This window comes from Oryza brachyantha, chromosome 12 (assembly GCF_000231095.2).
Source record: "Oryza brachyantha chromosome 12, ObraRS2, whole genome shotgun sequence".
Taxonomy (NCBI): Eukaryota; Viridiplantae; Streptophyta; class Magnoliopsida; order Poales; family Poaceae; genus Oryza; species Oryza brachyantha.
The window spans coordinates 14,827,565-14,897,223 of record NC_023174.2 but is presented as its reverse complement, the minus strand read 5'-3'; the positions used below and the strand labels follow the sequence as shown (position 1 = coordinate 14,897,223).

The window sequence follows — 69,659 nt, the reverse complement described above, 5'->3', positions numbered from 1 at the left end:
AAACTAATTATTACTTTTTTTGTGGACAAGAAAGTAGTCGTGCTACCACAGATGATTTACAGGAACATAACATGGATAATGAAAGTTGCAGTGATTTTCTTTGTTTAAAATGTGGTAAAGCATGTACTGATAAGTAACTGCTAAATGGACAGTAAATTTGACTCTTGAATTTCCGACTCCTGTATTAAAATCAGCGTAAATTGCTAGCTCAAGTTGCTACCATAGAAGACACATGTTTGACTCTACATACACAACAATAGTGTAATCAGCAAAGTCTTACCAGTCCATTTTTGAAATCACCAATCATAACCTTGATGAAACTCTTTCCATGATCGTCCATGTGGTGCCAATAATGATCTATAACACAATTCTTGCACGCACTGTGAGATTTTTCCATCATGTGACCACTCCAACCATGTAAACTGAGATGAACTTGTTAGATTTCAAAAATCTATGCACTTGCTCACACAGACACTAACAGGCCATGCTTCACATATAACAGGAAAATATGTGGGAAGCAACCCTAAAACTAGTAATTTGCCAATTTATAACAGTTGGTAGGTAACCAATTATAGAGCAAATATGACAGTATGAGACAAACGCTATTGATTGAACCAGAAAAGGTATCTGTTTGACATAACTAGCAAAACCTGATTCATTTAAAAATTAAAAGTGCATCAGCACATAGTTTGGCTGTTAATTTATCAAACATATCATTTATGAATACATAGCTTGGATAATTGTTCATTTATTTTAAGCGAATAGATGTTTGTTTATCAGTACGTAGCTTGGCTGCATCAAATACAAAACTTGGCTGTTTTTCAGAAAGTGGAAGCTTTTATTGAAATCAAAATAAGTACATCAAGGTGATAAAAGCCATCTTGAAAGCATAACTTGGCTGTACTTCTAGATTAAAAGAAGCCCACCTAGACAACATGCACTTAAGAACGCATGGATCATTGGGTAGTCCTCATTTGCATGATTCAAAGATCAAAAAGGAGAGAAAAATCATAGGAGGAGACGTACCTTTGCAAATCAGCTCTAAGGCCAGCCAACAGAGCAGAGATGCAGCCAGTAGCCACAAACTATGTCCAAGTACCGTCCAAATATAGAGGCCAATCAGGATACCAAATCATGATGTGTTTTACCATGAAACACTGACAGCTTATCCTTTCTTTTAAAAAGCCTTATCTGGAAATCTATTCTGGTGGTAGTAGGATGCTAAGAGAAGCATAACATAATTACTACTGGGAATCTTTTGTCTTCTGAGCAGCAACTGCAAAGGAATCATTTCCTTTTTCAGCAAGTCTAAGAAGATAAGAAAGAGCACCAATGTTCAAAGAATGCTGTAAGATTTTGTCAGTATATTGTGGTAGAGCTAACACCTGAGTACTACATGTTAAGATCTATTTCAGTTAATAGAAATCTAGTGTGAAGAGAAGTGTAGAACTGATTAGTAAGGGACAGGAAAGCAACAGGCTTGAACAGAATTCAGTGAGCAATGTTTCAACATTGGTGGCGGTTTCAGATATTAGTGAGGAATCAAAAAATTACAAGTCCAGGTACCCACATCTAATTTCGAGATATATCTCTATGTGCATTATAACCCATTGTTCCACTGTCAAGAAAAGAATAGGACTAATTATGTCCAGTGAAAACACTCTGCTCTGGTTTGGTATTCTTTGGAAGATTCGCCTGCATCCTGGATTCCTGCCTGTCAAATTGAGTGAAGAGAATTGAGCATGACCAGTCACTGATCAGGTCCAGCCAGGCCAAATCAAGTGAGAATCAGCCAAGGCTTTCTGCCATAGACATCTAGGAGTAGTACGGTGGCCTTGTATCTGACTCCAACAAAATTATACAATTCTAGTTGAGATGTTGAATAAAAAATATATATTGACCAGATAATGTTTGCTACAATAAATGCAATTTAAATATGCGAAAATTTTCCTCCTAATAATATTATTATGTCTTACAATGTAGTATGCTCAACATAAGATGTGGATACACATGACAGATCTGATGTTTGCCATATCAAATACAATGATGAATGCTTTCTATATCACTTTAAAAAATGGTGTATCAGAATTTCATAGCTATATACTATAAAGATATGAAATGGCGTCATTTACAATTTGTAATTAAAAAGATAAACTCATGAAATCAACATTAAGCACTAAATTTTAACAAGATACAAGTGCACGACATTGCTGTATAAATCTGTACTGAAAATTGACAAGACACAGCACAGCCATAACAATTTTAAAATGAAAATTTACAATCAAAGAGGAAAGGAACAATAACAATTTTAACCTGGAACTTAAAAGATATCTCGCGATATCACGGAATTTCCAGTTTTAGTTTACTAGTGACTGGGGGCCATCAAAATGACATGCGAAGTAAATTGGGATACCTGGACTGCAAAAGCCCATGCTTCAAAAAATTCAGTAGTGGTTTCCATATGTTGGTTCACTGGCATGAAGGAGCATCTATACAGGATATTATCAATGTGAAAACTCTCATCTCAGACAAAATAACAAAAATTTGCGTTATGGACCAATGCCAGGACAGGCAAATCATTAGGATTACATCAAATGAAGAAGAACAAAATATGCTCACAGCGGCATAAAAACAGGATTCGTAATGTTTCATCATATCAAAGATAATGAATACACTCAAATATCATTGTGTGATCCTGGAGAAAGAAACTTAACAAACACTAACATAGAAAAAAAAGGTGCCAAAAGGGTAACCTACACAATACCACACTGAGACAATACGCAACTGATGTTAAACCAAAAGCACAATAATAGTACTTAAAAGTTCTCAAGTTCAACTGGATGACTCTACCTCTAAAAGATAGACAGGTTGGACTGAATAAAACAAAATGCCAGAAAATTGGAGCCTAAAATGCTCTACATCATTTTCAGCTCTTACTTCATGAACAGAAGAGAAGTATACAGCAACACCAATTGATTTTTGAGTGATCAAACTTAAAGTTGAAGAAAAAATTGTAAATGTGACAGTAAAAACTGCATGATGAACACACGCCTAACCAAGTGTATCACAAAGCACTCAAACTATTTCATTTCGAGTGGGGCAGTGAGTTGCTTTACAAACATTGTTCAGTGGAAAGGAGCTCTACTGGTGAGCTGCTGGTACATATTTGAGCAAACTCTACATGAAACAAAAAAAGTCACATCTCGAGGAACTAAGCAAAGAATAAACAAATCTGCTAAATCCACTACCAAATACTCCTCGAAGACATAAAGGAGAAAAATCACCTTCCTCTCCTTTGCAGAATGCAAATTACAGATAAAGTTCAAGTTTGTCCTTCTGAGTGGTCAGCAGCAATGGTGAAGCGCTCACTTTCTAGAAATGAAGGATCCAAGAACTTGGCAACAAATGCCCACATATTGTACACGTCTTCAAAATTAGTAAGGAAGCCAAGGGAAGCAGTCACAACTTCAACTCTCACGGTTACGTTTTTACTGTCTCTGCGGCCATTCTTATAAAAGGAAGCTTCAGGTATATCAAATGCTCCATTTAACTGTTTATGATTCAGGTCTAACTTTATATGACTAAGAAAACCAATACCAAGGGATATGCCATTCTTCTCAGCAATCTTCTGGACAACTTCAGCATTAACAAAAGTGCCATTACTTTGCTTCACATTGAAAGCAACAGCAGCTCCCCTTTCATACTTAATCTTTGGGCCATAAATATGGACAAGATGGTCTGCATCACCATCTTTTGAGTCTGGCAACCTCAGCTGCAACAGTGAAGTTACTAGCCAATTGATCAGGTATCTTAATCTAAGAGTTGTTCTGTTAAGCCCCATCATATCAACATGATCAATGTGCCTGCATATTATCTCTGGCTCTCTCCTGCCCCAGTCCTGAGCATCATCATACCCATCACTCACACAACCATCATCGTCACGAAATGCATATCCAGAAGCTTCTGCAGCATCTGAGGCCCGATGTAGTCTATCCACAATAATATTTGCTTCAGTGCTGAATGAAACCCTACGGCCCATGCTTAAAGCTCCGTCAATCTCATCAACACCAAAGAGCCGACCCCCAGCAAACCTGCTGTTTCCATCCCTCCCTCCCAAAAGCCGAAATTCCCCTTCAGTTTCCCTTCTTATAGCACTTTCTTTGTGATCCACATCGCCGTTCAGAGCATGTTGACATGCAACTTCTTCAACCTCTGGCTCCTCTTGGATTTCACTAACTTGCCTGAAATGATTCCGCTGACCATTCTCAAATATTTCTTCTTCAGGGTCCTCTTTGAGGCAGTCCGCGTCATGTGAAACTGATAATACAGCTGCATCAAAAGAAACCACCTGACCATCATAAAGAGGGCTTCTTGATATCCTAGATGTTAAGTTCGGTGACATCCTCTTGTTACTTTTTCTGCCAGCAAACCAAGAAGATGGTAATGGGGATCCAAGTTTCCCTTTCTTGAACTGACCGCCCTTTTCCGACCCCAATGGGCTTTGGCCAACATCAACCCAGAAAGAATTCTCTGAAGAACAGTCCTCACTGAATGCCGGGCTCCTCATGACCTCACCAACAGAGATGCTCTCAGTTTCTTCAAATATGGTGCTCGCCCCATCCCTATCCGAGCTGCTGTCCCGGCCAGGATCACTCTCAAATGCCTCTCTGACCTGAGCAGATGTGTACACACCTGAAAATGCTGGCAGCTGCGACCCATTGCGGGCATCAGACGCTGACTTCTCATCTTTGTGGACACCAGAATCATCTTCAAGATCATCCATTGCATCAAATCCATCAACGGAGTCACTCAAATATTGCGGAAACACTGGAACAATCTTCACCATCCCAGAAGCATTGCACCCATTCCTCCCCTGCAAGCTCCCAATAACAGATTTCTTGATCAGAAGGCAACCAAACCCAGTTGGGTCAGCACCGAAAACCCGGTAGAACGAGGTTATGATGAAATCTGGCCTGAACAGCGAGAGCCCGAGAGAATCCATGTCCTTGGGGCCAAGTGCACCTGCATCAAGCATCACATGCCAGCCATTCTGCTGTGCCAACGCCATCCACTGGTACGAGTACTTGGCGCCGGTCACCCGAGATTGTGCAGGGAACACAAACAACCCGACTGCGGCATCCCGTCGCCGTCCTCTCTTCTTGCCCACGATCTCCTTCCTCAGCTCCGTTGTGCAGAGCTTCAGCGTCGGCCACCGGAACCACGCGCTGCGTGTCTTGGCACCCTTGGCCCGCGCACTCTGCGCCATCCAGCTCACAGACTGGCTCTCATGGTCGAACATTGTGAGCAGCCTCCGGTTGGTCTCGAACGGGTAGCACTCGGCAAGCAGCCGGAACGCCGAGCCACGGCTCACCGTGAACACCAGGGCGTACTCGCTCGCCGGCACATTCAGGTACTCGAGGATCCGCTCCTTGATGTCGTTCTCGGCCGTGCCGGCCTCGGCGCCGCCGTAGAGCGCGTGGTTGCTCAGGTTGGCATTGAGCTCGGACAATGTGAAGGACGAGGAGGAGGAGTCCCAGCCGGAGTCGAAGAGGCCGAAGCCGCAGTAGTCGAGGCAGACCCTGCCGGCGCCGGGGGCGTCGAGGTGGGAGTAATGCTCCAGCCGGAGGCGGTCGACGTCGGAGGTGGTGGCGTAGTCGGGGTACATGGAGAGGAAGCTGGCGATGGCGTGGGGGAGGAGCGGGATGTCGGAGAGGGAGCGGAAGGGCCCGGCCGCGGCGGCGAGCGCGGTGGCGCGGAGGAAATCCCGCTGCGCCCGCAGCCGCGCGAGGGAGCGGGAGCGCGACACGGCGGCGTCGGCGTCGGCGCCCGCGCCGGCAATGTCCGGCGGCGGGCAGAGCGAGCCGTCCTCCGACGCGGCGTCGAGCGCGTCCCGCAGCTGGCGGAGGAACGACGCCGGGTCGTCACGGTGGCCATTGCTGCCGTGCCCGCCACCGTGACCGCCGCCGCCGCGGCGCCGGTGATTCTTGGCCAGGAAGACGGCGGCGCAGTGGGAGAGGGGCTTCCATAGGGAGAGATGCATAGGGATCGAGCAGCCGGAGAAATCGCAGCTTCTTCTTCGTGGCAGTTTTGGATCAACGAGTGGAGTGAGGAGGCATCGAGTGGAGCAAAAAAAATCCGAGATTTCGGATCAGCAGCTGCGGAAAAACTGCAGCTTTGGGCGGACTAAAAATTGGATCTTTGGAGAACTATGGATCAAGAGCTCACAAGTGAAAGAAACTGGGCATTTCTTGCATCAACAACGCCGGCAGAATGGCAATGGAGGTCTGAGATGAAGGAATTTGAGGGTTTCCGGGTGGGAAAATGGATTTGGTAGTGTGGAAACAGTGGGAGATGCAGATTTTGTGGTAAAAATTGGAGCTTTTGCTTTGAAGGAGTTTGGAGGGTGGAGGGTTTGAGATGCAAGGAGGACACTCTTCACCTTTTCCTTTTGGACTCTCCTCTCATCCTCCTCAGCTAAAAGTGAGGGCTTTTGCTTTTGGCAGGATCAAGAACTCAAATTAAAGAAAAGGGCACCCAGCATCAAAGAAGAGAGCAGCAAAAATATATGTAAAGAAAAACTAAAGATTTGACTCTCCTCTTTTTCTGCTTTTCAGCAAGAATAATTGCAGTGGACTGGCTAAATCTCCAAATCTAGGAAGAGGAGAACTGAAGAACACAGCTAGGAAGCACAGGGATGAAGCTTTAGCTTAGCTTGAGCTTGAGCTTAAGCTTAGCTCAGATGCAGAACAAATCTCACAGCCTCCCTCCTCTCACCAAACTCTTGCAAGTGGTTTGAATGCTCTCACTAAATGCCTTGCATCATGAGGAGGGCTGCATTCATTTCCAAGAACTACTACTAGCAGCAAACACCAACTTTTTTATTCGTTTTGGTTTTGTTCCTACACTTCACTTTGGAGCAAAGTACTGCCACTATTTTAGTGTAGCTCAGTGTGGCTTTAGTACTATCCACCAAGTAAAAACAAAGTGTTTGGTACTCTTATTATTGGCTTTACCTTAATATTTTTTTGTTTCTCTTCCTGGGGCTCACATTGGGCTGTAAAGTTAGTGGTAAGCAAGTATTTGGGCATTGACTTTTTTTCACCATTTAAATGCAGTGTTATTGGGTGCTTTTGGTCATGATTTTTCTATGGGGTTTAAAGCAAAAGTTCTGTCGTCTGAATGATTATTTTCTTGACTGGTTTTGTGGCATTGGCTCTCTGTCTTTTTGCCTCGTGCTCATAATAATGAACATGTTTATCTCCCATTATATGATAATCTTATAAGAACTAACTCAAAAAAAAAGTCTATCTGTTTGTTCTTTAATCTTCATCGGTCCCCCAATTGAAATAAGTTGTTTCAGTTACAGTTGCAAAATAATTAATGCTGATCAATACTGACATTTAATACTGGTACTGCCCTCCTTAATGATAACTGTATGCAATTAACAGTTCAATAACAGTTTTGGTATTCCTCTTCAATTTCCATATATCTGCAAAGCAACACAATATTTTTATATTCCAGTTCAGTGATCCACGCAGCACCCATGCACTGCATGATTTGCTACGGGCCTATCTATGATTGCTACTCTAATCTTGATCTATTAATTAATTTTTTAGATACGGGCTGAATACATGTGATTTACTATAGATAACATATGTCTATTATAAATAAGTAATATATACTTTTATTGAAATTATTGCACATAGTTTTTCTTTGGGATATTCATCTCAATTTGATTTTATATATTGATATATATTTCGATTTAATTGTTTTAGATAGTTTGTAAAATTAACAAGGCAAGGGGTGGCAGATGCAATAGGTCGCCACTAACTTTTTTAGAAGTTTCAAAATAGAAAAATCTGGCGATTTGAGATTCATAGTATTATCACATGTCTACTTTAGTCGTAGATTTTCTTTATTTCTTGACTGGGTTACGGTTCTTTTGCATGATCTTTTTGTCGGCATTTACACTCACAACCCATGAACTATCAAACAGTATATTTTTATAAAAAAAAGTCTATAAAAGTTTATTAGTTTATCTTTCTAGGTAGATTTTTAATTTTATAGTGGCTAATACTGTTAAATAGCTACCATAAAAATAAAATAAAATAATATTTTATCTTTCATCTTAACACAACCTAGTATAGGCATTTGATCCCTCAATTGTGTTCTTTGTGTACATAAACATCAAGATGAAAATTTCTCTTATTTTTATAACTATTTCAGTGGTACAAATGATGAAATTTACTTAAAAATAAAATATATTTTAAAATGATAAAATAATAAAGTTTTATATATAAATTAGTTAAAAAAAACTATATTGTTTATTGTCTAGGTATTCGAAAAGTGCGCTACAAAAGCAGCTTAATCATCGCACGTATTGTGATGCACAGAGAATCCAGGTGTGTAATGTAGATGGACAAGACAGGGTCAAATGGCCACATAGGCCCTGTGAAACTGTGAGCGGTCGCTAAAAAGTCTGAAACTTTTTTCTTATGAGTATTTCACGCTGCAGCTGCAGCAGCAGCGCTGACTAGTGACCACCGTGAATGATAGCAACAGTTGTGATCGGCCTCATCTGTGTGATCTGGTCTCGCCATGCCATGGAGTACTGGTACAAGTTTTGCGATTGTAAATTTGGTTTCGAGAATTTCACCTTATTTAGGTAGGAACAGGTATTTTTCTGGCAGAATAATGTAAAAATTTGGTGTATATTTACGGGTTGTAATAAGCTATGGTATCTTCATAATTGTGTGGTTTCAAAAAAGTTTAGATTCATGGCATTATAAATTTATTTGTTTTTAAAAATAGTAATAAATACCATTACTATTTAACTAATTAGAACGATGTCATTACAATTTCATGATTATTTGAGATATGCCACCATGTATCCCTACAGTGTACTTAAAAATTTTTGGGACCAAACTGCCATATGCACTTAGGGCAGTTGTTTAGGAGGGAATGGTGGGCAATTTGTTAAAAAAAAAAGGTTAAAGTGTGTTGAAGGGATACACAGTGGAATATCTTGAATAGTTGTACAATTATACTGGCATCATTTTAATTAGTCGAATAGTAACGACATATTTTTCAAAACATGTAAATTTATAATGATAAGGATCCAATTAACTTTAAAAAAACGGGGGAGCATACACATGGTTATGAGTAGGTTGATAAATTAAGAACAGTATCTGTTCTGAATTTATATAGAACTACTCAGCATTCTGGGTAGATCTTGGCTGTCTAACCATTTCCAAGTATTTTGGTGGGGCAACACCCTGAATAATGTTCTTGCATAAGGCTTTGAAGTAAAATTCCTGTTTTTTTTTATGAGCTGCCCACGTTTTTGTACAATTATTGTGGTGACAAAAGTAGGACCACCCACAGCCAGGATGGGGCAAGGACAAGGGACTAAGATAAATTCAGCCAAGGACAATGTTGCTGTACCTCCAATTATATATAATTTTACTAGGCCACCTAGATTAAATTGGTATGCTTTGCATTTTTGCCATTATGGTTATAAGTATTTTTAATTCGACATCACTTTTTAACTAAAATATCATGGTGTTATTAGTTTCGGTTGCAATTTAAAAATATGATGCGCTACACTCTATTTATATCATTGAGTCAACCAAGCGTGATTGTCTTTTATAGAGTATCTGCCCTCGAATCAGTTTTGTGCATAGAAAATTCATAAGAAAAAAAAGTTAGATAAAAGACTTTTTAGGGTTTGACCTCATCGGCTATATATATTATCTTGCTCTGCTCCCACATATTTAAGCAAATTGTCTCACCTCCATGACTACATCTCATAATATGTCATTATCTCCTCTATTGGTTTGCCGATGAAGGAAATTTGACCATCCGTCAATATAGTTGGCCTTGTTGCTGCATCTTCATTTACTCCAATATAAACATATTATCATTACTAGATCCATGAGCGTCTATGTTTTCTCTCTCATCCTTCTCTTTTCAAGCCATCATTACGGTGTTGCTAACCCTTATATCCTGACCCTATTTATTGAAGACCCCATGGCAATCTCAAAAAGTCGGTTGATCATAAGGGACATGTTGAAAATGGTCGACGGCATAGGTGATAGGTGCGGTGGTCATTAGAACACATACAGAGGTGACGATGTTGATGACCCTATCAAAGGAGAGACACGTTAGGTTGATATAAATTACATAGATAAGGGATGCAATGTTAATATGCTCTATGTTAAATGAGCATTAACCAAATGGAGTTATAACCGGTGATGCTCTAGGAATTTTCTTTTTTGTTAGGTGGTCCTGTTCCACGCTTCAATATTTTATAACATCGTGAACCCAATATTTATATACAAATGTGCTCAAAATATAACACTAATGTAGCAATAATATATTGTAACATTATAAATACACTAAAAGGCAAAAGCATCATAATAAATCCATAATTTATAAATATTATATAAATAGTTTAATGGATCATGCCTATAAAGTGGATTTAGAACGGATATAGGAGTAAGTTTTTCTAGACCAAAATTGAGGATGTACCACCCTATAACTGCCACTAGTTACGGCGTGTAATAATTGGATTAAAAAACAAAAATACGCCAAATGCACGGGCAAGAGAGGAATCACTTTTTTAATGGAAAATTTGTCAATAAGTGAATTTACAGTGTCAATAAGTACCCGATGGAGTTAAAGCTATAGATCAGGAATCAGGATAGACATATTATCTGATCACTGGATGAGCAGACAAGACTTCCTAAGTCAGCTCACACAGTGCCATGGGCACAGATCTCATTTCCAGATACCCATGTAAAAAACTGTCCCTAGCAATTCAGATTAAGATTCCATTCCGTCTCTAGTACAGATTAGCTGCAAATTGTATTCCCAATTGCCTCTACTCATTAACCTAATCATTGACAAATTGGTCTGTAAACACATATCAATTGTATCACCATGATCCAAACTCTGAACCAACCATGCTGAAGAACATCTGTACAACCATTTTTTGTAGTAAGCTGGAAAGCTCTAAACAAAACCTACCCATCTTTAATTTTTTTTAATGGTACTACCTTTTTTTTAATTGATAGCTGCTAGCATTAGTTGCTCCCTAACTTTGTACTAGTTTCTGAATTTTCTATTGCACCCCACTTGCAAAGAAGACATGGGCAAGGCCACATAACACGTCAAAACAAAAACAAAGTAAGCTGAAGTAGGGAGGAACCCTAGCTTGGGGCAATCACCCTCTTGTCCTTTCCCGTGTCACACAGCTCATCTCACAAGGTCTCTCCAAACACCAAGAGCTCTTTTTTTTTTTGTTTGTAGTTTGGGTTGGAGAGAGCATGTCCGGAGAAGAGGCTGGATTTGGGGTGTTTTCTTCCCCTCTGTGCTGCTGGCTCTTTAATTGCAGAGTTCTTGGATTTCTACATGTGCAAAAACCTCTATGGGTGTTTAGTTGGTGAAATGAAAATTTTTGCGTGTCACATCAGACGTTTGATCGGATGTCGGAAAGGTTTTTTTGGACAAAAATGAAAAAAACGAATTTCACGGCTGGCATGGAAACCGCGAGACGAATCTTTTGAGTCTAATTAATCCGTCATTAGTGCATGTGGATTACTATAGCACTTATGGCTAATCATGTACTAATTAGGCTTAAAAGATTCGTCTCACAATTTCTCACATAATTGTGCAATTAGTTTTTCGATTTATCTATGTTTAATACTCTATTTAGGTGTCCAAAGATTTGATATGATGTTTTTTTTAAACATTTTTCGGAACTAAACGGGGCCTATATATGTGTAAAAAAGAAGGGTTCTTTTGCTTCAGATAACAACTTGCTCAATAGGCATTTTTCTCATTCATATTCTGCTTGCTTGCTACTTATGCAAGTCACCGCTCTCGTGTTTGCTCGTTGGCTTATCACTGCAGTCATGTTTTAAAATTTAAAATTTTGAAGTTAATTGTAAAGTTTTCTATCGTAGTTCTTTTAATCCACTAACAAAATAGATATAAAAGTCTTACACATAAATAAATTAGTTCGTTGGTTCATTCGTTTTTACAAGGTTGTGTTTTGATTGGTGACTTCTGAATGTTCTGAATACTTGTGATCCAGTCAGTAGACTGCTGAATTCTTTTCTTCAGAGATGAACAGTAAACCGTACTGGCCTACACTTACAATACCATTTCACTCTTTGACCATGCCTAGTTGCAGCAGTAAACCACTCTGCTACATCTGCTCCCTTAAAAATTTAATCTTTGTTGCCTTGTGTTTGCTCATAGTCCGTGTCCACTCCATCCACCATTGCCAGCCTCTCTCTCTCTTTTGTTTACTGCAGAGCTCGTTGCTTGTCGTCTTGGAGAGGCAAAAAACTTTTTTTCAGCAGCAGATTCTTCAGCTTGCAAACCATTGCATCTGCATCGAGGTCTGGAGAAGATGGCGTGAGCGTTTGGTTGCAAGCGTTGAAGAAATGTGAGATTAGAGGGGGTAGCTTAGGTTTGAAACCTGTTTGTTTACTGCTGTTGCCATGTGGTGTAATGTGCAGCAGTAATTTTAGTCTCCCGATGCCTTGGCAAATTGACGATGCTGGCCACTGGTCAGTCCGGTGATTTGTTGGGTTAAGCATGGGCATGCACTTGACTGGAAAGCATCTTTTACACTGGGATTTAGAGTGTGTAGTACTTGCTTAGTTCTTGTAAATTTCATACTTATGTCAGAGAAGAAAAGTGGGGTGACTTTTTGAGTTTTTTTTTTTTTTGCTGATTCTTATTCTTGTTGTACGGTGCTGTTAACTTAAAAAAAGGTGTTTTACAATAACACCTTTGCAGGTTAGTTTTTATGATGCCCCCACACTTTTAGCACTGTAGATAAAAGTGTAAGACTGGATTATTGTTTGACAAAAATGATTTAGTTAAATAATAACCTACGGTGTCTTACACATTTTTCCACGGTGTTAAAAAGTGTGGAACATTAATTAGTTTTAATCATGGTCATATCTACAGTAGAACAGAAACCGGACTACAAACTAGAATTTTGCATTCAAATTTTTGGTATATCAAAGATGCTTCTCAAGAATAGTAAAAAACATTTCTTTTAACAGAAATTTAGTTGCCCTGCATAAGCAATTTCTTCTTGCAGTATGAATTGCTTCAGTCACTGTTATGTTTATTTTGAGAGGGCGCATATAATAAGTTGCCAAATATGAAACTATTGAATTAAGGTAACTTTATCATTCTTGAGAAGATATCAGGAGGTACCACTGTTTTCTATATAAAATTTAATACCTTTTGGTACTTTAGATACCAAGAAAATAGTGATACCTTATACTATCTACTCAAGGATAAGAAAAATACTCTTAAATTAATCAGTGCAAGTGTACCGTCATCTGGTAGGAAGGAAGCACTCGAAGTAAGCCTTCTCTCCACTCTATCGACCAGTGGAGCAAAATCAATTACTCTTGGTCTCATGGTACCCAAAGGCAAGCCCAACTAATTAAGTGAAAGGTAAGGATACAATCTTACATCTCGTTAGCCCAGCCAACAATTCCATTTTTCTCATCTAATGTGTTCAAATAATACATACTTGACTTGTGGAAGTTTACCTTTGAAATTTGGCGGGAAGAGGACAGAGTTAGCCTTTCTATTCTGCGAAGAAATGTTTAAGAAAGGTTGTCTCCTCGAGTAGAATTCTTCCGGCAAGACTTTAGCTGATTTAGGGATAAAAAGGAAAGGTTACACAACTTTCTCTTCTTCCAGCATTAACACAACCTGCATCTCATTACCCTGATTCTGGTTGACTTGGTTTTGGTTGCGATAACACCAGACTGTGGAATAGCTTAGTTTTCTTCTTGCTAATCTCAGGGCCTGTTTGGGAGAGTTACTCCTAGCTACAGTTTTTCCCGAACGGTCCACGACTTCTAAGAATCTATAGTTACAAATTCTGAGAGAAGCTAGATTTCAGAACTTTTCTAGATTCTCAGAAGCTGTTTACCAAACAGCTGCCTCTCAAAATCTAAAAGTCCCCCCAAACTAACCCTCGGTATCCCTAGTTGTCCCCCTGAACGGCTCAACATGTTCTTCCATCGGTCGAACTGGTTAAACCCCATATCCATGATCTGGGTGGGGGTTGACTCCAAGAGGCAAAAGATCTTCATCTGGAGCATTAGGGCCAACAAAAAAGAAATCACTATTAAGGCAGAAGACTTGAACAATCCAATACTCCCTGAAGTGAAATTTCCTTGATGACAATTCTTCTAGGCACAACATCCATTCACTAAAAAAAATGTCCTTGCCATCACTCTGCGAGGGACATTGTCATTCTCTTGCCAGTAATCAAGCTTGCCAAATAAATCGTCTTATCGGGAGATATAACTAGTGGTCTGATAACCTAGGGGAAACCCAAAAGCATGAACCAACCCCTCCTATCAGCAGGTGCCGCTCTCTAGTTATATATACTCCTGTAAAAATAAGTAGTAGTGTAGGGTGGCAGTAAATCTGCTGCAATCACTTATCCTCACTAAAGTTTTATGATTTAGCCTTCAAATTTATTGATATTAAAAATCAGATAAATATAGATTGATATCTACGTATAAATTCAAATTAAGGTGATTATTTAATATAAGAAAATTTGATAACACATCATAAATCCGTAGCATAGCATGGATATTTAACTATGAGAAAGATTATGATGAATCTAACACCATTTGTATCATTGTAATGGAAACCAAAAGCATCAACTAGGGCGTCTTTGATCAATGGGGAGCAAACAGCGAAGAGGCCAACTCCAAAAGGATGAGGGGAGCAGACATGACACCTGGGTTCATCTTGGAGATGAGCTCCAATTTGCAGACGATGAACATCAAGCTGATCTCCTGTAAAAAAAAGATTAAGGACTCGTGCTTATTCTAAGCATGGAGCAACTGTGATGTCAGTTCGAGCCAAGCAATTAGGCGTACCATCTTGTGCATGTTGTACATCTTGGCTCGAGCTCATCATAGCACTGGTTAGATTAAACCATCCACAAACAATGTATCATTTATCATCTACCATTTCATCTGTTAATTGGCCCTTGGCAAAGTTAATACTATTAGGCTGCGTTCGGCACTCCCTCTAATTCACGTTCACGTTTTCCAAACTGTTCGATGGAGTATTTTTTGTGAAATTTTTCTAAAGAAAAGTTGTTGTAAAATATCATATTGTCTATTTGTTTTATTTTTTATAACTAATAATTAATTAATCATATACTAATATATTACTATGTTTTTTGTGCTGGGTAACATCCCCTCAGCTGAATGCGGCCCTAGTCTCCTACTAACTCCTTACTCTCTTGCAGAAGCAGCAAATCCATGGCGATTGGCCAGTAATTCCAAGAGATCAACATATTCAGCCAGCATCTGACGACGAGAAGATTACCAAAGAGTAAAATGCAGGGTTTTAGCCCAGCCCATCTAAGCCCGTTAAGCTCTAATTGGGCCTGCTGCTGATAAATGGGCCAGGCCTGATGTGAAACCTGACCCAAGCGACAGGCTTGGGCCCACCAGCAGGTATCTCGAGGCCCCAGGAGTATGTATTGGTAGCGATACGGACTACGTCGTAACGTGTACCGTCCATGCACGCGTGGTTGCCTACGACTACACGTACGTATACCGTATATGTATTACGTGAATAGTGAGTGAACCATCCCTTTTGACGTACGTACGTAACCATAGTACTCAATTAATTCGTACCCTGCACGGCTGCACCTAGCTGGCCGCAAAGGGCTATTTTAGTCCATCGTTTGGCTTTTCTTGTGCTTTTAACTTAAAATTTAGATTTTTATTTTTAAATGTAGAGTTAATTTTTGTTTTTTTTCCATCGTAGCTATTTTTCAACCTTGGTTTTTAATACTAAGAACATATATATCAAAGTTTTATTCATAATTATTTTTTTGAACAAATATGTTGTTTGGTTTTTTTTCATGAAAAATTCACACAATCACCCCCTTTTACTCACTCGTTTTAAAATATAATTAATTTTGCTTATTAAATCTTATACCAAAATATATACATTTTATCACTATTTATTGAATTAGTTGTTTCATGAATAACTTCTTGTTCATTTTTTTAATATTTTATCCCTACATATCATCGTACCCTATCCATTTCTAGTTTATTAAGTTGCCCTCTAGTCTTAACCTTGCTAAATAAGCTATAAATGCTTGCATTTTGCTAAGGATATTGTAGCATGTATAGTGTGAGTGTGTCTCATGATATATACTACCGTCTCTATTTCATAATATAAGACTTTCTACAATTGTCTATATTCATATGGATGCTAATAAGTCTAGACATATATATATATAACTAATACACATGGATCAGTGAGGATATAGGTATAGATAAACAGTCTTGCGGAGGGAGTAATAGGTAGTAAAGGACTAGCAAAATTTGCTACGATACACTTAAAATAGCAGAATCAAATAATCTTTTATTATATCCGTCCTAAAATAAATGCATCTCCCTAATTCAAGTTTGAACTAAATAAGACATGACTCTACCTCCACCAAATATACGATCACTTAGGAGTGAACCTAGGCGGGTCGAAGACTACCCTAGCCAACCACGTTGTGTTTTTTTTAGCTTTTAGATGAAAGATTATCTGATTTTTATATCTATTTAATAGTGTAAACAATAAAACTAGCTAATACAAACTTAAAAATCTATTTTAGAAAGGTAGGGTAGTGAACTTTTATATAAAAACATTTATCAAAAGGTACGTAGTTAAACGGTCAGAGAAACGTAAGTAAACAAATTTAAGAAAAATGCAGAGTAAAGAACACAACTTTTCTTATCATTTTTTTCATCTTTGATCTATTAAAAAAAAGGCAGTAAGACGGGTTGATGACGAGACGACAAGGAGGGCTATGCATGCACAGTTGCTACGTACATGTGCCAAGTGCCACTGTACATGAAACTATTCAGCACCAGCTTGTGCGTGTGCTACGTGACAGCGCTGCGGCAGGCACCAGGTAGCTAGTAGGCATAGCCTGAAACCTCCTCGCCTGTGGAAAAATTTGTGATTATACCACTGTCAAATGCCAACGACTGATTTTATCAAAATACTATTCTTAACATAGAACACGCTAAGGCTACTTTGATTCAAAGGAATTTTAGAGGATTTTATTCCTACAGAAATTTTTTCTACAAAGCTCTTTGAATCAAAGGAATGAACCCTATAAAATCTTATAAAATTCCTATAGAATGCATTTTTCTGTACAAGTTTTGGAGGAAATTTAACAAGAGGTTGAACCTCATAGAAAAAATCCTTTGAGTCTATATCTCTTCTCAGATTCCTGTGTTTTTTCTATGGTCTAATCAAACGGTCATTCCTACGTTTTTCTGTGTTTTGCAATCCTCTGTTTTACACCTATATTCTCGTCAGAATCCTATATTTTTCCTATTTCTCCGTTTTTTTATTCATGTGATTCAAGTGAACCCTAAAATACCATCATAATCACTTTATATTTACTCCTTTACCATTGTGACAGTTTTTTTTCATTTTAATTACTTTAACCCTTCCAGGCCACGCGAAAAACCAACATACCCTTATTCTTTTTTCATTAAAAGAAGGATGGAGATCGATCTGTTCTGTCTTCTCTCCGTTCCCCCTCCTTTTCGTCTCTCCCAGCAGCAAGGACGCAGGAGGCTGCAGCAGCTTGGGTAGCAGCCCGCCATCCTTCCTGCTCCTCCCCTCGGAGCATATGATTTGGGATTTTTAAGATTGTTGTGTGTAATCATGTTTTATTGGAGCACATATAAACTACTGTTATTTAAGGTTGCTGTGTTGAAAACTAAAATTATATTAATTAATTGTAGTGCTGTTATGTTTTGTGATTTTTTAATTATTAAGATGCTTTGTATAAAAGAGAAAGCTAGCCAACAAAAAATATCTTTTTATAGGTGTATACATAGGTTAATCTGTAAAAAGCTGAACCAATGTAAAAGAGCAATTGTGGGATGATTATAATGGTATTTTGACGCGTTTCGTGTTAGGGATGATATTTTAGCGAATCATTTGTTGACAGTGGTATAATCACAAATTTCCCCTCGCTGTGTGTGTAGTGTTTGCAGTGGTGCATCGCGCCATGGCTGACCAACATCGAGCCAAAGTGCTCCCTCTCCCTCCCGAATAACCACTTCTAACAATTTAGTTATATCATCTCAGCCAACTACAAACTCCAGCCATTAAAATTTCTTAACTAGTTGCTCTACTAAAATAATCATAACATTTCTATTCATTTAATCTCACATATTTTCTTAATATTTAATTGAATTCAACTCGGTAACTTTGGGCCCGTTTGGCACAGCTCCAGCTCCCAACTCTAACTTAACTGGAGCCGGAGTTGTGCCAAACGGTATAAATTCTATTTTTTCGAACGGAGTTGGCGGAGCTGCTCCTAGAAAATGAACTACAGGGGTGGAGCAGGGTTTTTGCTGCTCCACAGCTCCACTCCACGCCAAAAGACTCACTACCATTTATTATTTTATTGTAATTACTTGAATCTGTCACTCATGCTACTACATATTATTAGTAAATATTTATATTGTGTGTTAACTATCATATAGTATTTTATAACCATATAGTTCAGTTGTTGAAGTTCAAAAGAAAAATAATCAGTATTTAATTACATGAAAAAAACATAATTAAATTATGGAGTAATCATGACTACCATAATCCGCAAGGCTATTATTGTCAATATACTTCGTATTCTCTTCTAGGAGTTCTGGAGCAGACCAAGCTAACCAAACAGTTTTAATCCATTATTCGGCTCTCATAGGAGCAGCTCTCACTGGAGTTGAAGTTTAGAGTTAGATCTGGAGTTCAGAACTCTGCCAAACGACCCTTTATATTTTTGTGCGAGTCAGGGAGAGGACCATCAACAACTCTTACATTTTCTTTGGTCGTATTGTTAGAGAATGGAGCATCCATGTTTAGATTCTCATGAATTTTTTGTCTCTGTCACATCAAATATTTGTAAACTAATTAGAAGTATTAAATATAGACTATTAATAAATCCACCCCACACTCTGGACTATTTTGATCTAGGGACTTTTTTTAGTCTCTTATCACATCGGATGTTTGAACGTTAATTAGGAGTATTAAATATAGACTGATAACAAAACTAATTACATAAATAAAGGCTATTTCATTAGATAAATTTTTAAGCCTAATTAATCCACGATTAGTAAATATTTACGGTAGCATCACATTTGCTAATCATGAACTAATTAAGCTCAATAGATTCGTCTCGCGAAATAGTTTAGATTACGGGATGAGTTTTATTAATAGTCTATATTTGACATGGACAAAAAAAATCAGAGAAAAACAAACATGGTTTATATATGTTTTAGAAAGAAACAAGACCTCACATGACATAAGAATCCAATAACAATCCAATTGCCTATCTACGCATGCAGCTGAGATAGGCACATCCTAGCCTAGACAGCTATGAACCATATATAACACTCCCTCTGTTTTTCGTTGACACCGATTGACTTTTTTTTATGTTTAATCTTTCATCTTATTTAAAAATTTTATTTAAATATACAAAATAATTATATTTAAAGTTATTTTAGTAATAAATCAAATTATAATAAAATAGTCAATAATTATATAAACTTTATTAATAAGACGAAGGGTCAAACATAGATCAAAAAATCAATGATATCAAATAAAAAATTGGGTGGAGTATATACACTCACTGAACTATCAATGTCATCAAATAAATTTTTAGCCTTAAATTTAGAGTAGATTTTCGGGTTTATTATTATTATTATTATTTATTAATCTTGACTTTTAGATCACTAAGAACACTTATATAAAAGTTATATTTGTAAATTATTATTTATTTATAAATAAATCATTTGGCTTATTCTCTTAACCAACCAATCACCAATAGTCAATTGAATGACGAAGCCATCCGGTTAGGCCATCACCGCTCAACTATGGGCCTGATTGGAGATGCCTGACTCGATGGACATAGGTATAAGTGTAATTTTTACCCGTTGGCATACCCGCCTGAGACATTAATACTAAATGGATAGTGGCTGTGTTTAAATTTTTACCGGTAGGTAACCCGTACCTGACCCGATATATATACATGCTGAGCATATAGTTTGAATTTGGCCCATTAGCCTTCTTTTGGCCCAATTAGCCCATATAAACAATCACACACACACACACACACACACACATATATATATATATATATATATATATATATATATATATATATATATATATATATATATATATATATATATATATATATATGGTTTCCCCCTTCCCCTGCTCTCCATCTTTGCAGTCTGCTGGCTGAGTGGCGGCGGCCGCCGATGGGGCAGCTAGCAGTGGACTCCAGATGGGATGGCTGGTAGCAGTCGACGGCGTCCGTGGGGAATCTGGGCGGCGGTGTCACGGCGGGCCGCCCATGCCATGGAGCAGGCCGGCGGCAGAGGAGCGGGCAGCCGGCGGGTACCCGAGCGCCCATCATGTATGGGTTAATCATTTCGGGTACGGGTCAGGTACGTAAGTGTGGGTATCGGGTCAGGTATGTTCCTACTCTATCTGTTCCCGACCCAACGCATTGCCATCCCTAGACCCGATGCTCTACATAGACTACTACATCCCCCCACCCTCTATCTTCATAGAAGCAGGTCTTCTGTCTTAGGTGAGATAATTTTATGGTTAGTAACTTGTGGATCCATAATAAATTGGCTCTACATGTCACTTCACAGCTCTCGCAAGCACACTCAAAATCTAATAGGACTATAGGAGCCTCTAACATGTGTGCAACAAAAGGTGAGTTTGCACTCAGTGTTTCGTTCACTGCATAAGTATTATGCGATGAGATTAAGTTTTTCTAGGCATGGATAGCGACATTTCTGAATTTGGGAAATAAACTCAGCCTCCTTTGAATTAATTATCTACAAATTCTGCAAACTTCAAACATACTCCCTCCGTTCCAAAATATAATTATTTTAGGGTTTAAATCTTATAAAAAAATATAAGTATTTCTGATACTACTCACAAGACTGATTGTTTCAGCAACCATTTCTCTTTTTTTCCCATTTTATCCTCATCTCCCCTTCTACCCCCATATATTCATCACTTATTGAGGTACACTATAGTTTTTTTTCCTATCAAACCTTAAATCCTTCTAAACAACTTACAAATGTTTATGTTTTAGGACAAAAGATCCATCATCAGCTTGCTGGTCTTAATTTGTCTGTGGATGTACCGGCGATCGAGGGACAAAATTTCCACATGGTAAAAACGCATCGATCAGCAGGGAGCTAGGCAGGCATGCAGGAGGACATGTACAGTCGTTGTTGGTAGGGTTGCTTGAGAAAGAGGGACAAGGCAGGGCATGCAGATGCAGCAGGGAGCGAGAGAGGCTTTGATCACTGTTAGTCGCGTGTGCTCACCACTCACCACGGCGTACACCGCTCATACAGCAATGCACGGCTAAACGGTATACTTAGACCGCGTTCGGCTCCCCACAAGTTAACTTATCACTCTCGTTTTCCACGTGCACGCTTCCCAAAATGTTAAACCGTGTACTTTTTATAAGAAATTTCTATAAAAAGTTGTTTTAAAAAATCATATTAATCTATTTTATATTTTTTTAATAATTAATAACTAATTAATCATGTACTAATCTATAACTACGTTTTTCACGCCGGGGTAAGTTAACTTACCCGCCTTCCAAAGAACGTGGCCTTACTAATGAAAAATAATTTATTAATAAAATATTTATATTCATGCTCTTAGAATATAAAAGCTAAGATTGAAAAATAAATTATGATAAATTTTTTTTAAGATTATCTTCAACTGTAAGGTTAAAAATTTAAAATTTGACTTAAAATATAAGCAAAAAGATGAGAGTGATAATGGTTGTTACCATTGGTGACGCCTGAATTTGCAGGATAACTTAACTGATTGTTCGTGTTCTCTTGATTTGAACTTAGATATTTATACAGCTTCTCGCGTGTTGCAGCGGGATATCTTAATGGTTAATAAACACATGGCGAAATAACCATGATTAAAATGTATAGGGAAATTGAGATGTTTGAGCCGGGTAATTCACTTATGTAGGCGGCTAGCTTGGCAAATGTCTGAGAAGCACGTTGATCTAATGACAGGAACATATATATTGACATTTTGCTCAACTTAGCAGGTTGTAATTAAACTGGATGCAGGGAAAGAATGATAAATCAGCTATAGGCTCATGCTATATGAGGCCGTCTTCGCTTTAGAAAATTCTAGTTTAAGTTTATCAGCCCCACACGCAACAAGTAATTACTACTCCCTCCGTTTCGCAATACTCCCTCCGTTTCGCAATGTAAGTCTTTCTAGCAATGGCTAGATTCATATAGATACTAATGAATCTAGACACATATATAAATTATATGCATTTATTAATGAATAAATTTTGACAATGCTAGAAAGATTTATAATATGAAACGGAGGTAGTATGTTTATTACAAATTTTAAAAAAATAAACTTAATTGATTTTTAAAGAAATCAATATAAATATTCCTTTTTTATGAAACAGACCGTTTAGCACTAGCGAGCGTGTTCGCGGGAAACAGAGCCGAAACCTCACTTCCAGAGGCTGCCAAAACAATTTCAAAAAAAAAAATCATATACTCCTGCTCCATCCATTCCATTTTAGTTTAGCAACATATATATTTTTGTATATATATAAATTTATTAACACATAAATTTATAAGGCCATATAAAAAAGTCTTAAGAGATATAATATGGTATTCATAGCGCGTCCTAATACAGTGGAAACGGACGCGACCACCAACAAAAGACGATCCCAATTTTGCAGTTGTCTCTAGCTCATGGCGTGCACGTCATGGACCAGCCAGATCGATCATGATCAGCAAGCAGTGGCTGTGGTGTGTACATGCATGGCGACGATGGGGGTTCATTGTTTAGCTGCTACAGATAAAAAAACCAACGACATATTTGATTTATAAATAATATATATATATATATATATATATATATATATTAGTGATATGAAAGAAAGGTGGAAAATTAAACCATAATAAAAAAAACCTTAAAGACAACATCAAAATTAAAATAAAAAATTAGTATTTATTGAATAAATATAAGCAGAAGCGAAAACACGGCGGAAACTATGCCCTAGGGCGGCCTAGTGCAATGTGCATGAATCACTGGGGAGGCGCAGGGGCATATGCAGGGGAGGGATGCAGTTCCAAGCGCAACCATCCAAATTAAGCGCGCTCTCGCTCTCTCCCTCTCCCTCCCCGCTGCCGCCGGAGGGAGACGATCGAACGTCCTGCGTACGTAGGCTCATCGGCAACGGCGCCGCCGTGGCGCCATGCGCGCCGGAGAGCAACACGTCAGGATGGGATATAGTATACGGCCGAAGGTGGTGGTTCCCCCTCCGACGGCGACGGCCTCGATCCGCGGCCCTGCGGATCATCGACCTGCTCTTTTTGCTCCCAGCGAAATGGAAGTATTGCCATCCGGTTTACTCCCTCTGTACTTAAAAAAACGAATTCTTCGATTTAACCATCCGTCTTATTTAAATTTTTTTTAAAAAATTAGAAAAAAACTAGTCACACGTGAAGCACTATTTATGATTTATCATCTAATAAAAAAATATCAATCGCAAAAAAAATTTAAATAAGACGAATAGTCAAAAATTAAAGGTAAAAAATAAAGAAATGGTTTATTTTGGGACGGATGGAGTATGCTGGAAGTCATTTCAGCTTTGTCATAATCCAAGTCTCTTTAAGCTTGATTGAATTTATGAGGTTAATTGGTATATATAGTAAAATAAGAAAAATCTTAAAAGAGAATTGATCCATGAGACAAACAATAACATAAACAATCACAGATAAACTTATATTGTGATAAGGGTTTAAATAGCAGAAATGCTTATGGAACGGTGTGACTTGTGAGGAGCAGCTACTACTCGGAGAATCAATTCCTCTCATCCTCTGCGTGCCCTGCGAAAGAAAGCTACGTGACATACATGGTCTCTGTGCCTGCGGCAGCATCCTGCCACCTCCGTACCAATGGCGCAGCGGCGGGCCGACCAGTCCCTCTCCCTCTCCTCCCTCCCCCTCCCCTCTCGACAACCTCTGCACACACCATGCCCGCCCCCAGTACTCCTCTCCTCCAATGGCGCTCGCTCCTATATATACCTACCTACCAAACCCCCATCCGCCACCACCGCAATCCAGAGAGAAGCATCAAGATCGAGCTAGCTAGCTTAGGTGGACGGACGCAGCACGCCGGCCATGGAGGCGCCGTTGCACCAGCCGACACTGCCGCCGCATCGCTTCGTCGACGCCGCGGCCGTCTCCGCGCAGGAGCAGCAGCAGCAGGAGGCGGCGCCGGCGCCGGCGATGGCGGGCAGGGAGCAGTGCCCGCGGTGCGCGTCGAGGGAGACCAAGTTCTGCTACTACAACAACTACAACACGGCGCAGCCGCGGCACTTCTGCCGCGCCTGCCGCCGCTACTGGACGCTCGGCGGCTCGCTCCGGAACGTCCCCATCGGCGGCTCCACCCGCAAGCGCCCCCGCCCCGCCCGCCCCACCCGCGCCGCCGTCGCCGCCGCCATTGCCGCCGCGGCCTCCGGCCGCGGCGCCGCCGCTCCCCTGTTCGCCTCTTCCTCCTCCTCCTCCTCCTCCTCCCCCCAGCTGCAGCAGGCGGCCGGCGCTGCTGCGGCGGCGAACCAGCTGGTCCAGGAGGCGGTGGCCACTTGCGGCGGCGGCGGCGGCGGGTTTTTCGGGTCGCTGCTCGGGACGGCGCCGCTGCTGGAGGGGCGGCTCGGCTTCGACCTCGGCCTCGGGCAACCCGCCGAGCTGACGCTGGGCGAGCAGCTCGGCTTCGGGGCGATGGCCCCCTCGCCGCCGCTGTTGTGGCCGGCGAGGATCCTGCTGGAGAGCGACACGTGGACGAAGGCCGCCGCCGCGGCCAGCTTGTACTCCCCGGCCGCCGCGCTGTGGCAGGAGCTCGCCGCCGCGGCGCCGGTGGAACTAGCCGGCGGCCTGCGCCACAGCGGCGCCCCGCAGCTGATGTGACATGCATGCGCCGCCGCCGGCGCCCACGCCGGCACGGCTCCAGTGATCCGTCCCTGTTGTGTCGTGTCGACGTGTCGTTTGCCATTGTTGGGTACGAGGAGGACTGCATGCAGGCATGACATGGCAGGGCAGGACATGCATGGATGCATGCCAGCGTGTAGGTAGACAAGGCAGTAGGACCATGTGCCGGCCGCTGTCTGTGAGATTGGTCTCTAGTTAATCTGAGAAAGGTCATAACCTATAATATATTTAGTTATTTTTAATCTACTAGAAAAGTGTCCGTGCGTTGTAACAGAAGGAATCTAAACTTAATTCATAATTTCAACATCAATTTAAAGAACAATGAAAGTAATTATCACTCAGCAGAGAATTCCACATCCTCCATATAAAGTGAAAGTGGCTCCATGAACTAAGACAGATGGGCCAGATAGTGTGGATCGGTCAAAATTAACCTAATCGGATGAGCTAAGTTCACTTTAATAGATTATCTTTTTATTGTCCACGTAAAAACCTCCATGTGTGTTATACCATAGATTCGTTGAGACACTTCTTTAAAAAATTGTAACATTCTTTTAGCATTTTTCCAGAATAGTTTGAAGATATTGGCTATAGTATTGTACTGTGGACTTAAAAACTATATTATGGTATTGTAAAACTTAAATAAATAAAAGAAAATAATTTATGAATAAAATTTTTATATATATGTTCATAGCTATGATGAAAAATCTCAAAATCAACTCCCAATGTAAGGTTGAAGATTTGAATTTTCGCTTAAACATATGCAAAAACTAAAAAATGAGTGTGAAAAACTATAGTATAATACTGTAAAAAACAGTGTGAAAAACTATCCCTAAAAAACAGTATAAAAAGCTATAGCATGGTACTGTAAAGAAAACTATCTTCACAAAATAGCATGAAAAACTACAGTACGTAAAAAAAGAAATAAAATAAAAACTACAGTACGTAAAAAAGGAACAGTAAACTAACCAGATGTATGTCCCTCTTGCTTATTTTTCCTTGGAATTGATCATATAAATACAATCATATGGAATATTTTCATTCTTGTTCCTATGAATAAAAGGGGTATATATGAATAATAAAAACACTAAGGACATTTAATTATCCCAAAACCCCTTGCAAATACTCCATTTCAAAGGGCCCTTAGAGTATTATAATATATTCATGCTGTTGAAATTGATCATATAATCATCTTTAACATATATTTGCTACAAAAATTCTCCTGGGATATTACAGTGTATGTTGTGCACCCACACAGTGTACTCCAAACAATACTTTAGATCACGTATAAAAATCTTATTCATAAATGATTTTTTTACAAATTTACCGTTTGGTTTTTTTCTAATTAAGAAAATCTAAACAATCCCCCTACCATACCCATACAGGGTTTGTGTTCTGATGAGACCCTTTTTATACACACGCCCTCCAAGCTTTAACCTTGTATACAAGACCAACCTCAATGCATACGATGAAAAGTGGGTATTATTATGGGTTTCTTGATTGATTGGATGCTAGTAGCATGACCGATACTGATATTTTAGGGGCCCAAGGCAATATAGAAATTAGGATATTGAAAGACCACATATAACTTCACCTTTTATTGTAATTGTTAGGTTAATACTCGTTATAGAACATCAGCAATTTATGAAAGTTTGAATTCAAAATTAAAATAACTTGTATACACAGATTTACTTAAAAGTACAAGCATAATATATCACAAATTTGTTGGATTACATATACTTATTTTAATGTAAATTTCATGATTATAAATTTAAAGTTTGATCAAATCTTATCTAGGAGATCAAATATTTACAATCGGAGGAGTATTTATTAAGTATTTATTATATTGTTCAAACATAGAATCTCAAGTAAGTTTCAGCTAACAGTTTAATTTTTCATTAATATCACCATGAATCTAAAAAAAAGTAAGATGATGCTGCTTAACGAAAAATTCTTGAAGAGTTGTCCACCGCAATTAGAGATAACAATTTCTACTATAACTATAATAAACGAATAGAAAATCAGTAGTAACACTGTCAACAGTTTTTTGAGTATTGAGCATATAATATTTTTGAGCGTACAGCCAATGCATGCACGCAGGCCAGAGCAATCAGTTTAGCGACTTTGCTTTAACTTTTCGTTTTTACGTTTGCTTATAATCTAAAATTTGAACTTTTAACCTTAAATTTAAAGTCGATTTTAAGGTTTTCTTACTGAAGTTTATTTTTCATCCTTTGTTTCTTTATTGCTAAGAATAAATATATAAAAAATTTATTTATAAATTATTTTTCTTTGCAAATATATCGATTGACTGTTTGTATAAAACACCTAAACAATCACTCACTCATATAGTAGCTGTTACCTCTTGATAGCAGCTGTTACCTCCTTCCACATTAAGTAATAAAATAATATTTATTATTGACTAACTGCTTTTTCTCTCCAATATTGTTGCCCTGGTACATATAAGGGCATTCCCAACACATGAACACATAATACTAGATGTAGTTTTTATAAACTCCACATCATCAAGAAACTATAGCACTAGATACTACTTTTCCAATACAAACATTACTATTCCATACTTCAATTTAATGATACTTATCTAACATGATATCTTGAATGTTGTGTAAAAATCAAGACATGGTTTCATTCTTTTTCCTTATTTATTCATTTGCCACATCGTTTGATCCTAGATGACAACTTATTTAATGCTATAGACATCATCGGGTTAGGAATGCCCTAATGATTTTTAATTTGAACTTCTAACCGGTTTAACTTGTTCGCTTTAATGGCACGGTCGCCGTCGATGGTTCCAGAGCAGAGCTAACGACGCCAAAATTAATTTAACTGGTCAGCAGTAATATCTTTCTTTTGGATCCGTCACGCGGGTTAATTAGATAATTCCACGCTATTGACTACATGTGATCATCTATCTTATTTAAAAATATAATTATTATTTATTTATGGTTTATTCTATCATTAAATAAAATTTAAGCATGACTATAATTTTATATATGTAAAATATTTTAAATAAGATGAATAATTAAGCAAATGTTTAAAATTTATTAGCTTAAGTATTAGAAATCAGAGGGAGTATGATTTGGATAAGAGATTCCCGTGGCGAGATGATATGTTTTTTTTATAAATGAGCTCACGTGGAGGAAACGGTATGGTAACAGTACAGCAATATAATAATTCAAGGCTCCATAGCTTCGAAATTCAAATTCGAGTGAGAAAATTCCTCTGGAACACGAATTGTCTTGCTGCCTCTTCTGATCTTCGCTGTCCGTATATATATTCCGTATGACCGTATTACTACAGAATAACAATTTTTAAAAAATAAATGGAATCCGTATTTTTGTACATCTGGAAAGCACTTATGCTGTATACGAGAAAGCAAGAGAGAGAGAGATGAGAGAAGTTTGAACGGCTACGGTGCTATGGGCCACACTAGAGCAGGCCCATGTGGAAAATTCAAATGCACGTAGCCGTTGGGCTTCGCACCTTGCGAATTTAAAACTAGGTGGGCCACTGGGAGCTGGTTGCAGAGGCTAGGATCCACGTTACGGAATCTAAAAGGGACAATTGTAAATTTGTCTAAACGTTCCTGTAAAACTGTCACATAAAAATTATAAAAATATTAATTTGTCACAGGTTTAAAACGTTTTTATAAAAATATTACAAAAAAGTTATAAAAATATCATTAAAACTGTTATTATAGTGACATCCTTGTAATTAAAAAAATAGAAAATTTACCAAAGCCCAATCTAAAATTAGGATGGTTCGGCCGACGAGGTTGATCGATCCTTGTGGGGTAAAGTTTTATTTGTACTCATGTAGGGCTGCACTTTTTTATTGGATATTTTTTCATATTATTCCTATTTTTTTCACGTACGCTTATTAAATTGTTAAATAATGTGTTTTGTGAAAAAATTTTATATAGAAGCTTATTATTTCATCTTTTAAGTAAATTTTTAACTTTATATTAGTTATTTTTTATTTATATCTTAAATAGCTATAAAAAATCAGACAATTTTTTATCTATTATTTTTTGTCACCAAAATAACACATCATTTGTATATCTACACTACTTCCTTTCTGGTATAAGACACAAACTGCGATTTTGTTTGTCAAATTTTGATGAGATTCAAAGCTACGAGTATATATTTACGGAGCAAAAACATTGATACCATTAGGGTTGACAATTCTCAGGTGGGGTCGGGGTCTCACCCCAGCATAGATGGTGATGGGGAGACTTTTCATCCGCAGGGAGGTGGGGCTTGGGCATCGATAAATTTCGTGGCGGGGACATGGATAAAAGGTCACATGCGGATCCTGAAGTCTAATTTATCTCCCTAATATAGCCTAACATAACCAAACCCATTATAAACCCTAATATTTTCATTTCCCACCCTCTAGTAGTCGCCACCAACCCTCCACGCCGTCGCCAACCTTCCACACTGAGTTATTGGTACAACGGTGCTTAAGATGTCGCCTCCTTCCACACGCTGGTAGCCCAGGACACCTCCTCCTCCTCCACGCCAATGCTCAGGTCGTCTCTTAGAGCCGCAGACGTCTAGATCAATACTCAGTAGGTCACCTCATCTCTCACACTGGTTAGGTGGTGGTGTCTCAGGTGGACGATAGGGATCCTCGGGGCCGAGGCGGGGATAGATTTTACCTTGGTGTTCGCTCTAGGGTTGAGGCTAGGGGAGACAGTCGGGGAGAGGGGAGGTGGAGTCGTTCTTGTTCAACCCGATCCCGACCTACCCCATTGCCAACCCTAACTGCCATCCGATTACTTATCCAATAAACAAATGTGGCCATAATCTCATAGACAGTCAGACTCACATGTCAAACCACCATGTTGATCGATAATATTAGAGTGTTCAAATGAACGTAGCCATACAATGCCACACTTATAGAAACACCAATTTTCGAAGTTGAGATCCTATCGACACATGCAGTGGGTTCCAAACTGCAACCACCAATTTGCATATATATTGTATTACTACAGAATAATCTAATCACCAATTCAACCATTACCTATAGTAGTACAAAAAGAACAATAACAAATTTCCTACCCCCCGGAACGTGAACGGCCCTCCAAAATTTTTTGAACCATCCTCGCGGCGCCGGGGCGATCCCATCCCGGCCGTCCGTTTCGAACGCCTCCCGTTCCCAACCCGTCAAGACCCCCCAAACCCTCTCTCCCCCAAAACGCCATTACTTCTTCTTCTTCTTCACCTCACTCCTCCAAGGGGAGGGGGAGAGAGAGAGAGAGAGGGTTCTAGAACCTTCTACAACGATCAGGTGCCACCCGGAGCTCGGCGGGCTCTTGTGCCAGGTAGGTGCGTCGAATGCATGCGACCTCGATCTGGGAATTGGTTCTGGTTTTGAAATTTTTTGTGATGTGTTCAACTCGGATCTCTCTACGTGCAGGAGGAGGTTCTAGAAGCGGAGCGAGGATAGCGCCATACGCCGTCTAGCCGTTCTCGTCTTCGCCGCCGCCCCGCTCAGGTGCATCGGGGTTGCTGAGGAGCTTGGGTTAGCTGTTTTTTTTTTTTTTGGGAGGGGGTTTGAGGGTTTTGGGGGTGTTTGGTGTAGAATGGTGAGGGATCTCGGGGCGCTGCGCCGCACGCCGGCGAAGGATTCGGCCACCGGAGCTGGCAACGACGAGAACGCGCCGGCTGACGCCTCGGACGCGGCGCCCGTCGTCGTCGCGGCCGGCGTGGAGCCCGATGCGGCGGCGAGGCCGCCCCTCCTCGCGATCCAGCCGCCGCAGCACTCGGGGCTGAAGCGGAAGCCGGAGTCGCCGGCGCCGACGCCCTCGAAGCTCCCGTTCCGGACGCCGGAGAAGGCGGCGGCTCGGAGCCGGTTCGGGTGGGTCCCGCCGCGGGGCGACGACCCACCGCCTCGTGTGGGCAGCACGCCGTACAGCGCAGTGACGACTCCCGGGAGGCATCGGGGGAAGTCCGTGGCGGCGCCGGCGGCCTCGGAGGGTGGTGGTGGGTCCACGCAGAGCACGCCGACGAAGAGCGTGTCGAAGCCGGCGTACAGCATTGGGATGAGCGCGTCGAGGCCGCCGATGAGCGGAGGGCAGCGGGGTGCCGGCTTGGGGTTGGGGTTCTCGATGGCCGCGAGGGGGACGCCCGTGTCCTTTGCTCCGGTGACGGTGGTGAATACCGCAGAGGTGCCGCATTTTGAGCTCCGGGAGGATCCCTCGTTCTGGATGGAGAACAATGTGCAGGTTTGCATTTTATTAACTGCCGATTTTGCATCTCTCCTGAAATCAATTGTTCGGGAAAGTTTTGTTCTTTCCTTAATTGTATCAATACAAATGCATCAAATGTGGGGAATTCTTTCCTTTTTTTGGCTGGATTTTCTTTGATTAATAATGATGATGGCCAGAAATATGAGTTAGTCAGGACTTTTCTTCCATGTCTTTTTATTTGAATTTATAAGTGTTGAGCTTTCAATTTTGACTACTCATATGTTGGAGAGACACCTCAACATGCACATTGTTGACATTTATGCTTCACTCTCCAGGTTGTTATCCGTGTGCGCCCTCTAAATAACACTGAAAAAAACCTCCATAACTATAATCGATGTTTGAAACAAGAGAGTGCACAGAGCATCACATGGATTGGGCAGCCAGAAAGTCGTTTTACATTCGACCATGTTGCTTGTGAAGCAGTGAATCAGGTCAGCAACGAAAAGGCTTGCATTTATGCTCTGATTCTAATTCATGGATTGTGATTGACTGCTGAACTTAAATTTTGTAGGAAGTGCTTTTCCGAGTTGCTGGTTTACCAATGGTTGAGAACTGCATGTCCGGCTATAATAGCTGTATCTTTGCTTATGGCCAGGTATTTGTTATCAACTTCAAGTTTGCTCATCCGTTGATCATGATGATTCATTTTACTCTCTTTTTAATTGTCTACAGACTGGAAGTGGAAAGACATACACAATGCTTGGCGAAATCAGTGAGCTGGAAGTGAGGCCTAGTCCAGATCGTGGAATGACACCACGTATTTTTGAGTTCTTGTTTGCAAGAATCAGAGCGGTAAATAGCATAACTATTGTCCTCTCTTTCATGGTTTTGCACTTCTGTATATTGATTATTTGTTAGTTATTGCAGATTAGACAGTCAAGTATATTATAATGCAACAATTCTCTAATTTTTGTATGTGCTATCCAACTTGCAGGAAGAAGAGAGCCGTAGGGATGAGAAGCTAAAATACAATTGCAAATGTTCTTTCCTGGAGATTTACAATGAACAAATCACAGACCTTCTTGATCCTTCATCCACAAATCTTCCAGTATGATTTCATATTATTACTTCAAGTGATCTTAGTGCAATACCCTTTGTTGTAAATATTCCTGAAACAACTATCATGCAGCTGCGAGAAGATATACGGAAGGGTGTTTACGTTGAAAATCTAACTGAACTTGAAGTTGGCTGTGTTAGTGACATCATAAAACTTTTGATGCAGGTAAAAGACAATCTGTTCTAGGCTCTTTTGTCTTGCGAACATCTTCCGACAGATTTTTATCGTGTTTTAACCAATTGGGTTTGCCTAAAACCTATTTCAGGGTTCTGCCAACAGGAAAGTGGCTGCTACAAACATGAACCGTGAGAGTAGCCGCTCCCATAGTGTTTTCACATGTATCATTGAGAGTCGGTGGGAGAAAGATTCAGCGTCTAACTTACGATTCGCGAGGCTGAATCTAGTTGATCTTGCTGGGTCAGAAAGGTAAATATTTAATTTTGTCATTTCTCTCACAGTTCATTACGCTTAATGAAGTCTGAATTCCTTGAGACATCCACCTGAAACAGGCAGAGGACATCTGGTGCTGAGGGTGAGCGGCTGAAGGAAGCTGCTAATATTAACAAATCATTATCAACACTCGGGTATGTGCCTGATATACTTTTAGATGATGATATATCTTTATATGACAAGACTTTTTTCCATAGTATTGCTCAAACATTAATGCTTGTGGATCACAGCCTTGTCATAATGAGTTTAGTTGATCAAGCACATGGGAAGCAAAGGCATGTTCCGTACAGAGACTCAAGATTGACATTTCTCCTTCAGGTACCAACCCTAAAATACCATATTATTGTGTTCTTTATGATAATATTATCCTTTGTGTTTGTATTCATTGATGGCTTTTTTTGCCCTAAGGATTCCCTTGGCGGGAACTCAAAAACCATGATCATTGCAAATGTCAGCCCTTCAATGTGGTAATGATTTTTTTGGACCTATATTTGACCTAATTTGAGCAAAGCATGAATCTTGTTAATATTGTAATATCTCCTTGTGTTGTGTTCATGCAGTTCCGCTAGTGAAACACTCAGTACCCTGAAGTTTGCCCAGCGTGCTAGGCTCATTCAGAACAATGTAAATATTTTCTTCATAAGTCAGGCTTCTTGTTTTCAAACTATCTTTACTATCTTAGGTAGCTGATACATATCTTGCTTCGTCAAATGTGTAGGCCATTGTGAATGAAGATGCTTCAGGAGATGTGCTGGCTTTGCAACATCAAATACGCCTTCTAAAGGTAATGTCTGAACAATTCTTGTCGTACTTTATGCTCTATATATAATATCATCCTGACCAACATTAAGGTCCTTTTACCAGGAGGAGCTTGCTGTCCTCAAGCGTCAACATGTCACTAGATCTTTGTCGTTCACTTCTGACATTTTTGAAAGGTCTGGAGTTGATGCTGATGATGGAGCTGAACGCATGAATATGGATGAGGAAAATGATAATGATGCCCATGACAGAAGATCCCTGCAAGATTTAAGTACTTCAAATAAGCAAGTATGTTACCTTCTTTGTGATTTATTTTGATTGTGCCCATAACTTGCAGTTTTACAAGTTTTATGCCTTCCAAGTTACCCATTTAGTTTTTAAATTGTTTAATTATTGCTATTTTCCAAACACAATAAGGGCATCTTCGGTTTGAAGGATTTTCAAAGGGAAAATGGAGGAATTAAACTGTTTCCTCTGAAAATTCTGTAAAATTCCCGTGATCCGAAGAAGCCCTAAGCTTTTAGTCTTAAATGCGAAGAGTTTTATGTCTAAAGAGTGGCAATGGCTTATCATGTATGGCCACATGGGCCTCCTTTACACTGGTTTTGCAGTTTCTTCCATGAACATGAAATTTATACTTCAACTGATTGCCCCCCCCCCCCCTTTTTTTTTTTTGACTATGTTTGGTTCTCAGAGAAAGTAGTTGTCTCATTTGAAGTTTATATGGTTTAGACCAAATGATTCTATCCTGTTTCTCTGCTGTCTGCACAAGTGCACACGAACCCCCTCATAGGTAGTATATGATTTTGCAGCTGAGGTTGCTGGAAGAAACACTAGCAGGAGCATTCAGAAGAGAATCAATGGCAGAAACCACTGTAAAACAACTTGAAGCTGAGATTGAGCAGTTGAATCGACTGGTAAATTTCTGGTGTTAAGAAACTTTAGTAGTTTTTTCAGAGGGCATCACTAATAGTTATTTGGTGTGTTCTTAGGTTTATGAGAGAGAGAAGGACACAAGGTGTGCAAAGATGATGCTGAAGTTTCGAGATGATAAGGTTCACCGGATGGAGGCTCTTGTTCATGACAAACTCCCAGCTGAATCATATCTACTTGAAGAAAACAGTGCATTATTGAAAGAGATTGATTTGCTTCGTGCAAACATTGACAAAAATCCAGAAGTAACCCGCTTTGCCCTAGAAAATATTCGTCTCTCAAACAAACTCAAGAGGTATATGTATAATATATATCAACATGCACAAATGTGTCACACTGTGCTAAAATTAATTTGTTTTTGCAGTTACCACCAATTTTGTAAGGAAGGGGAGAGGGAGCTTTTGCTGAATGAAGTTTCCAACCTTCGGAATCAGGTTTATTTTAACTTTCATTTCATAGTTCTAAAAAGTACACCCTACTGGTTTCCTTTTAAGCAGTGTTCCATTTTGTTGATAGGTCTTACCAATACTTGATGGGAGGACAGAAGCTGAGCAACAAAATAATTTCCCTGCCAACCTTGAGGTTTATTTACTGTTATATATTTCATTCGTGTTTATTTTTCCTTAAAATTTCCTCATAATCTTTTACACTTTCAGGATAAAGAACATCATTGCCCAAGTTCAGCAAATAATGCTGAAACTTTACATACTGAGGTACCTTTTTGCCCTCAAGACGATCATTTTAATCTTGGTTCTGTAGTTATGTTGACTGAAATAACAGCCAATCATGTATCAGTTATTTTCAATTGATCTCCCTCTTCTCTCTGTTTCTGTATCCAGTTGAAAAGGACCTCCCGAGAATTGGAAACCTGTAGAGGAGAGCTGCAAGTCTGCTTAGAAGCAAATGGAAAACTAGCGAGGTAATTCTGTAGCTACATAAAATAAATTGACAGTTTCTTTTGCCATTTGCGCTGTTATTGAAGCCATTACATCACTTCACAGGGAAATAGCTGATCTACAAAACGAATTAAGTAATATAATAAACTCAAATAGAGAGGACCAAACTAATGCGGTTGAGGTATGCACAAACTACTGAACTGAAAGCTGCTCTATTATCTTCTACAATCTATACTATACCAATCAGACAAGAAGCTCTGACTAAATACATTTCATTTTTGTGGTCAGAAATTTTCATCCGTTTTGAACCAATATGATTCTCATGCACCTGAAAAGAAGGATCAGTTTTTTCATGAGGGTTTCACCATAAACACAGATGATATATTAAATCTGCAGCTGGAGTTGGACATAATTAAGACAATACTGGCTGAAGAGAGAACAACCCGTGCAGAAGTTGAGAAAAGAACTACTTGTTTAGGCAACGAGCTAAAAACAGCAAACATTCGTATCCTTGAAACATGTAGGCAGGGTGAGACCATGCAAAGTGAATTGAGTGATGCAAGATCTGTTATTGAAGCTCTTGAGTCACAACAGATTATGTTGATAAATGAACTAGATGAGCTGAAGGAGACAAATCAACAAAGCTTAGAACATCTAAAGAACAGAGATCTGGAAATTGCAAGATTAAAAAATGAGCTTGATGTGTACCGCAGGCAAGATTTTTTGGCTATGGAAGAGCCAAAAGTGCAACTTCTGAAGTGTTTTGAGAATGATGATTCACCTTTTCAGATAAAACTGAAAAGAATGCAAGCTTCACTTGAGAAGGCACGCAACTTAAATACAAGGTACCAAAGAGATCAGGCATCTCACAGTTCTGCTCAGCAAGAAATGGATGAAGTCCGTAGACAGGTTGAGGTTGAAACAGCCGAGGTGATTATGTGCTTGCAGGAAGAGCTTGTATCACTCCAACAGCAGTTAGATGCCAGTACCAAAAATGAATTATTGGCCAACCAAAGACTAGATGAGGCTCAACTGGAAAGCGAACAGTTGAATGATAGGCTACTTGAGTTGATGAAAGAGAATGAATGCTCTTCCGCCTTAATAAAGGAGAAAGAAAAGAAAATTGGGATGTTGACCAGTGAATGGGATAGATTAACTTCTGATATTGGAAGCTTCCTTTTAGATGGAAATTCAGCTCTTGATGAAGCTTCTGACCAGGCTGCCTTTATCTCTGAATCTATCTCCCACAGAAAATGGATCGGTGATCAAGTCCAGAAAATGTGTCAAGGTATATCTCATAGAGACGAGTTACTCAAAGAGCTCCAAAATCGGTTGAAGGAGGCAGATGACATAAGATGTGACTTGGATCTGAAGTTAAGGTCCTTAAGAGGAGCAATGCAGGCTATAAATGACACGCATCAACAAGAGAAGAATGATCAAGAAAAAGTTATGTCTCTTTTAAGATCACAAATATCTAATGAAGGAAATGTGCTTCAACAGCAACGTGAAGAGCTTCAAAGGATACAGCTGTTGTTGGATGAATCCATTGAAACTTCTGTGCAGAAGGAGGTGATAGAACAAAACTATATTTCTTTACAAAGGGTGATGGGGGAAGAGATTCATCGGCTGGAGTTACAATTAGACCAGTCAAAGAGAGATTTCACTCAATTATTGAGTGAGATCCAGGACAAGCAACATGGCTTTGAGAGGCTGAAAAATGAAGAAAGCACTGTTTTATTAAAAATGCTGTCAGATGTTCTGAAGGCAAAGGGTATAATACACGAGTTTGAAACTGGATTCAATGCAATGCACTCAAGCTTTTCTGTGGATCGTGAAGTGGTCGTTTGCCAAAATTCAGACTTGAACGTGGAGGATCGGGTAAGCTAATGCTCTTGTTATTTGGTATCGAGGTGAACCGTACAATCCACTCTTTATGTCAGTAAGTTCCTCACATTAATCAATCTGCATTGATTAAGAGCGGCAGCCTTTACATACTCATGGCATGACCATAATTTACTGCATGTTGTAGGTTGGCTGTGATCCAACTGGAGCCTTCAAATCTGGGGAGGAGCACAACGGTGATTCCCTTCGTGAGCTTAGTAAGGAAATAGAGTGTGTAGTTTGCACACTGCAGATGCTGCAATCTCAAATGGTCAATCTTCTCCAACAAAAAGAAAACATGAAGCAGTATCATTCCCTAAGTCAAAGAACTATTAAAGATGTAAGAGCTGAGGTGCTTCAACTGAAGTCAGAGATAATTGACAAGGAAAACTGCTATCAAGCTAGACTAAAAGAGTTGGAGATAAAGATGCAAGAAAAGGAGAATGACACTGCAGCATCATTTATTTCATGGCACAACGAAAAAGAGGTAATGCTTCATGTTCTTCACACTTCCATAAGTTTTTGTCCTGATAGTTCTTGCCAGAAATAAAAACTGTTTCTCATCCCAGTGTGAAAGGATTTTACTAGAATATGTCGATCTGCACACATTTTTCCTGCTTGTAGGGATGTGATTATTATGTGGAAGAAATGGTAGCTAGTATTAGAATGATTTATGATGCATTATATTATTTTAGGAGTACTCTTCTTGTTTTCTTTCATCAAAGGGTGCTACTGTAATGGTACTAGAGTACTGGCATTGCTTATCCATGTCTGGTCTATCCTTACAAAAATGGTTTATATTTTGGAACAAAATATAATACAGATATCAGTGGACCCAAGTTTGCAAAGCAGCGTATGCAGTTCAAGATACCTTAAATCGAATTCTTTATCTTGTGATGGAAGGTGATTATGTTGATGTGGATCTGATTGTCATTGACATTATATACTATTCTTTCAATATGTAAGCCAAGGGTGGGGCTGATGAATTTCATGGATTGTGCATGTCAAAGCTGTAAACAGTTTGACATCTTTGTGTGATTGATTGGTTGATCGTGATTTACCTCCTGATTTGTGATCATTAGCTACATGCACTGGATGCAAATCTACAATATAACAACATTAATCTTTCAGGCACTTGAACTTGAGGTTTCAGAGGCAAAAAGTCTTGCGGTTCAGAAATCATTTGAGGCTTCTGCTCTTATATCCAAGTTTGAAGAAGCGCAGGCAACTATAAGTGATGCTGACACTACAGTCAAGGCACTAGTTGAAGCAAATGAAAATGCAAAATTCCAAATAGAAAATTTCAAAGAAAATGAAGCTTTGTTTCTTTGTGAAAAGGAGAGATTGCTAACTGAGATCAGTAGTTTGAAGGTACTGGTGGAGGTGAAGGATCAAACTTATGAGGCATTGGTAAAGAAATTTGCTGCAAGCCTGCTTGAAGCAAATGATGTAACCCTTGAACTTGAAGATGGCATTAGACATTTGCAGAATTTGCTATTGGAGAAGCTTGACTTTGTCTCTTCTGATGTTGAATGGATGAAATCAAAGCTTCAGCAGTTTGCTGAGTTAGCAAGGACTTGGTTAGAGGAGAACTGGTTAGAGATAATTGGAAAGGACTGTGCTGTTTCTGTTTTGCATCTCTGCCACATGGGGATTTTGTTGGAGAGAATTACTGGGCTTAATGCAGAAAATGGTTTCCTTCAACGTGGGTTGTGTGAATCCAATTCTTTGATATCCAAGCTGCGCGAGCACAATGACAGATCAAAGAATGAACTGGAAATGTGTAGTGTTCTCAAAGGGAAGTTGCTACTTGACATTAACCATAATTTCAGTCGTATTGCAAAGAAGGAACAAGAAACAACTGAGCTGAACTCAAGATTAGATGCTTTTGAGAAGAAGATTTTGCGCTTACAAGCTCAAGAGGAAGCAATGTTGGCACGGTCAAATTCCATGTATAATGAACTTTCTGTATTGGTGGAAGAGATTGATGCTACCAACAAGAGTGCCTTGGCAGCTGAATCCAAAGAAAAGGAAGAGCTCTGCCACCAATTAGATGAAGCTTTGCTTTGCAACAGTATGTTAAAAGACATAATTCAGGAAGATATGGATCCGCTTCAAGTGAAGAATGCCATGCCAGCAAATTATATGAAAGGATGCAGTGAATTTGAGTTGTGCAGTCGGCTTGCAGATTATCGCAATGAATTGGTTACTACCAATACAATTGCAAAGGATATTGAGTCTTTTGTTCTGTCTTCAGAATTAGTACAATGCAAAGCACAACTGCATAAGAAAGAACTCATGTTTATTCATGCCCTTGATGGATTGACAACAGAAGTAACTTTGTCTAGAGTTGACCATGACTTGGGTAGTGCTGTAATTCTTTCTTTACTTGAGGATAACAATAAGACAATGATTGATCTGAATAACCTTAAGTGGAACAAGGAAAAACTAATGGGAAACATACATGCTCTGAATGAGGAAAATCTAAAACTTAGATCAGTAGTTGGTTCTTTGGAATCAAGTATTGAATCCTTGCAAACGGAACTTGATGGAAGAACCAAAGCTCTGTTGCAGTTGCAATACTCCCATGCAACCATACTTGAAGAGCTCAACTTGAAATCCAAGGCCACTGCACTTGGAATCTCAAGGGAAAAGGATTTGAAGTTGGAAAATGATTTACTGAAAAATCAACATCTAGATATTGTGTGCAAGGAGCAGAGGATGGTTGAATTGGTTTCTAATATTGATGCTGAGAAGCTGTTTGTCACCATTCAAGGTCGTTTGGAAGAAGTTGCTGATCAAGTACAGATGTACACTAGTGACCAATTGAACATGGTGACAAAGGTTTCCAGTGAGTTAGACTTCATTCAAATGTCCATCGAAGAGTTGATTAACCATAATGATTTCCTACAGTCTGAATTAATCCGGAAAGATGAATTGGCCAAGGGCTTATCATTTGATCTCAGCTTGTTACAGGAGTCAGCATCGGTTGCAAAAGATCAAGCAGATAAACTTATAAAGTTTACTGAAGCAATAGAATCATTAGAACATGAGCTTGCTTCTAAATCACATGAACTTGATGATGCTGTTTCCGGGAAACAATTACTAGAAACTCAGATTTTGAAGAGTAATCAAAGGGTTTCTTCCTTAGAGGAGCAGCTAGCAAATAAGTTGAATGAATTGAAGCTAGCATATGTGGAACACGATGCACTGAGATCTAAGCTGAACCATATTGAAGGGATCAGTTACACTATGGAGGATGAGTTAGCTGATAAAGATAAAGCCATTGAAAGGATGGAAGAAGAGCTGAATGCGTTGAGAAGTTTACTTGATGCCAAGAGCAGCTTTCTTCAAAGTTTGCAGAATGACTTTGCCAAGCTTTTGGATGAAAAGAAATACTGTGAAACTCAGGTTCTGATCTTGAGCGAGAAGCTGGAGATGGCGCAGGCATTGGCAGATGAAAGTGAAGCAATTGCTACAGAAGCTAAACAGGTGCTCTGATGTTGTGCCTTCATTATGAGTTCTTACCTTATTTTTCCTGTATAACATTTCTATTCTTATTTACAGATGGCGGAGGAAAGGAAGACACATGCTGAAGAGAAGGATGAAGAAGTCAAGCTATTGGAAAGATCAATTGAGGAGCTCGAAAGTACTGTTTGTGCTTTGGAAAATAAGGTGTGCTGGTGCTTCTTTTTCTATTTTGTGTGTCAGTTTATTAGTTTTTTCAGTAACATTACTTCCTCAACAATGGTACTGGTTTTTCCCTCAAGGTGGACGTCATTAAGGAAGAAGCAGAGCGTCAAAGAATGCAGAGAGAAGAATTAGAACTGGAGCTGCAGAAAGTGAGGCGACAAATGCTAGCTGTTCCATCCTCTGGGAAAGCAATGGGCTCCCTAGAAGGAGAATTGGTTGATTTTACTGACTCATCCAGGTTCGCCTTGTCATGAATTTCGATACCAGCTACTGTATTAATAACTTTTGGTGTCATAACAGTGATGCACTTTGATTTTTGTCTTACAGGAACTCCACAGAGATATATAATGAGCTACTGGCTGCCCAGGAGAATATAAGAATACTCCAGAAGGATGTTGCTGAAAAAGAGACAGAGGTAAAATATAAATGTTTTAACCATTTGACACCTAAGATACAAGTGCTTGCATTGTTCTGAATATTGTTCATAGAACCAGGCCAAATGTTGCTCTTTTTAGTATACCTGTCTTTTCTTTATAGATTTCTCAGTGCAAGGCACACATATCAGAACTAAACATTCATGCTGAGGCAGCAGCCCGAGAATATAAGCAGAAGGTAAGTGATTTATTTAAAGAATTGAATTTGACATTTTTAATTAATAAGTATGACCAGCCTTCAAAAGGAAAAAATAAACTAATAAAGTATGATCTGACTAGTTCATGGAGCTAGAAGCCATGGCGCAACAGGTTAAGACTGATAATGCATCTGCAAATGCTTGTTCCTCGAAACCAGAGAAGATTAGTTTGAAACCTCGGGGTTCAGGCTCCCCATTTAAGTGTATCGGTCTTGGCTTTGTACAACAAATGAATTCTGAGAAAGATGAAGAGCTTAGTGCTGCAAAGCAACGTATTATGGAGCTTGAGGGTGTAGCAGCTAGTCGGCAAAGGGAGGTGGGATTCCTAAACTTTGAATCTTTCTTGTTTCCATTATTTATAGTCTTATTAACCTTCCTTATTCTGTTTGAAGATATTCATGTTGAATGCGAGGTTAGCCACAACAGAAAGTATGACACATGACGTGATTCGTGATATGTTAGGTGTTAAGATGAACATGGCAACTTGGGCGGTATGAAAGAAAAATCCCCTCATTTGACATCCTAAAATACTTCCAATTTTGTTTTTAGATCTCTATTATATATAAACACTTTTTGCCTACTAATTGATTGCAGTCACTGGTTGACAATCAGCAAAAGATGGACGCACAAGAGTCAACTATTTCTCACGCTCATGAATCTAAAGAGGTAATTTCTCCATTTAGCAATAGCTCAAGTTATCCTTTTGGCATGCATTTGAATATTTGATTCATAACTGTTAAGCAGTCCAATGAGGTGATGAAGCTGAAGAGCCAGCTTGATGAATTTATTGAAGAGAGACAGAGGTATGTACTTTGCCATCTATAGGCACTAAAGAATCTCTATATTATAGTGAATAGTGGTTGATGTACACAGTTTTGTTTTCTCTGCTACAGTTGGCTCGATGAAATAAGCCAGCGACAATCTGAACTTGGAGCGGCTCGCATTACTATAGAAAAATTAAGACAAAAGGAACACTTTTTGGTAGCTGAAATTGAGTTGCTGAAGGTATACCATTTTCCCCCTTTTCACGGTAATTTTTTTTTTTGGTTGCTGAATTTTGTTTTCTGTGCTTATTGGTTGACACTTGACAAACTGTAGGCTGAGAATGCAAATGGCAAAGCCATCATTTTTAATCTTGAGGATGAAGTGAAAAAGCTTACGAGACAGCAGAATCTTCAGCTGCGAATCAATCATCATGTGAAAACAAAGGCATGCATCACTTTGCCAACTTTCTTGGTATTTCTGAACTTCAATTCCTTCCTAGCTGATCATCTTCCATGTGTTCCCCAACAAATAGGAAGAGAATACCCTGCTGAAAAAGCAGAATGAAGAACTAAGTGCAAAGCTGCAGAAGCTAGGTGCAATTGTTGCCCGTACAAAGGAAGAGCTTGCTCGCTACAGGGTGTCAGACGGGAAAGATCCATACCAGCAGATGGAAGAGGAAGAGCTATTGAAAAATAGATTAAAGGTGCGTTTGTTGTTTCTCAATTTGCAAAGAATGATGCAAGGTTCAGAGTTCAGACGCACTAATATGCTATCTGTTTGCGTGTCAACAGGAAAGCGAACAGGATAGAAACAAACTTGCAGAAAACCTGTCGAGCCTATGTATCACCGTTTTGAAGGTATGTTCACGTTTACTACAAAGCAACCTTATTTCTGATTTATTCAATTTTGCGGCCTTACATGATCACACATCGATCATACCGACAGGTCGCTGGAGTTAGAAACCATGAGACTGATGCAAGTCTTTTGAAAGCATTGGAGGCTTTAAATGAACTCCAACTTCGTATTGCTTCCATGGAGAGTGAGGTTGAGGATCTTAAACTAAAGGTCAGAACAACAATCGGACACCATCGTTTTCACTAATCACTCTTAATCCTTACAAATTGCCTTCATCTTACTGATGCTCAGTTTTCCCAACCCGTGCAGTGCAAACTATTGCATGAAAATGCCCGTTTATCAGAGCTCCGGAGCGAGTCATCTTCTCATAGCTCAGTGGTGAGGGAAGGTCACTCCAGATCACCGAGCATCTCGTCATTCCGATGACGCAGCTGACTCAAATACAGGCGAAGCTAGTGTTGTACATGTACATAATAGTGCTTACTACATTGTGTTGCTACTTGTTAGTTTACCAGCTAACAACCTACATGTGCCCCATGCATCTCGTGCAGTACAGTTTTGTTTTGTGCGAGTAGGGACATTAGCCATGCGTTGCGGATGTTGTACCTGCTCGCCTAATTGTATCATGTAGATACATTGAAATCGAATGTAGATGTATTCTTTTAAGCAGAACTTGCAGCTGGCCTTGCTGTTTCTTGTACCATCTTAAACGACACAGTGCAAGTAGTGATGGTGCTTTTCTTTTTTTTTTTTCCATTAACCTTAAGGGCTTTTTATCGTACTTTAAAAGTATCTTGAGGTACTAAAATGTACCTTATGGTACTAAACTTTTACACTAGGAAATATTGTACCTTAGGGTTATCTTTTTAAAGATGTTAAAAAAACTCTAACCTTAATCAACAAATTTTGTCATGTTCTATTGATTGTTATCCTTCGTTCTGATCGTTAATCTTCTTCACACAGAAACATGGCTTGTGCTTCATTTTGATCAATTGGTAGCTACGTGAGTTCCCTTTCCTCGATGAGAAAATTCGATCTATAGCACAGAAAAGAGGCCGGTACCAATAAATAGCACAAAAATATTCCACTCTCGACTAGAAGCATAGATTTTCAAACTTTCTACGTTCCGTAACACTTCCGTCGAATACACCGTTCGTTGGATAGATTAACCGTGACTTGAAATGCACAAAGACCAACATGCCCTTCATGTATCGTAGTGAACTTTTGGACTGGGCCAGGTTGTTTGCTTGCTATCCATGCCATTGTTTGACCGTGCTGGTGGAAGCTAGGGTTAAGGCGGCGGTGGCGGCTTGCTGGACGTGTGCGGCGGCGGCGGCGACGACATCAAGACGGAGGTCGGCGATTGCATTTTGTGGTCGACGCTGCCAGCCGAGGGATTAGCCAACCAAGCAGCTTGTTCTTGGCAGTGGGGCTCAAAGGATCTCATTGCTTGGTGAAGACATTAGCAGGTACACGGATCCATTTAGTTGCTGTGAAAACCCTACATTGGAATGCTTGGCCCTTATTTTCACTCTAGAATAGGATTTGATAGGTCTGCTTTTTTTTTTTGAAGCAGTAAATAAGACTGCTTAGTGGATTGGTGTGCTATTGCTATACATGGGAGATGGTTGATCCAGATGAACCATCTGCAAGCTTGATCAACTTCTTTGAACACTCAATATCATCTTCCTCCTCATTGAACCTTTCTTCTTCCTTGATTTTCCCTTTATTAAATTCTCCTCTGAGCAATCCATGATGAAGAAGGTACTTGTGGTAGACTTCTTCCCAATACCAAAAATTACAAGGCCCATGCTTCTACAAATTTAATCAATTCATAACCTTATTAACCATTGAATAATGTAAGATGAAATGAATTTCAGCAATTCAATCTTACCCCTCCGTGGTTTTCACACTTATAATACACTCGATCCGGATTATCCCTACTACTGAATACATATCGACCAATTTGTTGTCCACAATCCGGACAATCCACCAATGGCAATGACAGAGCAGCAGACGACGACGAGATGAAACCTTGAACAAAATTTTTCTCACCTGTGCGAGAAGATTGTTCCCTTGATGCTGCAACACGGGAGCGCCGTATTATTGAGCCATCAATGGATGAGGTGCGCGTCGACGATTTGGCTGCCATTGTCCACAAAAAGCTAGGGTTTGTGGATGTGGATGAGTAGCCAAGGTCCTTGACCAAGACGCAACCCGTCGTCGTCGCCAATGGCCTGGAACCCACCGTCGTCGAGCGTTGATGCGCCGCGCCAGTGGTCTGTAACCTGCCCACCTTCTTCCTCTTCTCGCTGTAGGAGGAAGAAGCACAGAGGGCGGAGGAAGAAGCACAAAGAGAAGAATGAGCTAAGAACAGAATAATGGTCCAGCCCAACCAAGTGCTTGTGTTATACAGATATCAGAAAGGGTGTGCTGGTCTTTATCCATTCAAAGTCACGGTTAATCCATCCAACAAACGGTGTATTCGACGGAAGTGTTACGGAACATAGAAAGTTTGAAAATCTGTGCTTGAAACATTTTAGTGCTATTTATTGGTACCGGCCTCTTTTCTGTACTATAGATCGAATTTTCTCTTTCTCAATCCCTTTTCTCAATCTCAACCCATCGTTTTTCACGTGCATGTATCTTGAACCGTCCAATGGTGTGTTTTTTCCATAAATTTTCACTACAATAAATATATGATTAATTGCTACATCTAAAATTGATAGTAATTCCGATCTAAGTGCATGCATGATGCATCCGAGAGAAAAAGGAAGGAGCGTGGATCATAAGATCTGAGGGGACATCCCCTCGTCGACTTCTCGTCTATTGCATTCTATTCGAATAGTCATTAAAATATTAAAAAAATTATGTAGATAGATTAGTATGTGATGTATCACTAAACAAACATACAAGTTAAAATATAACTTATACAATTCATAACAAAAATAATATGTACTGCTACCGTGCTGCGGGAACTGTATTAAGCTATCGGGGAGACGTCTTCTCATTTATTGCATGTTATTTAACTAGTTATAAAAAAATATAAAGATAGATTAATATGTGATGTCCACTCGACAGCTTAGAAACCACACGCTGCTGCTGCTGCTGTCAGCTATCTCTTCTCTCCTTTTCATTTTCGTTATCTGTATCCCAAAATCATAAACAGATTCTGTCAGAGTTAGGAAACAAATCAATTGAAGTTGACCATATATGCACACTGCTATATTAATGTGTTTACATATGTGTTAGGAAACAAATCAATTGAAATCAGGATATTTAAACCAGAGAGATGGAAGAGGAGGCAACCAAACCCTAGATCTCGCCGCCTGCGCCTCCGCCTCCGCCTCCGCCGGCCAACATCTCGCCGTGGCAGACACATGGAAGAACAGCGGTGGACGCCGGTCCTGAGGCGCCGCCTGCCGCCGCCGCCCGGATGGATCGTCCTCGACCGCTTCGTCCACTGCTGGAACGACGACGCCGAGCTCGAGGGGGACGTCACGGCGTCGGAGGTCGCCTACACCAGCAGCGGCCACCCGATCCGCGTCTCCCTCCTCGTCGCCGACCCGCCGGCCGTCTCCTGCCTCTACGTCCACCACCTCGGCTGGCCGGACGACGTGTACGACCTAGGCGAGGCCACCGTCATCGCCGCCCACCGAGGCTCTATCCTCTTCTCGGCGCGCGTCCCCTTCGAGGACCCCGAGTTCGTCGTGCATGGCCATTTCCCGTTGGACTACTTCGTCTACACGGCCTCCTCCTCCTCGCCGCGGCCGTCGCTCACGCGGATGCCGCCTTGCTTCATCGGCGGCTACTCCCACCCGGAGGATCACCACATCAAGCCGCACCGTTCCCCGCAGCAGCGTTTCACTTTTGAAGAACAAATCGGCTTCCTGTCCCACGCCGGCGACGGCGAGTTCACGGTGGCGGACATTGGGGTACTTTACAGGGGCGAGAATGTTGAGTTTTGTGTTCTGAACCACCGCTCCGGATCGGGGAAGGAGGAGGAGGGGGACCCGCAATGGAAGTTCGAGGTCCTGGAGATGCATCCCGACGCCGCCATAGCCAAGAACGGGTTCAAGCTCAACTTCGGGTGGCATGCACACCGACGCCGTTGTCCCCCTGCACGACCACTACCTGGCATGCGTCGACTGCTACCTGGGCATCGTGCTCATCGACGTCGAGAGCCCCAACTACTTCAACTACATCCCTCTGCCGGCGGCGGCCATGAATGACCGGTGCGATGACATCCAAGACATCGGCCTGCATGATCCAGCTAGGTGCATCTCTCTCGACAGCGCCGGTATGATCACCCTTGTCTGCATAGGCACCAACACCAACAGCAGCAACAGCAACAGAAGATCAATGCGCCATGCTTCCTCTCGTCCTCGTCCTCCTTTCATCATCGAGTCATGGAGACTGGTCGACGTCCACCGGCGTGCATCATGGGTCCGTGGCTCCGCCATGGAAGCCGGCGAGTTCTGGGATCTTTGCTCGCACGCAAAGCAGCCGCTTCTCCCCCACGTGGCACCTTCTTTTCCCGTGGTAAGCTTGGTTCATCCGCACGCCATCTCCTTCCTCCTCCAGGACAAGGACAACAAACTGAACTGGATGATCGAGATCGACATGAGGAAGAAGGCTCTCCTGTCACCGGCCGTTCTCTACATCAACCAAAAGGACGAGAAGAAATTCTGTGCCAGCAGAAGCAACCCTCAACAGAGTAGCAACTGTGGCAACCGGGATTACTTTGGCCGTTGCTTCGTCCCCAGCTTGCTCCCCTCTTATTTGAAACAGGATGTCACCGAAAGGTTTGTCATATATGTTTAATTCCTTTTGTTTTTGATGTAAAAAGAACACATCTACCAGAACTAAGTACTGTTGAACAAGCAGATAACCCCATAATTAATGAAATGGCTAGACAATTAGCAAGTTGGAACATAGGATGTCTTTATGAGCTAAATGACTATTGTTTGCTGTTTTCAAACATGATCATACAGTATTTGACCCAGCAAATAGTGATCCAAGCAGTCACTCAGAATAATCCTTATGTAATCGTCTTCTATACTTTGACATTGGAAAGAAAGTTTTTTAGCACACGGGTGTATTTACACCTATTGCTTGCATGCCATCTAAATAGTTATAAAAAATTATGAAAAAATTAACAAGATAGTTTAATATGAGTTATATCACTCCACCAACATGTAAGTTTAAATTCAACTTCTATAAGTTATAGCAAAAATAACAAAAACAATTATGAATATGCGTATACTTAGTTTCAGTTTTGTTTGTTTTTTTGCTACAACTTGTAGAAGTTGAATTTAAACTTGCATGTTTGTGGAGTGATATAAATCATATTAATTTATCTTATCAAATTTTTTTATATTTTTTTAATAACTATTTAGATGACATACAAGCACACAGATGTATCTAAATAGTAGAGCTTGTCATTTGGTGACAGTCGTACTGATTTGCGAGGACTTGACCTCGATTAATTTGGTCAGCTATGTTACCGACATATAAGTCCTGTCTGGCCAATTTCCAACTTTTAGCATAATCATGGCTTGATTTGAAGGAACATCATGATTGCAGTACAAAAATACAGCCTAATCTGCTGACTGTTTGTTCTGCTGGAAAGCAAATATACCAGTGGGCGTTGAGACAGCCAACAGAACAGTTCAAACTTCCTTAACTAGTGTATCATGTGCATTTGCTTAGCTCCATTTATGCTTATATGCTAAAATTTTAATTTTAAGACTTAAATTAGACTTGATTTTGAAGTTATTCCATTATAGTTTATTGTCCCGCTTCTACTTTTAGATCGGTAAGAACACATGTATAAAAGTTTTACTCGCATTGATTGCCTTGTGATCTCTTTTCTTTCCGTTTTTTTTGGTGCAGTCGGATATGGAGTCGAATGATGCAGAAGTCAAAACAAGAGAGGGCAATGCATGAGATTGAACGGTAATCACAACAAACAAGCTGTGTCCACATTCTGTATTTTTCATCTGGCCTGGAATTTGTTCCATTGCTTTTGACTTTGCTCCTTTTCATTTTTTTTTTGGTTGTAGTCGACGGCTCGGTATACACGAGAATGACTGGGAGGAGGAATCGAGTCCTGGCAGGTTGTCTGCATTTTTTCTTCCTTTGATGCACCTGAGATCGAGTTGCTTGCATTGATCCCCTGTTGACTCTGCTTCTTTTGATGGAGCGCGAGGCCTTTATTAGTTCCCAAAATTTTTTTTCTAAAAACATCACATCAAACCTTTGGACATCTAAATAAAGTATTAAACACAGATAATTTAAAAAACTAATTACACAGTTACGAAAGAAATCTTAAGACAAATCTTTTGAGCCTAATTAGAAAGTGATTAGCCATAAGTGCTACAGTAAAACATGTGCTAATGATGGATTAATTAGGCTCAAGAAATTCGTCTCGCGGTTTCTAGCCGGAATCTCTAATTTGTTTTGTAATTAGACTACGTTTAATATTTCAAATATGTATCAAAAACTTGATGTGATGTTTTTTAAAAATTTTTTACAAACTAAACACCACCAAAACAAAATACTAAAGCTGGCAGAACGAGTCAGGCTGGCAGTGGAACAGGGAGCAACGGAGAATGACTGGAGAAAGCTGCTTGCCGAGGATGAAATGGAGGATGACTAGAGCAGGCTGCTTGCATGCTGAATGGATGAATGCTTAATGTGATCATGCTCAAGGATTCGTCTGCGGTATTATAAGTCCATCTCATGTTAAGTAGACCGCATTGTGGGGGCATTTAGGATGTAACTAATTAGAGTTCTTTTTTATCATTCTTAAAAACTAACTTGAGATGCCATATTTTTCAGCCTAAAAATTTAGTGTTTTTTTACTATCCTAAAGAATTAACTTGAGGTACCAAAAAGTTGATTGAAGTATACATCGTACCTATGCGATCTAGCACGATATAATTATAGGAATACGAAGATTGATGATTTAATGAATAACTCTGCAGATTACTTGGAATAATGTTGGCTAGAACTCTAGCGATAAATTCTCATAAGCATTCGATCCATCTGACCACATAAACCCATCTAACTAGATTGATCGGATCAAAGGTCTGAAACAGAATCAAGAGAATGATACAAAGGGACGAGTATGTTCCGAGAACACTCTTTCACATCAAACCTTAGTCTGAGACAGAATCAAGAGAATGGTACATAGGGACGAGTATGCCCCAAGAACACTTTCACACCCAAAGGGCGAGCTGGGCCCCACATGTCAGCCCACCAACAGGCCACCTCGTGGGCCCAGCGTGGCGGTGGGCCCAATCCCACCCGGTTAGTGCCTTGGCGGAGGAGGGGGGCATCATGAACCACGCAGCCCAACGCCGACGCCACCGGCGTCCCCTACCTACCCCCCACCATCTACCCCCACCCACCGACAGGTGGGCCCGCAGCTGCGCCTGGCCCGCACGTCAGTGAGGTAGTTTTGAGGATTCCGTGTCGCCCTCCCGCTTTGCTCCGACCCGATAAAAAGGGCGGGGCGAGGCGAGCGGAGCGGAAGGGCGCATGACCTCGCCGCCGCCACCGCCGCCGACGTCGTCGTCTCGCTTCCTCCGCCTCCGCCTCGCGACCACGCGCGGCAGCGGCAGCTGCTGCTGCTTCGCCTCCGCGTCGAGAGGAGGAGCGGGCGGCGGCGGGGGCGTGCGGCTCGGGTCCCTCGGAGGGAAGAGGCGGCGGGGGCGCGGTGTGGTGATGGCGGCGGCGGAAGCTGGAGGGTTCGACGCGCGCGTGGCGCGGATCGCGTCCACCATCCGCGTCATCCCGGACTTCCCCAAGCCAGGTCTGGGAGCTCCCCTCTCTCGCTCCTTGATTGCAGCTTCTTTGGATTGGCCCGTCGCCTTGATGCGTAGTATTCGTTATTCATCTGTGGATTTCACAAAAGTAGCAGCTTTGCAATGGCTAAAGCACGCGGATTGTATGATTATGCTTTGGTTAGATGGTTAATCACTAGTTAGTTCGGCTGTATGTACCGCGTTCTAGTGGAGTAACGATTAATATTTGCCTGGTTTAATAGATTATAGATCTTTATTTATACAAGTGGAAGTTTTGTCCTGCTTCTTGTTTGCTAGTGAACTTACTAGTTGTGTGTGGCACCAGCCTTATTTTTTTTTATTTATCTAGCTGGCCATACATTGGTTTTCTCCATGGTGGGTGGGGACTGGGGAGTTATATGGAGCATGTGATGATGTTATGTCGGCCAGAGTGCTTTTAGAGTGACGTGTCATTTTTTTCAGCATAGCTGTAGAGATAAGAAGCACTTCATTTTTATGTGAAATAGTACCATGTTTATTTTTAGAACTTGTTGTCTTTGTTCCTTTATGTAGGGATTATGTTTCAAGATATCACAACGATGCTTCTCAAGCCAGAGGCGTTTCGTGACACGATCGATCTCTTCGTTGAGCGATACAAGGACAAGGGGATCACTGTAATTGCTGGTAATGTAAAATCAAGCAGTACTTGTTTTTTTGGGCATTACATGCATTGGTGATTAAAAAGCTACAGTCAGTAATGGTGCAATTTAGATATGTTCATATGTACATGTTCTGTTGTTTTCATAATTTCCTTATTGTGAAATATCAGGTGTTGAAGCTAGAGGGTTTATTTTTGGTCCTCCCATTGCTTTAGCACTAGGTGCGAAGTTTGTTCCATTGAGGAAGCCAAAAAAGTTACCTGGTAAGTGTCTTTGCTAAACAAATTTAGCCTACGAGATGTGGTAGCTTACAATTTTACATATTTATACTAGGCAAGGTGATCTCGGAAGAATATTCTCTGGAGTATGGCACAGATAAGATAGAAATGCATGTAGGAGCTGCGGAGCCAAATGATCGGGCTGTTGTTGTTGATGATCTAATTGCTACAGGTGGAACCTTATCTGCTGCGGTCAAACTTCTTGGTAAGGTTCTATTATACTTTTGTGTTGAACTCCGAGGAATATAGATAATGTCCTAAATAATCTGTTTAAATTTAATAAAACATGCTATTCGTAACAAGTTTATGATTGGTGCGTTTGATCTGTACTTTCATGCTAATAGCTTTTAAAACCACATGGCTCCAATATTTCTTTTCCATATTTTGAGATAAACATGTTGTAGTGCATATACATGGCATTTATGGAATTAATGCTTTGAAGGACTTTTTATTCGTTTAACTATGCTGTTCAAAATCAAAGATTATTATTTTAGAAATTTAAATGGATTATGCCTTACAACATTCTGAATATACTTTTGGGATTCATTATGGTAATTTGTGATAGAATGGTTTACTCAACTCAATTAACCTTGGTACTTTGTAGAGCGTGCTGGAGCAGAAGTCGTCGAGTGTGCTTGTGTTATTGAATTACCAGAATTGAAGGTATAACTTTCTTTTGATGCGCCAATTTTCTCTGATTCTCTTATACAGGACGGTGTCTGAGTTAGCATGTGGACATGTGCTGAATTAATGCTTGGCTGCTTGAGAGAATAAAGGAAGCTTTACTTATATGTGAATAGGAAAAATTATTGTGGTTGTGCTTGACTTAAATACACTAGCAGGGACTGTAGGAAGTTCCCTTTTGGATGCACATCTTTTGGGAACTCATGCAATCTCATAACTTACAAGACAAGTGTTACACCATATAATATGAGACTAGCTACAAGAAAGGGAATATTAGCAAAACATGACCAGAATTCAGCTCAAAAGACTTTGTAATACTGAAAAAGGACGTGCTATTTCATGACCAAAAGCTCATTAAAAAACTTCGAAATTATCTGCATTTATCGCTTCCAGGAGTTATGATCAACACCAAAGTTTGGTTAGTAATAACATGGCTTAAGATGACTTCTAGTGCTCTAATTATGCCATGTTTTTCAGGGTCGGGACAAGCTGGGGAACAGGCCAGTTTTTGTCCTTGTGAAGGCAGACTAAGCGGAATGAAATAACAACTGAGGGCCTCTCAAGTTGTCCCTATTTATGTTCGCTTTCTGGAAGTATGTTGGAAGCAACTAAATACCTGGCATGACAATATTAGCTTGTTCTATCCAGAGCAGTGCAATAAAAGTCTCATCTTTAAATTTGTAGCTGCATGATTTATTTGGGAATTTGGACTTGAATGATCCTTGTAATACATCAAAACAGCATAATTTTTTTAAAGGAGTGTCAATTATTCATGTGAAATAAGGATCACTTATTTTGAAGTTTGTTGTGCTGCTTGCTATAAATACTGCTTTCCTTCTTTTCGGTGCAACTTTTCACTGAATTTGTGATTATGGAATTCTGCATTTGACTTGTGGAGATCATGTTGCGGGCAACTCAAGGTGTACAGTGGTCGTGGTACTTCATTTTTTCTGAAAAAGACTTAATGGACACTATCTTATCTTCTGTGCTCACTGATCATATGTTAGATCATCACAATGCATTTGTTTCTGGCAACTAATGATTGCATCTGGATTTTATCATCATGGTTGGTGGCTTTAAATCTTTCAGAGCTCAGTCAGAATTGAATTTCTGTGGACAAGGTAGTTGCTCCAGCAGCAATGTTCTTGCGTGTTCAGTGACCATATTTTCTCCCAAGTGTTATGAGCAACCCGACATGATAATGCTTAATTTCTGTGTGGGCATGACTTGCGTTCAATCAGCATTTTTTTGAACAAGGATGGTCTCATGCCAAGCTATATATGCTAACATTTGGAATTTTGGAGATAAAAATGTCTCTTTGAGGGTTTTAATTTCTAGCTTCATTTGAGTGACATAGCTGATAAAAATGCCCAAGTATTGTTTGACTTGAACATTGTTCTAGATCTATGACATAGTTTTGTATGCTTGTATCTGCTTTATATATATATATATATATATATAGGGTAGCTGCCTATTTCTTTACTTTTGACCTTCAGCTATTGTGTATAATCTGACTTCTAATGTATGCCCTTATTTTTATGTGAGAATTTCTGACCGGTTCCATCTTCTTTTGAAAGTCTCATCTGCTTATTAATTTGACTTATTTCCCTTTATGTTATCTGATCAATCATCAATGTTCATTCTCAGTGGCTAACTGGGGGAAAACAGGAACCTGTTGCTTTTTGTTTGGTGTAGATTGATGAGGACTTGGTACTTCTTTCTTTTATGAAGATGGATGATTATGTATCCAAATTGCAGAAAATATCTTGTAATGCTGCCACCAAATTTCGGAAGATACATGTTCAGTAGCAGCAGCATCTGTATGACTAGTTTACCTAACCATAAGAACAGAGCTTTGGTTACTAATTACACATGGGTGTAATGCCATAATATAGTTATTTATTTTTGACAATTACTTGCTTGGATACACCGTTGAAGAATTTAGTTTATTATATTGACATTTGGCGTAAGCTAATCAATAGAAGTCAAGAAAATTCTAAAGTTTTGCGTTAGCTAGTCTACTGAAAGTGACAGAAAAAAACTAGTTTTGTATTCTTCCTTTTGTTATAGTAGTATATTAAGTATGTCAGAATTCAGTGGATTGTGAGCACTTAGTATTGTCAAGTCACTCAATGCCTTCCTCACTCAGTTGCTTCATTCGTTTGCTACAATTTTCTTCAGGGAACAGGGATACAAAACCAACTGTTTTGATTGTTTTGGAAATTTATCTTCCCAACATATTTCCTTTTTATTTTCTTAATAATGCCAAAGATATTATTTTACTTTGAGGGAAGTTAGAAAAAAAATACATGGCAGAAATGTTAGTTTTGGATATGGAATTGTAGATGTATACTCCAGTTATCATCAAAGCATAATTATGCTCATATTAGAATGCAGCTATTCCTCGGCATGATTTATCATGACCAGTTTATGCACTTAATTTACAAGTCAAAAAAAAAAAAAACTACAGGAGAGAATATCTCTTAGGATGTCCCAGAGGGAGGGACTAGTCTAAAGCAATTTGGCTATCCCAGACCCAGACTATGAAGTTGAATCTTGTGAAGTCAGAAAATAAATATTAGTGTTTATGTGCTAACGATCTTATATTATGTTCATTGTTTGTGCTACTAATTATATCTGGTTGGCTGTTTAGGTGTTTGAAAAATGCATACCCATGCAATTGGCTGCATAACATCAGACGCTAACCTGCTCCTTTCATACAGCTAGAGGGTAAGAATGACAGGCTATAAACAAATCTCATCATGTTCCCTTTAGATCACTTTCATTGCCAGCATATTAGCTGTTCTTGCTTACTGAAGAGAGGCAGGAAGTCCCCCTTGTGGACATGACAGAAATACATCAGATTTGTGCATTGTGGTGTATCTGAGTCATGTGCAGCTTTTAATTGCTGGATATATGCAGATCATTTCCTGCTAGGGGGGATATCAGCATCAGATCTCAAGCAGAGTCAGATTTGTCGGGTGTTCTGCAAGCCTGACACCTTAAATGGAGACCTACATTGTGGCTTCCATTTTGTTTGATGATGCACATGCTCATTTATTCCTGAAACGTGCCATTATGGGAATATAAGATCTTATTGAGTTCTATGGAGTCCTTTGCTAATTTTGCAGCAAATTTTACTCTGGTTGACCTTTAGGAAGGTGACAATTAGCACAGACTATGAAGGGTTCTGTTGAATTTATCCTAAGTACATTGCTGTTTTTATTCCATATAGATTTCAATTAGTTCTCAGGAACTTATTGATTTCAATTGTCTGGGATTCTGGACTGTATACACAAGCTTGTTTCTGTTGCAGGTTCAGTTTAGAAAGTAAACTGGATTGGTGTAATTGTTTCAAATGTCAATGGCACGAATATTTGGGAATACCAGTCTATGGAATCCATTGCGAGTTTGCAGAATCAATGAGCCTGGCAGAATGAACAGCCCACAGAAGAAGCCGAGAAGGCGGCATGCCTCTGATATCTACTAAAGGCGCTGTAATATCTTCGTTGAGCTCTTAAGAATGTTGAGATTCCCTCCATGTTCGTGCAGGCCTCTCTCTGCATCTCCTAAATTTGTTTATTCCATCTCCTTAACCAACACAACTCTCTGCATTTTATCAAATTTTATATGCTGAGGTAAACCCTTATTATCCCAGTTCAGAGATCATAGACTTGCTTTGCCTGTCCTTGATGAATCAATAATTAGTAAAATGTCTCCAATCATTGAACCAGCCTTCACAGACAGGCCACATAACTGTAAGCTTGGATAAGTCACTGTCTTGGCTACCAACTAGCAGTTGAAATTTTCTAATCTTGTTTTAATCTTCACCATACACTTAAGCCCAACCGTGGACTGCCAATTTTTTTAATCATGGTCGATTTTTTAAAATTTGTGCAAGTGATGTCTCCTGCAATATTTCTGAATTCTGGTTTCTGAACAGTATATAAGCATCTCAACTGTTGTACATTTGTCATCATCCAGCAAGCACCTCAAAACAGTCAAGCTACACTCCAAAGGCCCTCAGTTCTCTACCTCCCAAGTCCTGAATTCACATCAAAATGGAGACTGGAGGACTGATTTCTGATATGAGCTGGACCGTCTTCGACTTTCCATCGCACGGCGATGAGTCGGAGATGATGGCACAGCTGCTCAGTGCATTCCCCATCCATGGTGAGGAGGAAGGCCAGCAGGAGCTTCCCTGGTTTGATCAATCTCCCAATCCATGCTACTACAATTGTAATGCTAGTAGCACTGCATACAGTAACAGCAATGCTAGTAGCCTTGCTGCTCCATCTGAGTATGAAGGATACTGCTTGAGTGACTCAAATGAGACCCTGGGTGTCAGCTCCAGCATTGCACCACATGATCCGAGCATGGTGCAGGTGCAAGGTGCACCTGAGTTTCTGAATGTGATCCCAAACCATTCCCTTGATTCATTTGGGAATGGTGAGCCGAGCCGCGAGGGCCTCGATTCAGCCGGTGTTACAAAGAAGAGAAAGCACTCAGCAGAAGAAGAATTTGATTGTCAGACAAGGGTAAGTCCTTGATCATCAGTGCTCATTCTTTGCACGTGTTATCTTTCAGCAAGATGCTTGGAGTGCTAATGTAAATACTGGTTGGGATGGATCAAAATGCAGGTATCAAAATGTACAAAAAAGGCTGAACCGAAACGAGCGAAGAAGGCAAAGCAAAGTGGACAGAAGGATGCAAATGCAACCATCCCAAATGGGAGCTGTTCCAGTTCTGACAATGACTCCAGTTCATCTCAGGAGGCTGCAGATGCTGGTGCTACTTCGAAAGGCAAATCTCGGGCCAGCCAGGGGGCAGCCACCGATCCCCAGAGCCTCTATGCAAGGGTACTAGAACATGATCATCTTTGTTTTGCAACTGAAAACATAATCTTTTCCACACCTGAATCTGAAAATTGCTAACACTGGTTCTCTGCTTAATGCAGAAAAGGAGAGAAAGGATCAATGAGAGGCTCAAGACTTTGCAGAACCTTGTGCCCAATGGCACCAAAGTATGCTTTCTGAATATAATTTGATGCTAATTTCGTCAGCATGGAATTCTTAAAATCCAATGCCTAAATAACAATGGCTGCCTTGATTTTGCAGGTAGACATCAGCACCATGCTTGAAGAGGCGGTCCACTATGTGAAGTTCCTGCAGCTTCAGATCAAGGTGCGCATCTGCAGAATTGCAGTTCAATTCAGATCACTCATCACCCTGTGACACAATCCACTGATCATATCTTGTCCAATCCTGCAGCTTCTCAGCTCCGATGAAATGTGGATGTACGCGCCGATCGCGTACAACGGGATGAACATTGGGCTCGATCTGAACATTGACAGATGATTCAGTTATCTTAGATCCCAGCTGGACAACACAAATTCTTGTTATTATGTTAATCTCAACAAGTTCATACTAACCATGCGGCGTATTCGACACAAAAATTAGCCATTCTGGAAGAACTTATACAGTTCCAGGTCGTCTGCAGTTACTGAAGGATCATACTAGTAAATTGTTGAAACAGGGTCCTGAAACTCGTGAAGACGAGCAAGGCTAATTGTGTACCGAAATCTGCATGTGACAATTTTTTTTTTGTTGTTGTTGTCTTCATGAAAGATTGAAAGACATACTCCTTTTGATGAGGATTTGTAAAACTAAGATACTACATATTTTGCTGTGATTTTGTAAGCAATTGAAATCCTAGTTGCTTTTGGTTCTTTTCGGAGAATTTTGTAAGCATGGCCTTGAGCACACGCAAAAAATATTGTTCTCTTATTATTACTTGTCCATATTTGCTCATGCGTGGAGTTGACTAGAATTAAATAATAAACATATCATATCGAAATGACAGGCAACATATATATTCAAAGTTTTTTAGAATTTTTTCCCTTGCAAAACAAAAAAATCAGAATATATTTTAAAAAGGAACAGCCCAACGAAAGCCCATTTGGGCTGGATTCGGCGGGCTGGGCCGTCCCAACTAGGCCCAATTGGCAGGTGGAGTATAGAATCCCAAAGCCCTAACTAAACCTACGCGCTCGCGTACCCCACATGGCCGCCGCCGGCGACTCCTCCTCCTCCTCCTGCGGCGGCGGCGGCTGCGGGCCCCACTGCTCCTCCTCGGCGGAGGATGCTACGGCGGAGAGGATGGGCCGCCTGTCCCTCTCCCGCGAGTGCGGCAAGTGCGGCGGCGGCGCCGTCGCCGTCGCTGTCGCCGGAGGCGTCGGCCTGTGCGGCGACTGCTTCCGGGCGCACCTGTTCGGGAAGTTCAAGCTCGCCGTGACGAGCAACGCCATGGTGCGCCCCACCGACTCCGTCCTCCTCGCCTTCTCCGGCGGCCCCGCCTCCAGGTTCGCTCGCCCCCTCTTTTTTAACCCCCTTTACTAATTTTTTTGTATAAAATTTTTTGTGTGTGACGATCATTTGAGCTGAAATTTTATTGTGCGTGTTGTAATTATATTTTAGGATCATCTTATTTGAGTTGGATTGTTATTGTGCGTGCTGTAATTATAGGGTGGCGCTGCAATTCATACACGAGATGCGGTCCAAGGCGATTGAGAGCTGGGACGCGAGCAATTCGCAAGCCCTGCCTGTCTTTGGTGTTGGAGTGGCGTTTGTGGATGAAAGTATATTCTGTTTGAAGCCGAAACACGAAATCGAAGCGGCGATTGAAGATATCAAGTCAATCGTGTTGAGTTTGTCGGCAGGCGTTAAGGCAATGCACATTGCGCCTCTTGAGGATGTGTTCTCGACGGGATCGAAGGATGGGGAAGGCAGGTTGAGGGAGGCGGTAGATATGATTGATGATGACACTGGGAGGGAGGATTTTCTTCAATGCTTACGCATGCTTTTGTTGCAAAAGGTCCGTTAACATGAATGTGTTGCGCGATGCTTTTTTCTTTATCACTTGCTGAGTTCATATCTATTGTTTTGTGTTCATATGTTGATCAGATTGCTCTGGAAAATGGGTACACCAAGATTATGCTGGGATCATGTGCTTCTGCAATAGCATGCCATGTTCTGTCTGCAACGGTGAAGGTATACAGCATGCTGCTTTCTCTGTATTTTGTTACCAGGTCATAATTCTTGAAAAAAAAAAGAACATGATAGGAATTTAAGAGTTTTATGAAATTGCTATCTCTTTCCAGGGGCAAGGTTATGCTTTACCAGCTGATGTCCAATATGTGGATACACGGTGGGAAGTACCTGTTGTTCTTCCACTTCGTGATTGCCTGGCCCAAGAGCTTATTCTCCTCTGTGAATTAGATAGGTAAGAGAAGGAAAAAGAAAACTTTTTTTCTTGAAATGGCTTTTGTTCTAACTGAATGTGTTTAGTTTAAAAACACAGGAACATATCAATAAGCCTTCAAATGGTATCAACAGTTTGGTTGCATCATTTATTGAACGACTACGGGTAAGTATGTTCAGTCCTAGCTTGCCAATTACATGCCAAATTACAATTCACCTATTCTGAGTTAGACTCAAGATCAAATCCTCAAACTATATCCTTGCTCAGTAGTTGTTTTTGTTAGTTATTTGGAGGACAATGGAAGTTTTATAATCTGTACAGCTATTATTACTGTGTGCAGGAAGAGAACCCTTCTCGAGAGCATACCATTGTAAGAACTGCGCAAAAGCTCAAGCCCTTCTCTTTTAACAAATTCTCAGCAGATGGCTATCATGATTTCCTACCATCGCGGCTACGTCCAAAATTCCAGAAGGTTGATAGCGATGAGTCCACTTTTCCTGAGATTCTTTGTCTGATATGTGGAAGCCCGTTCAGTGAATCAGAACTCCAGAATTTGGAAAGCACAAAACACGAGGCTCAGAAGAAAATTGATCTTTATACTTCTCATTGTTGTCAAAGCTGTCATTTCCAGATTCTACCAAATGATGAAAATTTGAATGAGCATTTCTTTTCACTACTACCAAAATTCTGGACTGGAAGAGTGGACACTGTATCTGCCAGCCATAGCTTGCTCAGGTGATACTGGTTTCTGTTTCTTTATGGGATAATTCGTTTCCTTGGTATAAATAGTGAATATTATTTGTACTTTAGCAAATGAAAAAAAAAACTCTAGATATTGGAACTTGTTTGTCTGATAATGGTTGACATAACATGACCATGTGTTTCTGTATCTGCAGTTGCCTCATTCATCTGTTAATGTCCTGCACTATTCATTCCTTCAGTGCACTGATTCGCTAAATCGTTGTTTATTTCAGAGATCAAATAGAAGAGTACCTTCTTGAAGACAATGATGGAAACTGAACTTGATGTTTCAGTGAAGCCTAAATATATTGTAAGAAAGGATCTTTGACTTGATTTTGTGCTGTAAATTTTTTCCCATAGGCCCATATGGTAATTATGTAATAGTCATTTCCGTCAATCATTTATTTATAGTTTGTAATGAGTTACTAACATATATTCTTCACATTGTTTTGTTTGTAGTGCCAGAAGGACAGCAGAGATTCCTGCCTAGTTCGGCTTCCCACCACGGCATAACCGGATAAGCCAAACTTGATTCAGATAATATGTTTCTATCTAGCATAACATTATTTCAGAATTCTGTCACATACTTACATGTTCCATACATTATATTCTTGATTCAATTCCTGATGCTTGCGTATGTCCTTCCTGCTCTCCTGCTCTTAAGAGTTGAAACCTGTATGAAATCCGTGTAGTGATAGCCTGATGGGAGCAAACCGTCACTTGCCAGCAAGTTTCCACCGATCTCAAGGCAACAGACATTGGACAGAAACTTCCATGTGATTACAGTATTCTGATTGGTCACATCTCCTGTACCAACTATTCTGTCTGAAAAGATTGTAACCTGAAGAATTTATTCAATTATTTTGGAACAAGCTTCTGTATACAAGATTTGTACATACTATGTTTTCAATCAAATGCGACGTCTTATTGCCTCTTCCCATGTATCATGCCTTCATGGAAACTTTTAGAATTGATTTTGCACATAAAATCTGCATATTTGCTCTTAGTTACCTGGAAAGATGGAATGAATGAAGGATTGATCATGACATATGGTTATGAAATGAGAATCAAATTCACACATACTACTAATGTACATGCACAGATACACTACAGGTGATTGGTGCCAACAAAATGGTGAGACCACTACAAATTAGTAGTGGTCCCTTCCACTCACCTTTGTATAACCATCTTATCTACATGTATTTGGTACATTATCATGTCACTCTTACATATATGCTTTCTGAGATAGTAAGTCCTTTTCTGCTATTAGTCGGTTGTCTTTTCCTTTGCATTGTGGTTCATTGTCTCATCTGCCAACCAGTATATTCCAACTGTTGTTATTACAAACATTTTCCTGTGAAACTTAAGATAAGTGCACCCCATGAGTGCTTGCATGTGCTCCCCTTGGTATTGCTGACTGAACCCTCTACCAGTCAAACATTGGGAAGCTGTCCTAATGTTAGGTTAAAGCTTGTAAAAGGTTAGACTTTTTGATTAGCAACTTTAATCTGATTGGGTTGGCATAAAGCCTGGCTGATAATCTTAGCCGACGTGCAAGGACTTATCCAGCTTTTCATCAATGATGGCAACACAAGTGCATAACTTAAAGCCTCCCAAGGGCCTACACAGCTTTCAATTTTAGATGGTTGGAGTAGGGTTTTATTTTTATAAATACCATGCTGTCCACTGTCAAATTGTCAAGCAGCTGATGTGGATGGATTTTGTCAGAACTTGGCAAAATCATCAAATTTCAAACTGCTTTCTTTGTTCAAATTATAAGAATAAATGTAGGAGTATTATTTAAGAGTCAAGGAAAATTGTTTGTGATCAACCATAAATCCTGGTTAGGTCGGGGTTCGAGTAAATGAAGCATGGAAGTACATACTTTAATTATAAGGGAATTAAATCATGTGTAGTTAGTAGTTACAAATAGTTTCTATTGCACTCAAATTGCTGTTGAGGCCTGAGGGCCTTGTTCAAAATGTTTGTAACATAGTGGCACAATATCTGTCCTGAGCTATCCAATCAACCTGTCCTTGAGGTATTGTTGTCCATTACAATGCAATGGTACTATATGTCTACTGCTAGAAGCAGCAGAGTTGGTTCCTTGGTTGATTCAGAAGCAATTGCTTGTTCTTTGGGCAGCAAGACTGACCCCCAAATAGACCTGGAAAACAAAAGGCTAACCAAATAGCTCTACAAGATTTCTGGCCCCCTTGTACTTAGCTCCATAACCTAGCTCATTTCATACCTATAAATATAATATCATTGGTGTTTTGGTGACTCAAGAAAGAGTAAGCTAAGTTAGTGCTAGAACTAGCATGCCCAAGTTTGGCACTAGTAGAGTTTAGCCACTGTGTGGCTTTAGTGGATTAGTGGACAAGACCTCCTCCTAATGCCCACTTTTTTTTGCTTACTTCATCTCACAAGCAAAGGCCCATTGTGTCCCCTAGTGATTGGCACAGTTCACTGCTTTCATTGAAATAGGGGGAGATGGTGAAGGGGCCCTTGGGACATTGACATGACCAAACCTAGGGCTTCATTTATTTATCATCTTGCTTCTGTCAAGGTTAAGGTGAAGCATTGGTCAAAGAAGACATCACTGAGTGGTCTTAAGTGGCAGAGTAGATAGCATCACTATAGTCTCTGAACCTCTTGCTTCACCAAAGTGGGGGCAACTTGGAAGAACAACACTCTCATCTCTTAGTTTACTTGCTAGTTGCTTCTCTGAAATATATTTCTCATCTGATCACCTTGTTTGCATTAGGTTTAGCTACTAATCTGAAAACGCTGATGAGTGTTTAGTCAATACTTGTGGCTTGATCCTTGAATGCTGCAACTTCAATGCTTGCTAGGATACACACTTATATGCAGATGGCCTTCTCTTTCTTCACTTTGTTTTCCTTTCTTTTTTTCTCTCTTGTGGGACTGAGGAACCTGAATTCAAGGCTTGGTTATGCAGGGGCCTGTAGCAAACTTGATATGATGTGTCCTGGCTTGTTTGATTGTTGACACATATCTGCTGGCTCGCAATCCATAAATGATGTCGAAGAAACCTATAATTCAGGTAGGAGGACAATGTTTTTTTTACTACCTCTGTCCCATATTATAAAGGATTATGACTATTCACTTGTAATTTTTAACCATTCGTCTTATTCAAAAATTTAGTGCAAATATAAAATTTATAAGTAATACTTAAATTACTTTTAATAATAAAGAAAATAATAAACAAAATAAACAATACTTTTAAATTTTTTTAAATAAAACGAGTAGTCAAAGATTACAAACAGAAAGTCAAAATCTAAATCTGAGGACGGAGGGAGTATTACGTACCATTGCAGAAATGTTGGACAGATTGGCTTGCACAATCTTAAATGCAGTATACCGGTTCCATCCACCTGCAGGACCGTCGGTCACAGTACATTCAACGTGACAACTGTGAAACATTTTCATCTCCTTTCAGAAGTCCCTGTTCATGGTTCTTGGATTGTTCTTACAGCTGAAAGTTGATTTCTGATGCTAACATGATTGAAAAATCACTTATTCAGGCCTGATGCTTGTTTGAAGAGTACTGTGTCTGCAAAACCCCATAGGAGGTACTGAAGCTCTCTCTCTCTCTCGATCGATCAATCGAAACTCCAATTCTGAATTTGATCCCTGACAAGGGTACCATAATTCTGTTAGTTGATTGTATTCAAAGATTTCTTTATGCTTCAGTCCATCCCCAACAACTGTCAACAAATTCAAGTTCCATATAAAACTTTCAGATGGCCATTCATTTCCACTCCATCTGAAAGTTTGACATTATCTTAAAAAAACCTGAAAATTAGCATATATGGTTATATAAAGTTCTGCGCGGCATTATATTTCATCCTTTTGATTTCAGATGCGACCGTTTGCTCGTCGTCTTGTCTGAATCACCAAATGCAGATGCAAGGAAAATAGTGGTCCATAATGATCCTTGATCTCGGTGTGAGTGAGTTCAGGCCAAATCTTGGCATCTTCCCTTAGTTTTTTTGAAATGGCAGCAATTGGGGGACCTGGCTGGCTGTACTGAATTGCATCTTGGCATGGGACGATGCGTGTTGAATTGGCACTGTTTTGGTACTCCAAAACACTGGCCCTTGAATCCTGGGGTTTTGTTCACTGTCCCAACATTTTCAGCACCACATATCATGTGACCTCAAATATTCAAGTGTGTGTAAATTTCATGTTAAATATTATATATATATTCTGTAAATTTTAGCATGCCCCCACTATTGATTAACCTCTGGATGTAGCAAGATTGGGACATTGCAGACAGCTTGTCCTAGTTCACGAGGAAGAACAATACATATCTGGAACAAGAATAAAATTCCACTGCACATTTGGGTAGAAAACAAGACAGTAATTGTGAAATTTTGGTCAAGGTTAAATCTGTCAGATCTTGTCAGTAGCTTACTAGGAAGGATTAGGCTGTGAGATGCTGGAGAGTAGCTGCATGATTATTGATTAGATACCATGGCGTGGCTGTATTATGTCTCTGATCACCCACAGAATTAATTTTGGCTGTGTTGCCTCTGATGATGGAATTTGGAGAGTGAGCCCCACATGGGGGATTAGTGGCCAAATTAAACCATGTGTTTTTGTCTCACCCTGAGTGCATTCTGCAGTGGAAATGTGGCATTTTCTTGGCTGCATTTAGAATTTTGGGGAGGAGATGATGCTAGATACTAGGTGGTAGTTGAGATTACACTCTCAGCAAAATCCTTATTTTATGTGTAGCCTGCAGAAACTACAGCCTGCCTTTTTCAGATCATTAGCCAGACATTTTTTTCCCTGGATTCTAGGGTTTGCCTACAATATAATTGTACTAATACTTTTGTGTGAAAATGCTAGGATCTACAGCTAGCATCCCTGGTCAGTTGAGTGTCTCAAGTATGGATGCACAATGCATGCTATTAACCATACTAACCATAAACCATTAACCAATTTGTACTTAAAACGTGACAATATTTACCAATTTAATTTGGGATTTCAAGTCTCCTTAAGGTTAGCTCTATTACGTTAAAGATCTTGATCACATTATAGCATGAACGATTGATTTTATGATACTTGAGAGGTGGTAAATTTTCTATGAATAAACTTCACAAAACAACATGTTTTATATGCCAAGTATTACATAACCATTAGGCTTTGGTACATGACACAAGTCATAGTGATTATAGTTTTAGAGTTTCATAAAACCAAATTATTGAGCAATTATTTTTTGATCCACATATTACGTGTTATAAAATTACCTAAAAACATGTTACATTTTTTATAAAACATTATATACAAGTTAAATTGATTAATAGTGTGGTTTTGTAAAACTCTTTAACCATAACATGCAGGGTAACGTGGTTTTATACCAGCCATACCATAATACTTTTGGTTTTGTGAAATTTACTCGATTTTATATAATAAAAATGTGGTTCCCAAAAACCATTCTTGTAAAGCAAATGTTCATGCTCTAAGTTTTACAGCCATCTAAAGTACAGTTCTTGAGGAGATATCTGTGTGATTAAGCTCTATCATTGCTGAGTACTCCTTAAGTGACACATTAAATTCTCTGGATCCTAAACAGATGCAGCATGATTACACATTACACGGATGCGCCTTCATACACCCAGAGACGTACTGTCAGTACAAACCTGAATTTACCACAATTGTCAATGGTCAACAGCAACACAAATGGTAAATAAATAAATAAATAAATAAAACAGCAGTAAAAAAAGTAGAAAAAAATAAATGAAAGAAGAGCCACTTAAATAGAGGGGAGGAGGAGCTCTATCTTGTCTTCTCACTCTCGCTCTCGCTCTCCTTCTCCGGCCGCCGCCGCCGCCGCCGCCGCTCGCCGGCGGCCGGCCATAGCATGGTTGTTTCCTCACGGTTTGTTAGACGTTGTGATATATTGTAGCTTGGAGAGGAGCTGCGAGGCGATGGCGGCAATGGAGGAGGCCGAGGAGTGCTCGGCGGCGTGCGGCTTCTCGCTGACCTGCCAAGAAGACGGCGCCGAGCTTGGAGATGGCGTCGTCGACGACGGAGACGGCGACGTGTACTTGTTATATAATGCCGCGGCGGGGGATGATGATGAGGAGGAGGAGTATGTGGAGCAGATGTTGTCCAAGGAGGCCAGCTTCTGCTGCTCCTCCTCCTCCTCCATGTTCGACGCCGCCGGCGGCGACGGCGACGGGGAGGACATGCCGTCGCTGGCCTCCGAGGACTGGTTCCGGCAAGCCCGCCTCGCCGCCGTCAAGTGGATCCTCGAAGTGAGCTTACTACCACCACCGCCATTAGCGAGCTCGAAGCTCGAATGCTCGGTTAGCTTCTTGATGCGAGGATCGAATCGAACACTGAGTCACTGACACGCCATGGCTGGTTGCATTTCAGACGAGAGGGTACTTCGGGTTCGGCCACCGGACGGCGTACCTGGCGATCGCCTACTTCGACCGCTTCTGTCTCCGGCGACGCGTCGATGTAATCTAATCCTTCCTTGTCTCCCGCCGCCGCCGCCGCCGTAAACAGCTCGCCATTTTTGTTTCTTGGGGGGGAGCTCGCCGGTGACGTGGATGTGTTGTGTTCGTCCAGAGGGAGGCGATGCCGTGGGCTGCGCGGCTGCTGTCCGTCGCGTGCGTGTCCGTGGCGGCAAAGATGGAGGAGTACCGGTCGCCGGCGCTGTCGGAGTTCGACGCCGGCGGCGGCCACGCGTTCTGCTCGGGCTCCATCCGCCGCATGGAGCTGCTCGTGCTGTCCACGCTCGGGTGGCGGATGGGCGCCGTCACGCCCTTCGACTACCTCCCCTGCTTCTCCTCCCGGCTCCACCGCCACGGCGGCGGCGGCGGCGGCAATGGCGCCGCCGCCCGTGTCGCCCTCAACGCCATCACCTTCATCTTCGCTACAGCTGAAGGTACACAGATCGATCAAATCAAATCAAATCAGATTGATTTGTGCTCTTTTGATTGATTGCTGCATTGGTCTGATTTGGATTTGTGTTTGTGTTTGATGCAGCTGGTAGTGTGCTAGATTACAGGCCATCCACTGTGGCTGCAGCTGCAATCTTGGCTGCATCCAGTGGAACTCCACTGGCAAAAGAAGCATTGGTGTCCAAGATGAGCAACATTTCTCCATCTTGTCTTATTGACAAGGTCAGTCAGAGAAAGGGGGAAAAAAAACTAATTCAGTAGAATTTGAGCAAAATTTGATGACGAAAACTGGATGTAATTGACAACTTTGGTGTGTTTGTGGGTGATTGGTTTCTTTGATCAGGAGCATGTACATGCCTGCTATATTATGATGGTTGGGGACATGAACAGGAGGAGCAGCAGCAAGAGACCATTGCAATGTTCAGACTCCAATGAGATTACCACCACTAGTACATATGATTCTGTTCTTGTTGATGATGTTACCGACACCGCCGCCTTCGCGGCGACGATGGCGATGAATAAGCGGCTCAGGCTGGAGCCGCCGAGAATCCATTGAGGAAGATAGCACCACCAGAGACACACAATTTTTAGTCAGATGTCTAGGGGGGCTTGGTTTGAATCTTCTCCTTTTTCCCCATTTTTCTCTTTCTTTCTTTTGACATAATTTTCCAAATATTTGTTAGGTTCTTTGAGCCATTGCCATGGTTGGCATTTGGCAATGTTGTTGGATTGGATTGGTTTGGTTTGTGAGAAGGAGAAGATAATGAACAAAGGAAAAAGAAAAGGGCTGGGTGAGCTCTCCTAAGGAGAGGAGAGCTTGAGTTGAAGCCCCAAATTCCCAGTGCCCAAATGGAGCACATTTTCCTGTGAAACTTTAGTCCAAAGCTGCATGAACCATTTTGACATGCCATTGTGGATGTTATGTTTCCATTGCACTGCCATGTCCTGCATATGGTGAAAGATGCTGTTGCATGCAGAAGTTGCAAAACCAGCAGCAGCATCAGAAAGGTTGGCCATTGTTTATAGAGCCCCTCTCCCTCTTTTCTTTTCCTGCAAGTGGATGATGTGTGAGTGGGGTTTCACTCAGCTGCACTGCACTTGCATGGGGGTTACATTGGTTTTGTTACAAACTATATATTAGCCATATGGATTATATTGGTTGTACTGTAACACCTATAATAACCAGTAGTAACCCTATTCTTCTGTTCTGGAGAAATGAAATCTGATATCATTTGGTGTATATATATATGCATGTCTCTCTGTCTGAATGTGACCCTAGCTCCCTGTGGGTTTCTTGATCAGTTCCTGCATTGCTGCAGCTGAAAATTTTCCAGTGCCATTCATTCAGTGCTGGTCCACTCTTTTTCTCCTCTTCCTCTCCCTGTCAGAATTGAGAATCCAAGGCAACCTTTTCCTGTTACATTGCAACCAGCTTGCACTTGCTTGATTCCACAAAGGCATGCACCACAACACTGTGATGAGCTAGGGTAATCCCCACTGTTACAGTGCTTCCATTATGAATGTTAAACAAGGACATGGCATAGTTTGGAGCTGGGGTTTTCATTGCAATATATTTCTCACAGTAATTTAAATGAGGATATGATCTATAAAGAAAGAGAGCTCTTTTGTCAAACATGATTGATAAGTACGTTGTCTCTTTCTGGTAATAATTGTGTATCATTTGTGTGCTGTTGGAAGGGTGACAACTGACAAGTGTTGCATATGAGGGTATTAGTGTACAAAATATAGGTGATTACTTTACATCAATAATTACCTGAAGATTAGCATTTTGAGATGTGACTCTTAACCGCTCTTTTTAGTCTGGAAACTACTTGAGCTTGATATTTCTGCCTCATCTTTTCACTTATGCTTATGCTTATAAGTGAAAATTTTAAATTTAAATTTAGAGTTGGTTTTGAGAGTTTTTCATCATATGTCGTTTCATTTTTTTTCTTCAACCAGTCAAAAGATGACAGCCCACTTGCTTAGTGGAAGCACAC

General features: G+C 40.5%; 9 protein-coding genes and 2 pseudogenes across 9 annotated transcripts in view; 7 read left to right on the top strand and 4 right to left on the bottom strand.

Annotated features, from left to right (window-relative positions):
* Positions 1–397, bottom strand: part of LOC102711932 (B3 domain-containing protein LOC_Os12g40080-like) — a 2,562-nt gene extending 2,165 nt beyond the window's left edge. Inside the window, exon 1 of the mRNA XM_006664093.2 lies at positions 281–397. Coding sequence (XP_006664156.1) covers positions 281–397 — 117 coding nt within the window. The remainder of the gene's footprint in view (positions 1–280) is intronic.
* Positions 398–2,916: 2,519 nt separating this feature from the next.
* Positions 2,917–6,878, bottom strand: LOC102700395. The gene has a single exon (XM_015843364.2). It carries the CDS (start codon positions 6,038–6,040, stop codon positions 3,323–3,325), a length of 2,718 nt encoding a protein of 905 aa, XP_015698850.2. The 5' UTR covers positions 6,041–6,878; the 3' UTR covers positions 2,917–3,322.
* Positions 6,879–14,170: 7,292 nt separating this feature from the next.
* Positions 14,171–14,976, bottom strand: LOC107305383 (annotated as a pseudogene).
* Positions 14,977–24,305: 9,329 nt separating this feature from the next.
* Positions 24,306–25,091, top strand: LOC121056067 (dof zinc finger protein MNB1A-like). The gene has a single exon (XM_040529882.1). It carries the CDS (start codon positions 24,306–24,308, stop codon positions 25,089–25,091), a length of 786 nt encoding a protein of 261 aa, XP_040385816.1.
* A 5,493-nt stretch (positions 25,092–30,584) lies between these two features.
* Positions 30,585–44,137, top strand: LOC102700110 (kinesin-like protein KIN-12F). Its single transcript, XM_015842861.2, has 38 exons — positions 30,585–30,629; positions 30,717–31,359; positions 31,659–31,814; positions 31,895–31,978; positions 32,056–32,175; positions 32,318–32,431; positions 32,513–32,605; positions 32,706–32,866; positions 32,950–33,024; positions 33,121–33,208; positions 33,299–33,357; positions 33,451–33,514; positions 33,609–33,674; positions 33,755–33,937; positions 34,462–34,566; positions 34,642–34,877; positions 34,947–35,016; positions 35,099–35,164; positions 35,239–35,295; positions 35,422–35,501; positions 35,584–35,659; positions 35,767–37,356; positions 37,508–37,846; positions 38,491–40,851; positions 40,927–41,034; positions 41,130–41,290; positions 41,380–41,467; positions 41,590–41,664; positions 41,766–41,999; positions 42,076–42,174; positions 42,278–42,349; positions 42,428–42,486; positions 42,577–42,688; positions 42,782–42,892; positions 42,981–43,151; positions 43,240–43,305; positions 43,394–43,513; positions 43,613–44,137. Exons 2-38 carry the CDS (start codon positions 30,718–30,720, stop codon positions 43,727–43,729), a joined length of 8,478 nt encoding a protein of 2,825 aa, XP_015698347.2. The 5' UTR covers positions 30,585–30,629; position 30,717; the 3' UTR covers positions 43,730–44,137.
* A 648-nt stretch (positions 44,138–44,785) lies between these two features.
* LOC107305473 lies at positions 44,786–45,749 on the bottom strand. The gene is made up of 2 exons (XM_015843347.2): positions 45,198–45,749; positions 44,786–45,118 (listed from the first exon to the last, which is right to left on the bottom strand). The coding sequence occupies exons 1-2, from the start codon at positions 45,453–45,455 to the stop codon at positions 44,915–44,917; spliced, it is 462 nt and encodes a 153-aa protein (XP_015698833.1). The 5' UTR covers positions 45,456–45,749; the 3' UTR covers positions 44,786–44,914.
* Positions 45,750–46,614: 865 nt separating this feature from the next.
* On the top strand, positions 46,615–49,588 carry LOC102699557 (annotated as a pseudogene).
* A 1,245-nt stretch (positions 49,589–50,833) lies between these two features.
* Positions 50,834–53,535, top strand: LOC102699275 (adenine phosphoribosyltransferase 1). The gene is made up of 6 exons (XM_015843282.2): positions 50,834–51,122; positions 51,667–51,777; positions 51,923–52,015; positions 52,086–52,235; positions 52,635–52,693; positions 53,192–53,535. Exons 1-6 carry the CDS (start codon positions 50,849–50,851, stop codon positions 53,243–53,245), a joined length of 741 nt encoding a protein of 246 aa, XP_015698768.2. The 5' UTR covers positions 50,834–50,848; the 3' UTR covers positions 53,246–53,535.
* A 3,240-nt stretch (positions 53,536–56,775) lies between these two features.
* On the top strand, positions 56,776–58,469 carry LOC102711659 (transcription factor bHLH84-like). Its single transcript, XM_006664092.2, has 5 exons — positions 56,776–57,252; positions 57,355–57,573; positions 57,672–57,737; positions 57,832–57,897; positions 57,985–58,469. Exons 1-5 carry the CDS (start codon positions 56,776–56,778, stop codon positions 58,069–58,071), a joined length of 915 nt encoding a protein of 304 aa, XP_006664155.1. The 3' UTR covers positions 58,072–58,469.
* Positions 58,470–58,760: 291 nt separating this feature from the next.
* On the top strand, positions 58,761–61,681 carry LOC102722824 (cytoplasmic tRNA 2-thiolation protein 2). The gene is made up of 8 exons (XM_006664628.3): positions 58,761–59,075; positions 59,239–59,587; positions 59,677–59,763; positions 59,874–59,995; positions 60,061–60,139; positions 60,315–60,709; positions 60,949–61,025; positions 61,175–61,681. Exons 1-7 carry the CDS (start codon positions 58,777–58,779, stop codon positions 60,992–60,994), a joined length of 1,377 nt encoding a protein of 458 aa, XP_006664691.2. The 5' UTR covers positions 58,761–58,776; the 3' UTR covers positions 60,995–61,025; positions 61,175–61,681.
* Positions 61,682–66,553: 4,872 nt separating this feature from the next.
* LOC102722546 (cyclin-D5-2-like) lies at positions 66,554–68,935 on the top strand. Its single transcript, XM_040529458.1, has 5 exons — positions 66,554–67,005; positions 67,127–67,213; positions 67,325–67,643; positions 67,745–67,881; positions 68,003–68,935. Exons 1-5 carry the CDS (start codon positions 66,676–66,678, stop codon positions 68,213–68,215), a joined length of 1,086 nt encoding a protein of 361 aa, XP_040385392.1. The 5' UTR covers positions 66,554–66,675; the 3' UTR covers positions 68,216–68,935.
* The last annotated feature ends 724 nt before the right edge of the window (positions 68,936–69,659 follow it).

Bases quoted from the DNA above. Each gene is read 5' to 3' on its own strand.
- LOC102700395 (XM_015843364.2), bottom strand. From the start codon at position 6,040: ATGCATCTCTCCCTATGGAAGCCCCTCTCCCACTGCGCCGCCGTCTTC.
- LOC121056067 (XM_040529882.1), top strand. From the start codon at position 24,306: ATGGAGGCGCCGTTGCACCAGCCGACACTGCCGCCGCATCGCTTCGTC.
- LOC102700110 (XM_015842861.2), top strand. From the start codon at position 30,718: ATGGTGAGGGATCTCGGGGCGCTGCGCCGCACGCCGGCGAAGGATTCG. The intron at 33,938-34,461 runs GTATGTTACCTT...ATGATTTTGCAG, and splicing joins TAAGTACTTCAAATAAGCAA to CTGAGGTTGCTGGAAGAAAC. The intron at 43,514-43,612 runs GTCAGAACAACA...CAACCCGTGCAG, and splicing joins TTGAGGATCTTAAACTAAAG to TGCAAACTATTGCATGAAAA.
- LOC107305473 (XM_015843347.2), bottom strand. From the start codon at position 45,455: ATGGCAGCCAAATCGTCGACGCGCACCTCATCCATTGATGGCTCAATA. The intron at 45,119-45,197 runs GTAAGATTGAAT...TTAAATTTGTAG, and splicing joins AGTGTGAAAACCACGGAGGG to AAGCATGGGCCTTGTAATTT.
- LOC102699275 (XM_015843282.2), top strand. From the start codon at position 50,849: ATGACCTCGCCGCCGCCACCGCCGCCGACGTCGTCGTCTCGCTTCCTC. The intron at 52,016-52,085 runs GTAAGTGTCTTT...TATTTATACTAG, and splicing joins GAAGCCAAAAAAGTTACCTG to GCAAGGTGATCTCGGAAGAA. The intron at 52,236-52,634 runs GTAAGGTTCTAT...GGTACTTTGTAG, and splicing joins TGCTGCGGTCAAACTTCTTG to AGCGTGCTGGAGCAGAAGTC.
- LOC102711659 (XM_006664092.2), top strand. From the start codon at position 56,776: ATGGAGACTGGAGGACTGATTTCTGATATGAGCTGGACCGTCTTCGAC. The intron at 57,253-57,354 runs GTAAGTCCTTGA...ATCAAAATGCAG, and splicing joins AATTTGATTGTCAGACAAGG to GTATCAAAATGTACAAAAAA. The intron at 57,574-57,671 runs GTACTAGAACAT...TGCTTAATGCAG, and splicing joins CCCAGAGCCTCTATGCAAGG to AAAAGGAGAGAAAGGATCAA.
- LOC102722824 (XM_006664628.3), top strand. From the start codon at position 58,777: ATGGCCGCCGCCGGCGACTCCTCCTCCTCCTCCTGCGGCGGCGGCGGC. The intron at 59,996-60,060 runs GTAAGAGAAGGA...GAATGTGTTTAG, and splicing joins CTCCTCTGTGAATTAGATAG to TTTAAAAACACAGGAACATA. The intron at 60,140-60,314 runs GTAAGTATGTTC...TACTGTGTGCAG, and splicing joins CATTTATTGAACGACTACGG to GAAGAGAACCCTTCTCGAGA.
- LOC102722546 (XM_040529458.1), top strand. From the start codon at position 66,676: ATGGCGGCAATGGAGGAGGCCGAGGAGTGCTCGGCGGCGTGCGGCTTC. The intron at 67,644-67,744 runs GTACACAGATCG...TGTTTGATGCAG, and splicing joins CATCTTCGCTACAGCTGAAG to CTGGTAGTGTGCTAGATTAC. The intron at 67,882-68,002 runs GTCAGTCAGAGA...TTCTTTGATCAG, and splicing joins CATCTTGTCTTATTGACAAG to GAGCATGTACATGCCTGCTA.